Genomic DNA, 63,330 nt, shown 5'->3' on the forward strand with positions numbered 1-63,330 from the left:
AGGAAATGTCCCCTTTGCTGTAAAAAGATCAAACTTGTGGTAAAAAACTATTTCTAGTCGGTCAATGAGTGTGTAGTTCCATCTCCCTTGCAGAGGGAATATTTTAAGGTTCCCCACTCACTCTGGAAACTTGGTATTCCAACATATCACAGGTCTTCAGCCTTCTTCTGCCTCTTCATGGTGGTAAATTGAAATGAACCCTTCTGGATGACACTGCAGGGCTTCGTCTTCAGAGGAACTGTCTTCTTCAGTTTCTGGACTCTCTGATACTCTGTGGTAAGCTCTCTTCTTGCGCTTCAGTTTATTGCACCTGGCAAATAGTTGCCGGGTTTCTTGTTCCATGACCTGCAAAAATTTTTACAGATTCAGGAATGACTTTCATTTCATATATTTCTCTGTATCTGTCTACATGGAACATAACAGCTGTGCAAAGTAAATACTTCCTGCATGCTTAATGATCAACTTCTTACAAGCTGTGTGTAAGGCCTGTAATAAAACAATCTGTTGCCTAACAATTACTTGCACTGCATACTTTGAGTTCTTTCCACCCTTTTGAGAGCCCCTGTGGAATGTCTGTGATTACCAGTGGTTTTTTTTTTCCACTGGTTGGCAGTTGAAGTTTATCAATGTGCCATGCATTTGGAGGAACTGGGGGACATGATAGACAAATGCTACGGGACAAAAGATATAAATACAAAGTAAGTTTAGGAGGGGACAAATGATAACCTAATTACCTCAATCTTTGGATTACCAACCTATTTCTGTTTGAATGGTGATTTGCATGCATTTCTAAAATAAGTACATAGACAGTTAGGGAAATATCACCTGGAGGAGTGAAATTTTAAAACTCAAATTTCTCAAACTTGGATAGAATGAAACTCTAGTGGAAATTTTACTCGGGCTTCCATAGAAAAACCAGAATCTTAATTGGCAAGTCGTTCTGGGGGGTCATGGTCACAAGCATTCCTTGCTTAAACTGTGGAAACTGGGGATGAGAGTGCAACAACTTCTGTTGTCATGTGCTCGCTCTTCGTAAACAACAAATGTACAGATGTTGTGTTTCGTGAAGACAGCGTGCAAAGATTTACAAACGCGCTTGCTGTTTGTGGTGGGTCCACGCTAAATAACTAGAATGCCGAGACGAACACCTCACTTGTTGAAGAAATTAGAATGTTCGTGAACACAACTTCGAAGGTTATGCTAACAACAGCGAATTGGATTAGGATAGTGACAGAAGCAACTTGAGTAGTAAGGTTAAATATCTAAGCTTAGCTTTTCCGTTAAATATCCTGTTTCTGTTATTGGTTTTATTGGGTTCAATACATGTTTAGTATGATTTGGTATTTTGTACATAACCACTATAATTATTATATAAGCGATCATGAATGTTGGTTTGCTCTTCGCATGGAGTTGTAAGTGCTTAATAGAAGTGTATTTTCATACCATGAATGTATGGTGTGAAGTCATCATCGTAGAACAGTTCCATAAACAGCTTTCCCAAGTCTCTTGCATGGCCTTCAAAATTATTTGGATGGATGTAATCAGGGTGATCCTCTTCCACCTGTAGGGCCCTCATCAGTGTCTTGAATCCATAAATGTCACAAGAATGAATATAACCATTTTAAATCATAAAATCTTTTTTTGTATTTCTTGTTGTAACATTTTCATTGCTAAAAAGGGCTTAATACGGAGCGAGGGAGTAAATAGAGGAAATATGGTGAACTCACTCTCCACAGCTCACTGACTCCTTCTGCATCCATGTCCCCAACAGCTTCCTTTACTCTCATGATGTCTACCTTCTCTAGTACAATTTGTAGTTGTTTACCATCCAGTGCTGTCCACTTTCTTTCATATTTCTCTGCCGGCTGATTGAATTCCTCAAAAAATTTGAATTCTACCTTTATTGTAGCCATCTCAGCAGTCAGCACTTCTTCACATTCTTTATTTACAACTGCTTCAATAACCTGAAAAATTAAAAAGAAAAAACATGATGAGAGGAAAATATGCAATTGTGTGTTGGTAATAATTATACTGAGTATGATCCCAAAAACACATGCTTAGCAACTCATTTACCTGATGAAACAGTCATCCCATAATGCGTAGAAACATGTGGAGTGTATCGACAACAACAAACTGAAAAGGTATTTTCAGTGGTGGGGGCTGTTTGCAGCCTTTCCAACCATCGGTAGTGGACTTTTTTGCTAAGCATTCACAATCTGCTACATCTCTCTCAATTGGCCACTCCTCAACTAAAACAAGAAATTGAAAGTGAACTGTTTGTCTAAACTTGCACATTATACTTTAATGTTCTTTTGCCTATTTTGTGGATGGAATGGCACAAACAGTTAACATTAATGCAAGGTGAATGATTGTTGGTGTACAATGATTATTTGTGCTTTGTGAGTGGGTGGGCATATGGGTACATTTAATCAAATATCAATGAGTTTTTCTCATTCCATTCATGAATCTTGGTTTCTTTTGTATGCCACTGCATTTTTTTTTTCAGTTTTTTTGCACTCCACTAATCTTTAATTGTTACAACCAGTAGTAATTGCTTTCAATTGATTAATTTTGTAAGCATACGTACCATCCAGGTCATTAATCTTGTCTTTAGTGCAAAAGCACCATATACAAAAACATTTTGAACAAGCTGCATTCAGCCCATAAACAAGGGCCAACAACTTCCAGTCAGAACAGCAATACCTGTACATGAGGAAAATATATCTATTTTTAGTAGAAGTTTAGTTATTATTACATACTAATGCAAATACTGCAATCTGATTGGCTGAGCTATTGCACATGTATATTTAGCCATTATTTACTGAAGTGAAGGTGAATAATGGTGGTTATTTACCAAAAGGAGGAAATTCATTGTTATGGCATGCACACTCGGCCTCATCAATTACAACAAAAGGGATTGGATTTTGCTAGGAATAGTTGTATAGCTACCCACCATTCAACATCAAAGTGTTCTCCATCAATCTCTAAACCCTCTGATTTTACTGTCTCAATTTCTTTGAACGTCTTGCCTAAAGACTCCTTTAATTCCTCATAGTCCTCTTTCCCTATTCTAATCAGGAAACATTATTTTTAGAATATTATTATTGTTGAATGAAATTGTTTGGAAACAAAAAATGGATTTCATTATGATGATAGTGTTTTACAGAGTAAAATCTCTCTAGAAGTTCAGCAGATCAAGAACCTCCAGCCTGATCTTGTCTTGCTTTAACTTTAACCACAGATTTTTGTCAATCACATTGGTGCTTGCACCCGAATCAATCAACATCGCAACTACAACTCCAACCACATTCACATCTATTTTCTCAGGTGATGTAGCAGAATTCACAGTAAATGCATATTCATCTTCATCTCTCTCACTTCTCACATACCTGACTGACTTCTTTGTTTTCCTTTCTTTTGTCTTCTCTTCCCGCCTAGGTTTGGGAGGTTTGGCTGTTTTCGTTTTACACTGTGGACTAAAATGGTCAGCTCCTCCGCACTTATGGCAAGTTTTTCCTTTCGCGTGACACTCAGGGTCTCTTCCAAAATGTCCTACTTTTCCACATCTGTAACATGCTCACTTGGCAGACTCCTTTTCTTTGTCTTCTTGCTTGTCACGGACGAAATCCACGTCCTTTTTGCCTTCCATATTGTCCAGCTGTGACCGAACTCGCTCGTGATTTGCCGTCGAAAGTAACAACTCTAAGGTTAAGTGCTCACCCTTTTCCAGTAGTTTCTTCCGTAGTTCATGTGATTTACATCGCTGCAAGACTTGATCACGTATCTGGTTATCAGCTTGGTCGCCGTAGTCACAGTCTTTGACCACATGTCTCAATCGTGTAACAAACTGAGCCACGATTTCGTCGTCCTCTTGTTCCATGCTGTGAAACAGGTGATTTTGGTATGTCGAATTTATCTTTGGAATGAAATAATCGTTCAAAGCCTTCACCGCTTTTTCGTAATCTTTCGCCTCACCTGTGTCAGGTAACGTTTCGAAAATTTCCTGAACAGCTTCGCCGGCCGAATGAAGGAGTAAAGCTCTCCTCTGAATTTTATTATCCGCTTTATCCACTTGGATGAGTAAGCCTTTGCTATCGGCATAAACTGAGAAGCTTTTCAACCAACGCTGCCATCGCCTTCCCACGCTTGAAGGTTCACCATGTGGATCGAATGGTTTCACACTCGTTAAATCGTCTAGCTTTATTGACGCCATGTCTGGGCAGCTGCAGCTTCTCTCCTCGTCGCCAGATGTCACGTTCTAAAGTCGATGGAAATGGATATACACGAATCTAATCTAATCATCTGCCATGCTACTTTACTGATTCAATCCTCTCTTACATCACCTTCTTACCTATATCATGTATGGCACACGAAGTGTACCTTGCAAACACTATAGTACCGTTTTCTGAATTTTAATCGTATACTTTGAAATAAAAGCTAGCGCTAAGAGGTCACGACGTTTCGACCTCTCTGAGTTCATTTTCAAGTGAGTGAGTTATCCGAATCACCATAAATATGTTGAAGCAAGTTGAAGACGATAAAATGTGGCGAACGCTAAAATATGTGAAAAAGTGTAAACAATATCTTTTGAGGCCCATTTCCAACCGAGATGCCTTGCGCGCCCGGATCATTTTTCATATATGAAAAATACGCTATTTTCCTCGTAGTTGCCGAATCGCTTTGATATCTTCTTCCATCTTACTAATTAGGGCTTTCAAAGTGCCATCTTGAGTCACGTGCGAACAACAAACTATCGTAGTATCCATATCAGTAAATAGTTTTTAATTCTTACATGTATGACGGCGAAAAACGTCATTTGAAAAGTTGATGCCGCCGAAGAAGCGGAAAAACAACGGGAAAGAAGACTCGGCATCAGCGCCGTCACGATTCGCTTCACTGAAGGATCACTCTTGATATTGTTGTCCGTCTTTCGCGTCGGATTTGTTGCATTATTCCACCGCTTATGTTATAAAACAATTGGTTCATGCTTTATGCTATGCACTATCGAATTATGGAGCACTTCGGAAGCTTGGAGAACACTTCGAGGGATCTGAGTTTTCGGTGTCTGAGTTTTCGTGACACCCAGCGAGCTTGCCATGAATTCTAGTAGTTGCCTCTGACATAAAATAAAACACTCGCGATATGTGAGCATGACTCAGCCACTCCAGCTTTGCATCCCAAGCAATGGGCTGACAAAATAGTCCCATCGTTTTCGGAAATGACCCAAATGTTCACTAAAGGATCATTCATATGCTGTGAATGCCAAACTCGTGCTCTCACGACATACTTGCCGGCGATTACTTTGCCTACAACTGAGGTTACAAATCCCGACACCATTTGATTAAACGCCTCTAGACTCTTGAACGCCTTGAACTGCTTCTTGGTGTAGAAGCTGGTCTCAAGAAAGAGGTAACTCAGCAAGTCCGACGCTTCCACAGGAGGCAAGCATTTTGGACTGAACTTCTCGGCTGGTATGCTTGCTGGGTCAACCCCGATGACCGAGATCTTTTGCAAACATCTTTCCTTCCAACTCTCTAAGCTTTCGGCATACTCAGAGAGCACTGGGATACCTTAAGATGAATGCCAGATACTTCTATCGCTTTTTTCTTTCTGGATATTCATGTAGTTGGCGAAATAATACGGCGATAAGAGAGAGGGCTTCACTATAGAAATCGACTAATTATTCATAAATTTGACACCCGAGGGACACCAACATGGCGGACGCTAACTTCAGCAAAGCTTGTGACGTCACCTGAAACCCAAGAATTAACTTGAGCCTTAGCTATATTAGTAGTCGATTCTTTGAGAAATAAAGCTTTTTGGATTGATTAATAAATTGTGCCAGAAACTTTTTGACAAGCGCTCACAAGTGCACAAATCCATGCCCGGGTGGCCTCGTCTCCATGCACTAGTTTTAGTCTTCACTCGGCCGCCGCCATTATGGCAAAGGTGTATGACGGCGAAAAACGTCATTTGAAAAGTTTATGCCGCCGAAGAAGCGGTCTAGAGGAAGGCCGAGTCTGCCCGGCTCGGCAAAGGTTTTCCGACTTCGAGAGTCTGTGTATGATTTATGGAGGGCAAGGAAAACAACCATGGGTTTCGGTAACACTACAGACAGTGCTTTTGCAGAAATGTTATTGCATTGTTCCTACGATGGAACTAGAGACTCCGGGTAGATTTTTTCGAGGTGAGAATAATTATTTGACTGATTTTTACTCGAGATCCTGAGATATGTATGTAAGCGATCTCATTTGTACAGGTCATTATTCTATAATTGAAATGCGTAAAGTAAATCCGTTTTGGCCAATATTGGTTATTTGCTTATATTTTATTTAGTGTTGAAGCCGAACAATTTCCTTCAACTTCACGTAAGCTTTGTACAAGTTTTATACACAGACTCGATTTATGATTTTTCAGTCGCAAATATTTAGCTGCAAATTTGTTTACTGTGTTCTTCACCAAATCTTTGTTTTTCTTTTTAATACTGTTTGTGGATGACTATTAGAGTTCGCCATTTAACAATAGCGCGATTCCAAGACAAAAACCAACGACTGCAAAGGATCTCGGATGGAAATGGACCTTTAAGAAAAGTACGAAATTTTTTAATTTCGAAGACATGTTTCGATGCTACGAACATCATCGTCAGTTACAGATTTGAAAAACCGTTAGGACTATAGGCGAAAAACAACTAGGCGAAACATGCATAATTAATTATGATTAAGTGACAAAAATTACATATTTGAGTGAGTAACAAAGTGTTGGAAAGGATATAAAGCCTAAAGCGTAAGCGTAATGTTGACGTGATGAACTTGTTGGTTTAAATTAGGCTTTTCCAAGTTTATATGCATAGCCTCCTTAAGTTTAAGTTGAAATTCAGTAGGGGCGAATCACGGATTTCAAAACAATCCGCAGAGCAAGATTGACGACAACTTTCTGAGTTTTGTAAATGATTGAAGATATGCGAGGACTTGTCTGAAGAGAAATGTCCACAATATACAGTGGAAGAGAATAAAAGAATCAAGGAATAAAAGAATAAAATAATCGTAGCACGAATTGTTCTAAACAAATAGTTTGGCGCGAATTGAATCACACTGTTTGTTTAGCGTTGGTTTCAGTTCTTTGATAAAAAATATTTCAAAAACAAGACAGTCAAATTTGTTCTGACACTTCCTTAAGATTCGAAAACTCTACAAATGTAGTACAAAAACAGTTGGCTGACCTCAGTCGGAAGATCAACGTAGATATTAGCCCAGTTTATACAAGTAAAAAGATCAAGAATGAAATTAGGGTCAGGGAAGACAAACCGCCTCTGGTGAGTCAACAATGCGTGGTGTATTCATTTCAGTGTGGCCTGTGCAATGCAGGCTATGCCGGCTACACTTACACTTACAGCAACGAATTGAAGAACACATCAGTGTGGCCTGTGCAATGCAGGCTATGTCGGCTACACGTGTCGACACTTACAGCAACGAATTGAAGAACACAAAGGATCGGCAATCGGACGCTACCTCAGAGAGCAGCACGACATGGAGCCAGAAGACATCACACAGAGTTTTCGAATCTTAAGGAAGTGTCAGAACAAATTTGACTGTCTTGCTTTTGAAATGTTTTTTTTTTATCAAAGAACTGAAATAAACGCTAAACAAACAGTGCGATACAATTCGCGCCAAACTATCTGTTTAGAACAATTCGTGCTACGATTATTTTATTCTTTTATTCCTTGATTCTTTTATTCTCTTCCATTGTATATTAGATACAATGAATATATGAAGTTCATATATCTATCGTGCATTTTACATACCATTGTATATTGTTTACACTTTTTCACATATTTTAGCGTTCGCCACATTTTATCGTCTTCAACTTGCTTCAACATATTTATGCGCTATGCGCACGTATCTTGGAAATGTGGACGTTAAGACACTTATCGATAGTAAAGATTCTTGCAAGGGCAAAGTGGAAATGCTGGAGACCATAGTTAAGACCGGAATGGACATTCTCCTCCCCCTGAAGTCTAAGTCGGTACAAACCAACGAGCCGCCCTGGGTCAATCAACAATTGAAGGGTCTCATTCACAGCCGCCAAAAGGCCCTCGCTCAAGGCGACCAGGAGCAGTACCGCACCCTACGAAACCGCGTTAATCGTGAGAGGAAAGCATGCCGTGCAAAGTTCTATAACTCCAAGGTTGAACATCTGAAGGACTGTAAACCCGCAGTTTGGTGGCGTGAGGTAAAGAAGCTCAGTGGTATGTCAGACGCAGCTTCTAGAGGCGTTAATCCAGCTACCCTCTACCAACATATTGATTGTGGTCAGAGAGGTTCGCCTCCAAGCACGATAGACATTGCTAACACCATCAACCAGGCGTTCTTGGCTCCTATGCGCGTCTTCACCCCCCTTTCACCTAACACCTCAACCAACTCTGACCAGGAGAGTGCTTTCCAGGTATCAGAATTCTCTGTTTTAAAGAAGCTATCCGCCTTAAATCCAACTAAGGCAACCGGCCCGGACGGAATCCCCGGTTGGCTTCTTAAAGAGAATGCAGATTTACTAGCACTACCTGTGACTGATATCCTTAACTGTTCGTTTAAGGAAGCACGGTTGCCTCAGTCTTGGAAGGACGCTAACATCACTCCAGTACCAAAGCAGAATCCAATACACGATGTAAACAAACATCTACGTCCAATATCCCTAACTCCCGTGCTTTCTAAGGTTGCTGAAGATTTCGTCGTGGAGAGTTTCCTCAAGCCTGTTGTGTTGGCGAAAGTGGATGTACGGCAGTTTGGGACTGTGCCAGGTTCCAGTACGACACAAGCACTAATAAGCATGGTCCACTCATGGCTTAGTGCTACGGATGGGAACGGTGCAACTGTCAGAACCATCCTCTTTGACTTCCGCAAGGCGTTTGACCTCATTGACCATCAGATCCTAGTTCAGAAGCTCATTTCATACGATCTTCCAAGCGGAATAATTGACTGGATAGTGGACTTTCTGTCCTGTCGCCGACAGCGTGTTAAACTTAGTCAGGACTGTTACTCGGAGTGGGGGGCCATCCCATCAGGGGTCCCACAGGGCACAAAACTTGGCCCCTGGTTATTTACTATTATGATAAACGACCTCATCATCCCGGGTACAGACATGTGGAAATATGTCGATGACTCCACTATTTCTGAAACAGTCATGAAGTCTGAGGTCAGCAAAGTCCAACAAGCGGTTGACGAACTCGCGACGCAAGCTTCTGCTGACAAGTTCCAATTAAATGAAACCAAGTGCAAGGAACTGCGCATAACATTCAGTCACTCTAGAAAGAACTTTGATCCAATTAAGGTTAATGATCAGGACTTAGAGTGTGTAGAGCAAGCAAAGATCTTAGGTTTGCAGATATCTTGCGATCTCACGTGGAATAATCACGTATCCGAAGTTGTAAAGAAAGTAAACAAGCGCCTGTATTTTTTGCGTCAGCTTAAGCGTGCACAGGTCAAGTCGGAGGAACTTTTGCTCTTCTATTTGACTTGTATTAGGCCTGTCACTGAATATGCATGCCCTGTTTATCATCATAGCCTCCCGCAATACCTTTCAGTAGATCTTGAGAGATGTCAAAGGCGAGCTTTACGTATTATCTATCCAGATTGTTCGTACAATGAGGCGCTTCTTTTGACTGGTCTAGTTCCCTTACACAACCGCCGCGAGTTCTTATGTGATAAGCTTTTTAATTCCATCCTGTCTAATCCCTCGCACAAGCTCTATAGCTTACTACCTCCCAAGAATGAGTGCGAAGTCAATTTAAGGAGTCAGCACTCTTTTACTACACGGCGCCTCCACACCTTTCGTACTCGAAATAGTTTTATCCATCACTATGTCCATAAAGCAATGATGTAATATTGTTTTTCTCTTAATTATATATTTTTGTCTTTTTAATTAGTTCTTCTTAGCCATGTATTTTTTGTAGTATATATTTTATTGTAAATCAAACGTAATTCAGCCTGTGGCTGCAAGGTTTTTGATAATAAACTATCTATCTATCTATCTATCTATGCTGATTTGGAAAACTTACTCACTTGAAATTGACCTCAGAGAGGTCGAAACGTCGTGACTTCTTAGCGCTAGCTTTTATTTCAAAGTCGACTTCTAAGAAACTACTTATTAAGATTTAAACATAAAGCCTCGCAATTTGCTGGTCGTAAATTCCAGTAAACAACAATTTAAGCAGGGATAATCTACCACACGAGTCTTGCAATTGCAAGAGATTTGTATGTCTACGAGCTTTGTTTTTTCGAACAGTTGAAATCATTTCTGAGTGTTGAAATTCCCTAAAAGTATTGTTCAATAGAATGTTTTAATTTTTAAAAACGCATACATTCAGAATTTTTAAAAATTTTAAATTAACCCAAATCTACACAATTTTCTATCGATGAATTCTAGTAAACAACGATTTAAGGTGGCTCGTACCGGTTTTCATCTTTTTGATGGTTTGTAACTTTGAAAGAACACAACAGAAAGACTGACCAAGGCCAGTTGAACGCTTTTACGGGGTTGGATTACATAATCATTGGTTATCCAAAAATAAGTGTCATTTCGTCACTAGCAGTTTCCATGGCAACGCTTTCATAGGCTTATTCAGTCGTATTTTTTAGCTTGTGGCTCAAATAATTCGAAAACTAACCGGGTGACCCCCTGATTTTTTTCAGTGATTGCTTTTGGCACTTGAAAAGGAAAATGCACAAAGATTTTTAAAAAATTCTACGGAGCGGAATTTCAGAAAATCTACAAAAAGGTCAATTTTCACACATCACAAATTTCTCTCCGTAGAATTTTCTAGTTTTTTTTTCTGATCTAGATTCTATAAGATCGACATTTGCTCATGATCTGTTTTAGCTACCGCTGACAATTGCGTGTGCTCGCGCGAGCACCTACGATCTGATGTTTACAGACGTTTACTGCTAAGAGAATCAGTAAACAGCCGTCAAAGACAGCCTCCCGAGCTCATCTTAAAAATCCTACACATGACTTCTGGCTATATCATATTATTTTCCTTCGAGTTTCAAAGTCTTCTTCCACTTTAGGTAGATTAGCCTTCACTTGAGTTCTTCATTTTTCGCCGTCGCAAGATTTCATATCGGTTGAATATTTCTTTGAAATGTGAAGTGAAGCAACCTTTACTTCTCCGAAAATCGTCTTCGTTATCTTAGTTTCTATCTCCTGCATTCACAGTGGCCGCTCAACACATCAAATATAAGCTCTTAGGTAAACTTCTCACAAAAGTAGAAAAAAATTCCACGCGCCGCCATCTTTGTTTTGAATTTTCATCTTTTGATCCCGCACTTCTTTCGCACGTTTCTCTCACGCGCGCCACGCAAGAGTGACCTGTTCCCCACGCGAAGGAAACTGGTACGAGCCATCTTAAGCATGCCCAATCTACTATACGCGGTCTTGAACATGTAAGAAATTCGTTCGTTTTCACTTCTGAGCAGCGAACAATTTGGTCACGAAATATTCCCTGGTCATTTTTGCCATGTTATTTATTCATAGTTTTCGGGTAGAACACGGTTACCTGGTGAAACCCAATACAACTGTAATAAACTTAAATTTTTTCCGCACACAACTTGTGTCTGCACGCTATGTTATAGAAGAATCGCTATAAATGCACTCAAGTAGTTTAAAGAGCACAAGGTGCGCTTGGCTGTGTTTTTAGCAACTCTTGCGCCTTTCTCGGGCTCTCCGAACTTCCCGCGTGCATCCATAACTCGATATCCGCACGCAAAGCATGGAACAATTCTTCATTACTACAACTGCTTAACATACGTCAATTGTTCGCAGAACGGCTTGAAAGTTTTCATTCGAGGTTAAACTAAGAAATGTTTACCTAAAATCGTTTCAAGATTGTCACAAAAACTAAATATATTTCTTAGAATTAACGTCGTTCGTACTCTTAGAACTAAATTTCAAAGTTACAGATCTCTAGAGGAAGATGGACAATGAATATTATTTTTCCTAATAGCCACCTCGAATTAGCATGTTCATAGTTATGAATTAGAGTAATCCCAAAGGGATTGGTTGGTTGCACAAAAGTTATAATAAAGGGGTCCCGTGGATTGATAAAAAGCAAATATAGTCTTCACCGATAAACAGATCATCACTTCGAGACAGGTAATTTTGAGAATACTGTTCGAAAACGACAGTTACCATAGTAGCTATTAGGTATTACGAGAAAAGTTTTGCTTTGATCAAAACCATTGTCAGCCTTTGGACAGCACCTCGCTAAATCATCAACACTATGTAAATTTTTTCATACTTCATCACAAAAAAAAATCCCCTGCGACATTTATGACGTTCATCATAATATGATTAACAATAACTTCATTTCAATCATAATGCAGCACTGAGTATCGAATTTTTCACACAAGCTTGACTTGCAAATAGATAATAGTTTCCCGCCAGACTAGCAACAATTTTAGGCTAAGGGAGCATTTTAAACTTGTTGAAGTAAGCTAGCTCTGTTGTACCTGCCCTCCTGAGATAAAAGAGGGATACGAAGTAGAAAGTAAGTATCTGCACTTTTCCTCGGAAAAAATTTCTTCCATAAATGAAATTTCAGAGAGTTACTCGGGCAAATATCCTAAACTTGTTTTTTTCGTTTTTGTCTCTGTTTGCCGATGTTATTGATTTTCAATTCCCTTCGGCCTTCGTACGTGTATGTTAAAGTGTGCGTCTGAGGATATTGCTGTGCTACTGAAATATTGTCGGAGAAATTGACGTTTGGCCGATAAGCGAAGAATCTTTGTACATCTGTGAACTCCTGAGGACAAAAGTTCATCCTAGGGCGTTATATTCCAATATCTAAGACAGCTAAAAAGGGGTTCATGTGCCTTCCATTAATTTCTACAACCCTACCATACCCTTGTCATCCACAGACCGATCGCTACGCTCCGTCACTTGCGAAGAGTCAAGTTCCTTTTATGGGCATGTCAAGTGTTTGGGTAAAGTATTCCATATTCACGGCCCAATGTGTCTATAAGACACCGTCATGTTCCCTCCAAAGCAATATAGCATCATATACATTTAACTTAGATTTGATTCAAAATTCCTGAAACGATACAGGAAAGGTTTCTGACAATAACTTCGCTCAAACTCAATTTGTTGTTGTGCTATATGAATAACCGAAGGACAAAAAATATACAGTCATATTTATCGGCTCTATCTAGAACTAAAGTAACAATAGGTGATATTCACTATATTGGTACCACATAACGATACACAGCAACACCCTACATACGGTGGATGACGCATTTTTTTTTTTGGGACTCAACTGAGGATTCGATGCCTTTATGAACAATATTCGCACCTTTGCATCCAACATGACACGAACTCGACGTGACACATTAGTACCTTAATTGTTTGTATATATCACACGTCTTAGAATATATATATTTGAGCCATCTTTCGCAATATATCTATTGCAAAGCCACCATAAACATAAGTAAAAAACAGGCAAAACAGAACAAACAAATAAAAAACAGCCGGATATGGTCTCGTCTTTGAAAAGGGAGAGCTCTCTTTGAAATTTCTTTTGTCCTCTTTGAACGGCATAAATTTTAACAGTATAATGATTGAACGGAAACGCTCCACACAGCCTGGGGTATTTTGGTAGAGTTTTGGGTTCAATCTACTTGATCCAATGCTTATCTTGGTCAGTTTGTTTACCGCTTCCCCATTATTACTGAGTTTGCGGTTTACTCATAGTGAGTCACACTCAGGACACTCCGAGGTATCTCGAGGTAACTTTGCAGGTATCTTACAAAATGGGATTTAATCGTACCCACTAAAATAATGCGCACTAAAACTTAAATGTTTTAGTGCGCATTATCCGAGACAAAAGAAAACCACTTAAATAAGGGGACCAACTGTAAAGGGGAATTGGGAAGCCCAGATTTGTAAACAAAGACGAGATCAATTCTAAAAATACAAATACAGATATGCATATTTTGAAAAATTAGATAACACTTAAAAAAGAAAGATGACAAAATCTTACGCTTCAATAAATTCGTGTTTTGAATTTTAGGTAGGTGCACGTCTTTTAATCTCAAGAAGAACTACTTTCTTCAAGTTTGATGTGATTTAATCAATTTAATCAAGTTTCATATTGACAAACAAATCAACGTTTGGTTACGATGAATATAGGAATATGTATGATGCATGACCTTTGCAGTAGATAGCGCTATTTATGCAATAGCGAAAATCAGACCTGAAAAAAAAAAAAGTAGCTGAAAAAAGATTTTTAGATTTTCTGACTTTTTTCAGGTCTGATTTTCGCTATTGCATAAATAGCGCTCTCTACTACGAGGATCGTGCATCATACGCATCTCTAACCGCAGTTCAAAATATATGAACTCCATATATTCATCGTATCTTATTTATCATCACGGGTTTATTACGAATCAACTTAACGGCCTGCTCCCAGTTGGCTTGTTAGCTCAATTGGTAGAGCGCTGCACTAGTATCACAGGTCAGTGGTTCGAATCCCGTATAGGCCTGATTTTTTTCAGGTCTGATTTTCACTATTGCATAAATAGCGCTCTCTACTTCGAGGATCGTGCATCATACGTAAATCAACGTTTCTCAGTGGCTTAATACAGACTTAATACAGTTTCTCCCAGATAAAACTGTGAGTTCCTGTAAATGTGTACTCTGTTTTGCGAATGCCCTCGATCAATTTTTCTGTCAAAAATCTCCAAAAAAGCAAAGGAAAAGAGGAATGTTAGGCGTAGCGTGTCAAGATTGATGTCCGCTTCAAGATGCTATGACTCATTGCATGACTATTTTGCATTCTGTGTTGAGATATTGAAAGGATAGTCAAAAATGCAACTAAACGGTATAATTTCCCAAACATTTATTCACTGTTTCGTATAACTAAAAAGCAAATGATAGTGCAAAATGTCGCAGGGCCTATCCGCATTTAGGTAAGGCTCAGCATTTGAAAATTTCATTCCATTTTGGATATTGAAAAAAAAGGAAGGAATTGAAGGAGAAGAAGAACAATATTTACGGGTCTCACGACGGTTATATTTGAAAGAGGTTTCCTAACTATTTAAGATATGGTTTTAGCCTGGGAAGATGAATTAAGTTGTGTAAATCCGTTAAACCTCCAACGCTGGTTGCGTGGAGGTCGGGATCCGTGATAGCTGCAGCTAGAATTTAGTCCCACAATGCTTTAATCCAAATCGTCGTTAAAAGATCAGTTGTGTAAAGTGGCTCTACTTTATAAGATAAAGTGGTGATACGATATCATTTGCACTGTTTATAAAGAAGCCAGATTACAAGTAACGATAGGAGAAAACGAGATTCATCCTCTCGAAAGATACATAACTTCCTGACACCAGGCTAGTGCAGGTTACATGGGTACCCTTTTACACGTCACTGCGGCGGTGCCTGGGAAACCATCGCCGAAGAAACGAACTTTCATGAACTGCATTACGCGAAATTTGTGGCCACGGAATAAACAATTCTACGTCGTGTAGAAATTAATGTAACTCACTCTAATTCCTCAACGGCGTAAGTGACGAAGGTTGAAATTAAACAACAATCAATTACAAAAATTACACAAAACGCGATCTAAAGATATAGCAAACAACACAACGGAAAGAGGAGTATAAAACACTTATACTGTTACGGCCACAGAAGAGACCAAGATCAAATACTGCAATATCAAATACTGCAATATCAAAAACTGCTAAAGAACCCCTCAAAGAGAGAAAACGAAAGGGAGGAGCGAAATTGGCGCCACTTTACTGAACCGCCGCGCTTAGTGCGAAAAACGAGCAAAAATAGGCATAATATTGCTATCGATATATGTATATCTATCTACTATGCGAGATAGTGATAAAGCGGCATGGAAATGACAAAAACGGCGTTAATCATGAAAAAGTATAGGCATTAAAGGACGCTAGTTACGGAATTCACATCCCAGATCACGAGGCTAAATTGCCAGCATCTTGATTTTGCGAACGATGCTCAGTTAAGCGGGATCTTTATAGAGTTTGCCTGCGTTTGGGTTTGTGACTGTTTTTTCACTTTCTACTCTTACAGGATATGAACAAGAATACATAATGGAATGTAAGTATTTTGTACAAATACAAATTCTTCGCAAATAATGAAAATTATTATTATTCTTTTCAATAGTCCATTTTACAGTTGTGCTTGGTTGCCAAGCCTTTGAATGGGAGTGAGGCTAGAGATGACCTTGTTATGATACAAACCTTGCTGCCTTTCAAATATAAATCACTTTGTTATCATGCTAACTAGATACAGGTCTCTATCACAACAAGGCCATCTTTAGCCTCACTCTGAATCAAAGGCTTGCCAACTAAGTACACAACTGTAAAATGGCCTATTTTGATAGAAATCAGGAAAATAGCCTTTGTTACTGCAGATTGTTTTTCGGAGGAAAATGCTGCGAGCCTCAGATGCTACCCGAAATATAAGCATTCGGATGAAAATTGAAGACTTTAGAGTATCTAACAATCGAACAATTCTTCTCATTTTATTCTTCGTAGTTATCTCCTTACATTTCAGAAAGCTAAAGGGAGTTGTGTACCTCAAAGGTAACAGCCGGTTTCGTTACCTATCGGGTTCCCTACATCACTATTCGCTACCCACAATTTTCCAATTCGCTACTCACTCAATTCGAGTTCAGTTAGCTGAGGTAGTGAACTCGGCCTGTGCGTAGACAACATGTAGCGAACTCGAACTTAGCTAACTCGTCATGTGGCGAGACCTGCGTAAACCACCTTAAAAGTTTATTCAAAATTCATGGCTAATTAGCTACTAGAAACGACGATAGTAACATCAAGAACGTGGTTGATAAGCAACTTACTAAATAAAACACAGAGCTTTCTTACGTTCTAATCATATATTTCAGGGAAAAACCATGGATATGAAATTTACAAGGAAATCAAGGGGGAAAAGGACTTTGAAAGAAAGATGAAGGAGGCAGATACAGTAGGAACACTAAGTTCAAAGCTTTACAAGCAGCGTACTTCTAATAACATGTTAAACATTTCATACATCATGAAAAAAATGTTAATTTTTCAAAATTTTTAAAATTAATTTTATTTTCCTCTGATTGTGCATGTACATACACCAAATGCAAATATGGCGTCCAATTTGAGTTGCTATTGTTCTGGACTGACTAGACCCTCACAGATGTAATAATCCTTTTGTATTTCCACGTGAAGACGAAGCTAGTGTGTGCAGAACAATGGCAATTCAAATTGGACGTCATATTTGCATTCGGTGTATGGTGCGTGCTTCCAAAGCATAGTTGAGTCTTTAGTAACCAGATAGTACTTCCAAAAACGGGGGAAATGATAAAAAGGTGTGTTCATTGCTTCTTTAATTTCTGAATTTCCTTTTTCTCGTGGAAGGAGTGTATTGTACATGATGGCAAAAGTGCAGGTCCAGATAGAAAAGATTTCAATTTCATATAAGTAAAAGAAATCATCCATGAACGAGGTAATTATGATTGAAACTTTTTTTCGTAAAATTTTTTTTTTTTGTATCAGATTCTACCAAAATGTATCTCCGATGGAATTAAACTTGGCATTGAAAAGGAGAAACTCAAATTCGTCTTTGGTGCAATTGCTCTGTTCAGCGGTAGGCGTCCAACGCATCCCATTGGTGTCGCAGCTCTGGGGATTGGGACGGTTGTGTCTGAGCCAAAATTCCCTCCATGTGAGTTCCTTACACCTTGTAAATCTTTTCGCGTCTATCTCCGCCACGCATCTCTGAAAGGTAAAGATGACGCGATGTTAGATTTTCGGGGTGCCTCGATACGATTTGCTGATAGTGACAAAGAAGACAGCCCTTTCGATATTATCATGTCAACTGGGCGGCCTGCCGTCTTATCAAATGTACAGACGATTTATGATGCACTGGAATCCTATCGAAGTGGTAATGTGGAAGAGTTTTATCTGCATAATCCTGTTCGGTAAGTTGCATTCTAGAGAGCGTTGCTGGATACCTTCCCCAAGTATAAATTATGTAGATAATACATCGGAAACAAATAAACAAAAACGTAAGTAACTAAACAAGTACATGCCTAGATAGATACATACAAAATGAAGAAATAGCAATTATATAATGTGCTGAGTTATACAAACATTTTTATTGCTGCTTAGTTAACGATCTTATGGAGGACCGAACATAGATTACGTCATCATATCAAATTAAGGTCCATGTTGCCATGCACTTGTTCAGTACGTAATACATGACAGATGATCTTAAAAAAATTATATAAAAATGGAAAATTAACGAAGTTTTTCCTCCTATCCCCTTCCCCCCCCCCCCCCCCTCCACTTCGAGATTCAATGTTTTGGTCAACACATGTGTGAAAAGCGTTCGACTGCAAAAGGGAGAGTTGGTTTTCGAGCGCTCTGAATGTGGCCGGGCAGCGCTTAGGAAAACAACATCCAACCACCTCAAACAACCGCAAGATTTAAACAAATACTTAGCCATGCAAACCTAACTTTTGATGAGGTGGTCTCGCATGACTGGAAAAAAGAATTCAAATTTGGGATTCCTTGACAAGGGACATTTTTAACTTGCGAAAATTTTCTCAAAGCCTACAGTGCTAACCATTATTTCTTTAGAAATTTATACCATACTTACTGATCCTTTCAATTGTCTTCGTCCTCCCTGGTAAATCTCAGATTTGCCAGCAATATAGACGGTCTGCGCCGTGCACCAAACTCCTATTACGACCAGCGATACTACTCCGAGACGATCTATGGCCTTAAGGCCTTTGACAGCATTGAACGTTACGTTAGATTCCGACTGGTACCAGCTGATGGGTCGGTAGAAACTGGTTTGCTGTCAAAAGATGAGCAAAGAAAGGCCTGGTAAGCCGGTATGATTACTTAAAGACATCTCTGACTTGCTTGTAGCGAACGTACGTCACTGTATGTTCTAATTTTCCCTACCTTATTTCTAAAATAAAGTTTCCGCACCACCTAACATACATCTCCATTTATTACCATTGTGAGGGAACGAGACTCACCCCCCCCCCCCCCCCCACTCTCTCTACAATTAAACAACCAACATGTTATCTTAGTCATATCCATATGTTCATGGACTTAATGAGTACACATTTTTTGACTTTATTTATTCTTTTTCTACATCACAACTACCTTTTGACTTTACATATTAATTATAGAAATATATGAAATGTCTAGATCCTAACTCTAATTAATATTCTTTTTTAGCTTTTAAAATCTACAGTTCTAAGATATTAGCTTGTTCAACACTTATATCACGAGACATGAGCTCGGGAGATTTGGAGACCACTCCCCATCTATTTGACGTCAAATAAATTATCTTATCTTACCTTAACCACGCAAAATCGAGATAATTGTTGGATAATGTTTTTTTCCTTTTTTTTTTCAAGTTCCTTACACTGGTAATGCGAAATAATACCACAAAAACTCAAGTATCACCATAATTTGATGTCTTTAGAATACTTTTATACAAGTTATCAACCAGGATTTTAAAGCCATGTAACCAGTTTAAACAGGTCTTCAGTTTCTTCCTATCCAGCGCAATCAGTTGAGTTAGCCTTCTGTTGAGTGTTCCTGTTGTATTCTTTTAAAGGGAGCACGAAAGACTTCCGACTGAAACTAGGTCAAAGGAATATTTGAAAGAAGAGTTCAAGACGAGAATATCTCGCGAACCAGTCAAGTACAAGCTTCAACTGACTCTTCACGAAGTACGATCAGACGATTCTCCAAGCATCCTTGATATCGGGCGATACTGGGACGAAAATACCCATCCCTGGTTGGACGTAGCTGATGTCACATTAACTACAATCCTATCCCCTCAAGCCAACGAGGCATTAAGATTTAATGTCGGAAACCTACCGAGCTGCATTTACCTTCTACAAGCTCGAGGTACCCAGCACTCTAACTGTATAGCTCATATCCGGAAAGAGGTATACCAAAGGACGCAGACAGTACGATTATGTAGGAAGGCAAACATAAAACCAGACCACGTGGCCACGTACAAGATAAGCGTGGAAACTGGTGAAAGGCTAAGGGCGGGAACTGATGCTAACATTTCGATATCGCTGACAGGTATTTATACCCAAAATATATTCTGACATTCCTTAAGCTAATTCTGTTACGTTCAGAGATCTTTTCAAACGTTTTTCTTCTGTTGTTGCTGGCGCATTTTCATCAGGAACTAGAGGAAAAACTGAAAAGCTTCCTCTGTCCTCTTGGTCCAATGACTTTGAAGCTGGACACAAAGACGAGTACACCTTGCAAGCGATGGATGTTGGAGAGATATTGATGATCCATCTCCACAGTGACAGTGCATATTCGTGGCACAAACATCCGCATTGGTTTGTTAACAAGATCACCGTGACGAGCTCAGAGCTAAAGGAACCATTTGAATTTCCATGTTTTCGCTGGGTGGTTTCCGATATGACTGTTTTTCAAGGAAAAGGTAACTCAATTTTTCAGCTCGAAGTAGAATCCTAGATGAGCTTACCTCCAAATGAAGGCAAATGCATTTCAAGAGTATACTCACCAGGAGAATATAACCGAGAGAACTTATACCCATGACCCATGATAACGTTTTTTAGTCTATTTTAAATTTCGCACCACGCTGAGAAGTTATTCTTAAGTGATAATGCGGTCAACGATCTGATATCATAGGTCACAGCGGTTCCGGCCGTCAAGTTTCTGAATCAGTTTTAACATACGGTAACCTCTTATTCTCTAAAAAAAATTATAAATGTTTGCCTCACCACTCAAATGCTTAGCGTGCCTACATCAAGTTATGGATGCACGCGGGAATAGAGAGCACGAGAGAAGCGTAAGAGTAATTGCATTATTTCTCATTACGTATGTATTTGTACACGTTTTGACACCCTGTTAATTCTTGTCAGCTTGATTATTTCGTCGGCCGTCGTCGATAATATCCTTAGGCATTTTTATTGAGATGGCTATTGAGATAGCTCTGGGTTAGTATCACTTAGTTACCCAATAAACCTTTTTAACGTTTGTACAGCCATCCTTCCTTTCCAAGATCAACCAGAAGTAGTAAAGAACCAACGTATCCTTGAGATAGAGGAACGTAAAGAACAATACCTTTGGGGACGTCTTCCACCTGGTATCAACGATCTGCCAGGTTTTATACATGCTCCTAAACATGGTGATCTCCCAAGAGATGCACAGTTTTCTGACGAGGAATCACGTTCATTTCATCATGGCCGTCTTCGTGGAATAATTAATCTTGGGCTTTCTTATCTGCGCAGTATTTTCGTTAGCTGGGACAGCTTTGAAAACTTTCAGAGAGTCTTCACTGGTTTGACAGGAGATATACCTAAAATTTCTCAAAATGATCTCTGGATGGAAGATAGAATGTTTGGCTATCAATTCCTTAACGGCTGCAATCCATGTGTTATTGAACGATGTGACGAGCTCCCAACCAACTTCCCTGTTTCAGAAGAAATGGTTTCAAAGTTTCTCGACCGAGGAATGACGTTAGTTGATGAAATTAAGGTTAGAAGAACGCAAAGTAAACAAACCAGAATTAAAAGAACAAACAAACAAAACAGCTAACGAACAATCTCACCACAAAGAAAGAAAGTTTCTATTCTGAAATGCATGAGAAATGAGGCCTTAAAAGATTTCCGTCAATCACCATTATAGACAGTGCTGAGTCATCTGCATTTTAATATGAAAGTTTGCATTAATCAGAATTGACCAGTCAGGTTTCTGTATTGGTAAACAAAACCTCCTTGTTGAAAACTTTCCATATAGATCAGAAAACTCTTTAATTTAATCTGTCTTCTAAAGAAGTCCAAACTAGATCAAAATTATCGACTAAAGTTTATTCAAAATATTTTTCCCCTGCCCGTGGTAGACTTGGGCATTTTAATTATCGCCAACTCAGTCTGACAATATGCAATAGCAGATACTAACACCTGTCTCTTTTAATCAGGCAGGACACGTCTACATTGTTGATTACAAGGAACTCAGGGGAATTAAACGCAATGGCGAGGAAAGCAACTCCAAATCTTACTACGCAGCTGAGCCTCTATGTCTCTTTTATGTCAAGAACTCGGGAGACCTGGTGCCTATTGCGATTCAACTTTTTCAAGACCCCAACGAAGACAACCCAATATGGACTCCAGCCGACAAGCACCATGACTGGCTTCTAGCGAAAATGTGGTTCCGAAATGCAGACCATCAAGTACATCAGGTCAGTAGCAGAATGCTTAATCGACTGCAATCTTGGAAATTGAGGTCGGTTAGATTAGTGGTCGCCATCCGATCTTGAAGTTACGCCGTCTAACCAGCACGAAATCCTTTATGAGAATAAAAAAAGAGATTTCTTCCACAAATGCCATCCCATTGAGCAAAGATCCGATGAAATAGGATGTAACGCATCAAATTAAAATAGTCTTGAGTTTGTTCACTGTTTTTCACAGATGGAGACTCATCTAACAAAAACTCATTTGCTGATGGAAGCGTTTGCTGTTGCCTCATGGCGGCAATTGCCGTCTATTCACCCTATCTTTCAGCTTCTCTTTCCTCATCTTCGTTCTGTAATGGCCATCAACACCATTGGAAGAAACGAATTGATTGCAAAAGGAGGAATTGTCGACAAAACTCTGAGTATAGGTGGTGGAGGGCATATTCAGCTACTGGAAAAGACCTACAAGAATTTCAAGTTTGAGATGCTCTCTTTCCCAGACATGTTGGAAAAAAGAGGCGTGGAAGACACTGAAAAGTTGCCTAATTATTTCTACAGGTAAGCTTTAGATATATGTAAACAATACTTATCAGCAATGAATACATTCTGATGTAAATCTTCTTTCACAAACACGCAAGGACAAACGTTTTTGAAGGTTTGTTGAGGCAAAATGTATACATCAGCGAGTCTAAATCAACCTTTTATCTGCGAAAGAGTCGGCAAGTTATTTCTCCATCTCTTAACGTTATCAAATGTACTTATCAGGGATGACGGGCTCCTCATGTGGAAAGCCATTTCGGGTTTCCTACAGGAATTTGTCGCCATCTTCTATCGGTCGGATGAAGATGTTAGCAAGGATAATGAGCTGCAGTCTTGGGTGAAGGATATCCACGATAACGGTTTTCCTGTGAGAGAAGGCGACGTTGACCACGAGTTTCCCAGCAGTTTGCAGACAAGTGATCAACTTGTTCACCTACTGACGTGTATAGTGTTTGGGTGCTCATGTCAACATGCGGCGGTGAACTACGCTCAGATGGAATTTACCGGCTTTGTTCCGAATGTTCCGCCTGTAATGCGTCTTCCACCACCAACGAGAAAGAATGAAGTAACTCTGAAGACCATCATGGATACATTACCCAGCCACTATCAAACTGGTTGGCACGTTGCCACTGTGTACACTCTAACGAGAATGGCTGAAAATGAGGTAGAGACTATGTGTTCTGGTTTGCGAGAAAGGCATGCATGTGTAAAATCAGAACCAGTTAGGAAGAATTTAAGGGTACGAGTCAGTGGGTGAAAATGCAATAATTCTAGTGTATCCTGTTGATGTTGATAATACTAAATGTTAATGGTTACAAAAATAATGATTGCACTTGGGATAACATTACTCGAACTGTGTACTCTAGTACTGTGTACTCCAGTACTGTGAACTCCAGTACTTGAGTGCGTGGGTGTTGTTTGGCTAGATGCACTATTAATATTAGCAATTCTGATTTATTTTACGTGGATCATTTTGTTTTTTCAGCGTTTCATTGGAGACTATTCTCAGAGCTTGTTGATGGGGAAAGAAGTGGAGAGTGCCATTTCTCGTTTCCAGGCTTCCCTTCAGCGGATATCTGATGCAATCAAGGAGCGCAACGCATCTCTTGAGTTTCCCTATCCTTGGCTGCTACCGGAAAAAGTTCCCAACAGCGTTGCCATTTAACTTTTTTTCTGTTTTTATTACTTTTTTTTTCAATTATATTTTCAACCAACAGTATCCAGCAGCTGATTCTCGATACTGAGTTTACTATGTATTCTCGCTTGATTCTCAAACAGTCTGGGGTCGTGTTCTGTTTTTGAAGAACTTGGCGGAACGCAAAGAAAAAGCTGCTTATTTTTTCCCAGGGAGAGAGAGAAGAGGTTTTTGCGGACATTATGCTTATTCTTCTAGTTTTTTTTTTTTTTTTTAACAAATTCTGGGGGTAACATAATATATCAACCATGTTGGTGTCATTTTTCGGCTTAGTTGTCTCTTTCGAGTCCAAACTCGTATTTCACTTGTAGAAATACTTATAGAAACACTTATGGAAACACTTGGACAACCCAGATCGGATAGTTATAAGGGGCCAAAAAAAATGGCACCTACACCCATTAGCAAATAAAATTCAACTATATCATATAGCCAATGCTGGCCAACTAAAAAGAAGGTAACTTTAAGTAAATACACTTAAAGTAAACTTTAAGTGTTCTTAAAGTATGAGGTCGTATCGGGTTAAATTTATCATTCATCTTTCTGAAGCATTTTGTTATTAACACAATTGATCGGTAATCGGACTTGAAGCTGGCATCACTTCACCTGAGCACTGTGCCTAGTCACAAGAATGACAGTTTCATTCCTGCTCAAAGCAAAATAAGCTGTTATTTCAGTCAACTGAAAGCTTACGACTGTGAAATTGTAATTGTTTTGTTTTTACCCAGTTGAAACGTTCATATCAATGCAGACCCTCAGATTGGATGTCTAAGTTTCGACAGGGTTTAAAATCAAGTTATTTCATTCAGCGATACTTAACAATTCTTCACCGAAGTGGAGATGATCATGAATAGGGAGGATGGATATTTACCGAGCTTCTAAGTAGCGAGGTAAATATCGAGAACTTTCATCAACACTAAGGTTTTAAATTACTTTAGTAAATAATACAAAGAAACCAAAAATGGAGTTTCTGTAAATATACCCAAAATTGTCCGAAATTAAACTCTTGACGTGCGATTTTGTCTCTTCGGCTGTTCGGTGGTGTATAGCACGTGCTTATCTCTTTAAAAGTAGCCAATCAGCGATTGCGAAAAGCACTATACATCTGCGAAGTAAAAACTAATTGGAGTTATTGTACAGAGTTATTAAATGAACACACAGCACCTCTTTACATGCTCCTTTTAGCATAAATGATAATTTCCTCTCTAGAGGCCATATATTTTAGTTGCATAGCAGGATACTAAGTGTACATGTGTACATGGTTCTAATTTAAATTTATCATTATTTTCAAGCACGTTTTATCAAGAGGTGGTCTTGAAAAAAGGAAATTTACACTGTCATCTCACTTGTTATTTACGCTGATCTTGTACTTGTCTTACATGTGCCCTCTACGATCAGAATATCAAAACGGCTTCATCTTAACTTGGATAAGGAATATGAAATTTTCAGGGTACTCAATTGCTCTTTGTTTGTTTGTTTGTTTTTTAAAACTGTCACTTACTAATATTTTCTTGAAGCTCGTTGTCACACACCTACGATTCTCAAGTACGATGCGATTCTTACGGTACAACTAAGAAATCCAACGAAATTTAAGCCAAAAATCAAAATTTTCTTTATGCCATAAATTTTCGTCAGCAGCCAGTTAATAAAGAAATTAAGGCTGATAGTTTCGAAAGAAACTGTTTGGGGCTACGTCGGTGGGGGTAACGAAATAATTTGGATATATCAACAAAGTTGAAATGGTAAATTGGCTACCGTAAAAAGAAAAAAGAAATAAATGACAATTTTTGGCCGACTTAACTGTTAAGTAGGTCTGTCGTGCAATGATTTCACTAAATTGTCTTACTTGAACCGTAATGGTGTTTCGGAATAGTGTTTTTTTCTAATGTTTTAATCCTTTTTGCAAAAATTTATTGTTTCGTGCAGAGGCAACAAATTGTTTTTCAACGAAATGAAAGATTTTATAAGCAAGGAAAATTGTCGGAACAGCGGTTGATCAGTCAGTGTTTTTCCACTTTTTTTCTAGCATGGTAGATGCCGTTGATGGCCCTAAACATTAAAATTTTTGTTTTCATTTATATTTGGCCGTAACCAATGATTTTCGAGACTTCTATAACACCAGGTGCTTTTTCATATATCACTTTTTCTCTAGTTATGAAGAGAGGAGAAGATCTGCAAATTCATTCCTAGTGTTCTCAAAGTAAAGTATGAGGTCGTATCGGGTTAAATTTATCATTCATCTTTCTCAACCATTTTGTTATTAATACAATTGATCGGTAATCGGACTTCGTGTCGTGCAATTCAAGAAAAATCGTGTTTTCCAAAAGTGGAAAAATGTTTTGGTAAAAAAGGAAGGAACATCTTTCTCACTTGAATAGGCTACTCTGACACGATTACTGTCAGGGGTTTTTTGTTTTTTGTTTTTTGTTTTTGGTTGTTTTTTTTTGTTGTTGTTTTTATTTCAGTAATAAAAAGGAAAAACATCAGTTGACATTTTCCCTTCAGATCATTTCTTACTTAGTTCCCTTTTCCGCTACCTATTTTAAACCAAGAAGATGCTCGTAAAATGACTGATGACGTACTGTTTTGGCAGCCGCTATAGCTAAGGTCCGCGGAAAAAAAAAACAGAATTCTAATAAAATAGAATAAGCAATTTTCACGCTAAAGTTTTCAAAGCGATTTAATTAATAATTAATCAGTGTTTGGCGGCTTAGTAACTCAAGCAACATTTGTGTATGTCATAATGGGTTAAAAGATGAAAGACAGGTGTCCTAGCACGGAATCAATTAGTTAAATGCCCATTCTTCTTAGCCGTAAACATAAAGATCATTTTTATTCGGTAATGTTTTGTTTTACACTTCATCAGAAGTTGAAGGTAACTAATTTTTTTGCAATTTTTTAAAATTTCTTTTTAACCGGATGTAAGTGTTTTTTCATCCAAATAAATCCTGGAATATTGCAACACTGTATTGCATATGTTCATATTGACCTTGTGGGCAATTAGCTTTTAAAAGGACTAAGCTGTTTAAATGACTCTCGATCAGGCAGTTCATGTTTTGAGTCGGTAGTTTGGAAAAGCCGGAATCCTGAATTCCGCCGGAATATTTGAACGTCTGTTTTTTTAATTCAAAACAACTCCGATGATTTTCCGAAGAGCATCGAGCTCCGAATATACTTCGATGATTAACCGAAAACTATCCGAGGGTCTCCGAAGTTACCCGGAGATCCTCGAGGAACAATCGAACCCACGGCTTCATTTGTTTTTTATCGACTTTCTTATCTCATCTTTTGTTTATTTTTAATTATTACCTTATCTATTTTTTAACGGCTGTGAAACTAAATAATAAACGGCAAATCATTCGTCAAATTATAGGTTAACATGGTCAGCGTCCCTTTAATCGAGATCTCGATTATTCATTAAAAGGGTACAAAGAAAATATAGCAATGCCTAAGTCAGTCTGCCATTTATTCAATTACAATTCCGGGAAAGCGCTGGTTAACGAAAGTTATAAGCTCTTCCGTTAGAGACAGGCCTCCCTCAGTTCTCCTCAACAGACCTTGCAAGTGGCCTGTATGGAACCAGGGACGACGTGTGCACAGACATGCTATGTTAATATGGTAGTACCTTCTTTGTGCTCTGCCTAACTTCTAACATTTTGTGCCATCTAAATACAGATTTGGATACCAGTCCATCTCTAAACGTCTAATGACTGCCATGCTTTCAACAGATTGAGAGTCTTTATGAAAGCTCCCTTCACATCCGTTACATTTTGAGATGTTTCCTTTTAGCTTCATTAAAAAGAAAGGATTAGGAGATTCAGGAATGATGGGTTTCGGCGGCAAAGGAAAACCTTGGGGCACGGATGGTTGGAGTGGCGACAGCCTTTGGCTAAACATAGATGTCGTAAATCATTGTGGTAACGGCCCTTGGTATCCAAAAGGTTGACTTTGGTCAACCCCTCCCATTCCTGTGGCCACCTGAGACACTTCGCTGGTCAGGGGAAACGTCTGGTACTGTGTCTGTAGATCTGTGCTCTGATACAGTAATTGATTGGTTGATAAGTGGGAAGTAGGATCATTTAATGGTGATTGTGTTAGCGGTTGCCGTGACGAGAATGAAGCGTTCCAAGCGCTGCTTGTGTTGGATTGAGCCAGAATTGAGGGAAATGATGTTAAATCAAACGACTGCTGGACAGCTGTTAGCGGAATGGGTACAGTCGCACTTGAAGTCAAAGTTGAAGTCGCACATGTTGTTTCCCTGTCCAGAAACGAGGAGGGCATTGGTAGGACGAAGTCAACATTCTCTCTCGCTTTTCTTTGCCTCTTTGGACCTTGCTTTCGACCAGATGCTCTCGTGTCGATGCTAATAGTCGCTACTGACGTGAGTCCACCCTTGATCTTCTGCCCCTTGTACCACGTGATGAACTTGTCAAGGGCACCTTCTTTTTCCGTAACGGCGACAGAGTGCGAACATATTTGTTTTGGCTCGAAATTTCTGCATGTACAGGTCACTTTAAAGTTTGCGTGCAATTGAACAAAGTGTGGAATGCTCCCTGTTTCAGACATAACGGAGAATGTCCTTATTTTGGAGTCATTCGAGGGTGCTGGGAAGATGGCGTTTGACTGGGATAGTATTCTACCAGCTTTCTTCCAGATCCATTCAGCGATGTGGAGATCTAGACTTCCTGTTATGCAATTATACGGAAGCGATGATTGTAAGGAATTATCGAATTCCGCAGAAGTTTATCAGCATTATAAGAAACTCTTACGAAAGTACCACCTGTAAAGTCATTCATGAAGGCCAGCTGTCGGAGAGCTTCGAAGTTAAAACCGGAGTAAGGCAGGGCTGCCTTCTTTCACCGTTCTTATTCCTCCTGGGAATTGATTGGATAATGAAGTCATCGACAGCGGGCCACAGGAACGGAATACAACGGACGCTCACCCAGCAGCTTGATGACCTGGATTATGCCGACGACATTGCTTTACTATCTCACTCAGGAGCCCAAATGCAGAACAAAACCAGCATTCTGGAAGAAAGGTCAAGAAAAACTGGCCTTGTCATCAACACCGCAAAGACCAAAGTCATGAAGATTAACTCAGGTTCAAGGAGGAAGATCAGAGTGAATGACGCCGATATCAAAGAGGTGGAATCGTTTACATACCTTGAGAGCGTAGTAGACACATGTGGGGGAACTGACGCAGACGTTGCAAACAGGATTAATAAAGCAAGAGGAGCCTTCCACTCCCTTAAGAAGATCTGGAACTCTGGCAGCATATCTACATCAACTAACCTGAAAATATTCAACTCTAATGTAAAAGCTGTGCTTTTATACGGGGCAGAGACGTGGAGGATGACAGTCAAAACGGCAAGAAAGTTACAATCATATGTCAATCCTTGTTTGCGTCGAATCCTGAAGATACATTGGACAGACAAGATCACAAACGAGGAGCTCTGGGAGTGGACAGGTCAAATACCGATGGTCAAGCAAGTGAGGAAGAGAAAATGGATGTGGGTAGGCCACACGCTGAGAAGACCTTGAAACAGCATTACGAGGCAAGCCCTGCGTTGGAATCCACAGGGAAAACGAAAGAAGGGCCGCCTCAAGAATACCTGGAGGAGGGATACGGAAAAAGAGATGAAGGTCCTCGGGAAGAACTGGAAGGAGCTGCAACAGATAGCAGAAAAGAGGCGTCAGTGGCGGCAGTTTGTCGATGGCCCATGCTCCAACCTGGAGCCAGGGGCTTAACTAACTAACTAACTAACTATCGTCAATGGATAGGTCATATATCTTCTGGACGTAATCCTTTCTTTGACGCTCGTTCATAGCCCACTACTCATCCGCAGATAATTGAAATCTTTTAAATTGCTCTCGGAGTTCGTATCTTTCAGAGGCTCCAAATAGGGCTAATATCACCTCTGCCTCTTCGTCGTCCTCAGTCATTTCTTTGACTGCTTTGGCGAATGCTGTTTCACCCATTTCTTTGCCATGTGTTTTATGTCGAAGTCTGGCATTCGTGTTTTCGCTGTCACTTGTATAAAATTTATCGGGCGGAGAACCAAGACCCGCCTTTGTTCGCACGTCTGCAGTCATGCAATTCTTCATTATGGAGGCCCTTTCCATCATCCAGTCGCGGAACTTGGAATTACCGTCTCCCCTGCCTTCCCTTTCCGCCCAAGGCTGTTTCAATGAGAGAAGAATTGCGTCAAATTCATCTTGAGTAGTTGCATCTAGGAGACCCGGTTGGTAGGTTCGTCCTTCTTGCTTCCCAAATACTTCCGACAGGTATTGTCTGAAGTCTGTTACGTGCAACTGGTTTAATTTTGACCTAACGTTACCTTCGAAGTGACGGAAGCAGCGGAGATGTATTGCCTTTGTAAAGCAAGTGGACAGTGCCTCGCTAAGGCTGTACTCGCCATCCGTTCCAAAAGCTACTAGATCTTCCAGTCCCGTTACAATGCTCTTCAATTTGCTAAAGCACTGTAAGTAAGTTTGCTTAAATTTTGTGTGGTGAATGAAAATAGGTCCTATGAAAACAGGACACTTATCAGTCTTTACAGATTTCAAAAGGACGTTTCTATAAGAGGTCGGTGTTACACTAAAATTTCCAAAGTTAAACGTTGGCTCGGCTGACAAATGGCTGAAGTCCAGATCTTGCGTGCAGAATCGCGATAGGTCAGCAAGTTGATTATCAACTGCCAACAAAATGAGGGGCTCCCCAGACAATTCTTGCATTCGCACAGTGTTTCCCTTCTGTGTGAGCGAACCAGTTTAGAGTTGTCATCTCATCCGTTTCTCTAGATCTGCGTTCTGCATAGGACGATTCCACACGCGCCCGTTTCATGTCATATGCCTGAGTCCTTCCGCGGGGTATATCAGCATCTGAACTTGCGGAAAGAGGTCCTCCCAGGTCTCGCCTTGTTTTCGCTACCGCTTCGCTCACGGGGTATCGCGAGAGATTTTCTTTGAGCTTTCGTCGGACAGAAGGTTTTGTTCCGGTAAAAAACCTCTTCTTTTTCGCATTCCCATGAACAGTTGGGGTGAGGTCGTGTTCCATCCCGGTAAACGCGTATTGCAGTAACGCTACATTATTAACGATATCTCAATTAAAATAATTTAGATAGGAAATTGTCTGACGAAAGTCTCCTTGCTTCCTGTATTCTCGCGTGACGTGGTATTAATTTTTTCTTTTGAGGATTAAACGAGAGTTCCCCTTCTTTTTCCACTTACCATCAGAAGGATTAGTGTAGGTATGAGTCACTTGTCCGTTGTTCACGTACCGACCGTTGCCGTCCGCTGGCATATCATCGAGAGGTATAACTCTAGCGTCAATCAAGAAGGCAGCGTTATACTTTACTTTCATTGGTTGACGGGTGCACTTGGCCTCGTCTGGCTGATCTTTAAACAAAATTTCCAAGATTTCTCGAGCTTTAAAGGTCTTTCCATTTCTTGGTTGAATAGAAAAGAGCGGAATTTTTTTTGTTTTCATCGTGAAACGTTGGTGTTGCATCTATTTCTTCTGGTGAACTGTCATCCTCGGAAGTCGAGGAAGCGGACGCATCGCTGCACTGTGACTGCCTCAATTTGGGGATTTGCAATTTCGATGTTACTTCGAGATTCCGCTTAGCGCCTATTCGGGATTTTAAAATTGTTCGGCCACAACCTTCGTATGTAACACCTTTCACCTTTTCTGGAGAGTCACTGATAATTATTGGGTTGTCATTGTCCCCAGGAGAACTGTGTTGTTCTGTGAAATTCTTTTTCGCTTCTGCAGTGATAATAGAGAAATAATTGATTTGTTTATTATCTCTAAGCTAAACTGGGTAGCGAATGGGAGTCAACGGTATGTTTACGTAAATAACGCCCTTGAGGAATATCCGTTTTTTAACCCACAGTTATTCAGTGCCTACCATGTGCAGATACCTTTACACGAACAAAGATATGAGGTTGAGGAATTTCCGCAATCGATTATTTATCTATCTGAGAAATCATACCTGCTGGAGATTTTGTTTTTGTTTTGTCTGCGATAGCGATGGCGGACTGGCTCAGTCACTTTGAGGGAAAAGGGGCTGAAATTGTAACATGAGGTATTGAAAGTGAGTCATATGAAAGTTAAATGGCAAGTCGTAGTATTTCAACGCGTCCGAGACATTGGCCCACGGAAATAAGAGCGTTTCAGGTGAAAAAATAACTGCACGACGCTGACAGAGCTGAATAACGTGCACGCATGCGCTAGATTTAGCCGCGGAAACACGGATTTTGAGTCGTTCGCATGTATGATTTCCTATTCTGTTGCTTCCAGGTGTCTTTTTCCTTGCCGCTTTTCTTTTACAGAACAATCTCCAAAAACTTGGTACACCCCCTGAAAAGTTTCAAAAATTAATTTTCTCCTTAAAATCTCTGGAAATAGGAAAGTGCCTTCGACGAAAACAGAGTTCCTCGGTTTTAAAAGTCAGTCCTTACTATTTTCCGCTAATTTCGCTAAATTTTAGACCTAGGAGCCCGCGTTGTTGAAGGCAACCCGCTGACGTAGCATTTCATTATTCAGCTCTGTCCACGACGCTTACGAAAAGTTATGATAACACCGTGTACGCCACCCGATCACGCTATCGCGTGCTCAAAGTTAATTAACCGCGCGGGTTTTTTGGAGGGGGTGGGGGGGTAAGAAAAAATTTTTAGGCGTTCTCTGCTGCTTGTAGAAGTCCTCACCCTTAACAGATCAGACTTAACCGGAAGAGAATTGCAACCACTCTACTTTTTTTAATGTTGCAGTGTAGATGATTTTTCTACAAATTTCGTAAGGTAAGGCAATAAATTGCCTGGCAAGGAAAGAACATTTTAAACCTCAAAATTGCCTCTCGTAAGGAGATAGTGAATACAGGCTCAGCTCAAGAAACTTTATTTTATCACGAAACCCGCGTGATTCCCTCTCCTACGCTTCAATGCGTTGTTTATTTATTTTGTTTCGGAAACGTATTTCGCTATGCTTTAATGACCTTGTCTCAGATTGGTCAAAAACTGACAGGTAAATTCATGCGTGGAAATAAAGTTAGAGTTGCGAAACGAGATGAAACCGGCGTTGATTGTTTTGTTTTCCTTTTCTATGGGTTCTCTCTCGGGAGTTAAAAAAGGCACTCCCAAAGAAAAATTAGGCAGATCGTCATCGGCTTGTTCGCTTGTTGCCATGTCTAGTTTAACTTTTTTGCGGAAGTTTTTCCCTTTTTTTTGATGAAAAATGCTGAAGTCACTCGTAAAATTCAACAATATGTATGTAGATTCTTCGAAACCACAATTTACCGGTGGGGAAATGCGAGTGCCCATTTTAAGCGGACCGATACTTTACAAAGTAAGTTACACCTCCAGGGCTTTATACGTCTAGTCACCCGCGGGCCTGACAAATCTCTTAATTCTGAGATTTTCTTAAGACACACTGCATAATAACTTATGTTAGAAAGAACCTCGAAACACTCACATTTATGCCTTATTGAATATGGCTGCCCCAGAAATTAAACAAGGGAGAAATTAACTTTTCACACGAACATGTGGATTTCTTTCAGGTACAAATGTTCACTTTCGTTGCGCAATTCACACCAAAAAATTCCAAACGTTTATCCCGTTAATGATAGACTTCTTCCACTAAGATCCACTTTACGGTGTCGTACAAAAGTTTACACACTTTATTTTTCTTTTTCTTACAAAATAATTTAGATTATGTTGACCCGCAGATAGCAAATTTGCCATTCGAGGCGGGTCAATCATCAACAAACATTATTTACAATATATAAAGAAAATTAAAAACTAAATAAGTAGATATTGTTAAATTATAAAAAGAAGCATAGCTGGCAAATACATCAATAGTTGTTCAATAAAGTATAGAAGCAAATACATTAGTACTGAAAGCAATCGGATCAATTTGTTTTAATTATGCAGTCCTTAAGTTTAGAGGAGATCTTTTCAACATCAAGATAAGAATCTTCATTATCTAGTATCTGAAATAAAGACGTTTTAATTTGTTTATTAAAGGAATGTTTTGATAACGTTTTGAATTCTTTCGGTATCTTATTCCAAATTTTGACACCAACACGCGAGAAAGCCTTTTTTTGTAGGTTAAGTCTAGAGTACTTTGTACTAAAGAGCTGCGATTTGGATGATCGAGTATTGTAGGTATGAATATGAGATGTTTTAGTAAATAGTTTCAAAATATTAATGGGAGCCCTCTGGTTGTGCACGTCAAACATAAGTTTACTTACGGCTTCATAATATAGGAACGTAACAGGCAGAATTTTTGCTTTGGCAAATAAAGGGATGGCATGCTCTCTTCGATCGGTGAAATAGATAAAGTCCGAGCAAAATTATGAAAAACATGGCAGAACCTCGGCCACTTGCACAGAGGGGGGGCTTGTAGACTTGTGAAACCCTTCTTATCTTTCTATCTCTATCTGCCTAAAATCTCGCAAAATGCCATCGACATCACGGCACCACGAGTTCTTGAAGCGCGAAAGCTCGTTTTAGGACGACACTTTCAACTATGGGAACGATTCACTTATTCGTATTCCAGCCTACCCAAATATGTATTAATTCGCAGCTGCATTAACGAAAAATGCCGAAAGAAAAATATCATAGGAAAACTCTCTGCACTTTCCCTTTACCAGTACACCTTACCTTGTCTCCAGGTCCGCGTCACTTTCACAGGAAGATGATCTTCCTTGATTAAATTGAAAGGAAATTACAGTAAATCTCCAGAGATCTAGATCGAGGAATGTAAAAACAGCAAACTTCCAATAGAACATATCTGATACAACATCCGCGTACGTTCTTCTCCACTCCATTTTGCAGAACAATTAATCGACTTAGCGCAAATGTTTTACTCTTTCTTGCTCGACCGTGCGTCGCTATTACGACGCAGTAATTGTACATCATGCAGATAGTATGATTATACACGTGGCCATACAGTATTGTGATACCTAACGTGTCGCCCTATTTTTATTCAAAATTTCAGTTATTAATTCAAGTTTTAACTCAAAAAATAATTTCGCGATCACTTTTTAGACAATGGCGTCATTACGCATTTTACTGCATGCCAAGTACTCACAAGGCCTGCGTTTTCGATCGTTCTTTGTTTTTCTGGCGAGGAAAAAGGAGTGGGGTATCGGGGTGGTTAACTGTCCAACCGGAAACAAACTGATTTGAATTTACCCAATATCCATGCACTTATCACTTGGCTAAGACAAAATTCACCATAAAAAATTCCGTGTAACTAACATAAAAATAGATTCTTCAGCGTTTTTTTAATTCCTCATAGGTGTCCGACCATATTCATGGGGGTTCGATTGTTCCTCGGGCCGGATCCTCGAGTAACTTCGGAGTATATGCACAGCTCGTACACCACTCGGAAAATCTTCGGAGTTGTTTTAAATTAAAAACAGGCCTGAAAAAATCAGGGATCTTCGGATTACTTCGAAAACCTTCAGATAATCTTTGGTTAATCTTCGAGTATATTCGGAGCTGGTACGCTCTTCGGAGAGGTAAGCTGGAAATGTTGAGACAATTTAAGTTAGATTGTATGACAAGTTAGTAAGATAAGTGATTGCGTGGTGACAACTTTTCGCTTGTGGTTTCAGTGTCGGTAATGGGATCAATTAACCGGTCCATTTGTTAGCTGATATCGTTATCTAGGTGTTAGGGTGTGCCGCACGTGCTGATAAGATAAAACCTGCCAGGATTTTTTGGTTGCTTTTTTCTATCGAGAAGGATAGAGACGTGATCTGTGAGTATAGTAACTAAGTGAAGAATAAAACTGCGAAGTTTGCGAAGAAAAGCCTGGTGTTTTTTGGCATTTCTACATCTTTGTACCCTTTTAATGAATAATCGAGATCTCAATTAAAGGGACGCTGACCATGTTTACCTATAATTTGACGAATGATTTGCTGTTTATTTAGTTTCACGGCTGTTAAAAAATAGATAAGTTAATAATTAAAAATAAACAAAAGATGAAATAAAAAAGTCGATAAAAAACAAATGAAGCCGGGGGTCCGATTGTTCCTCGAGGATCTCCGGGTAACTTCGGAGACCCTCGGATAGCTTTCGATTAATCCTCGGAGTATATACTCGGAGCTCGTCGACTCTTCGGAAAAATCTTGAAAAAAAAAGAAGAATTGAAAAACAAGCCTTCAAAAATTCAGGGCTCTCTGGGTAACTTCGGAAACCATCGAATAATCTTCGTGTTAATCCTCGGAGTATATTCGGAGCTCGTACACTCTTCGGAAAATCATCGGGGTCGTTTTGAATTAAAAGAAACAGACGTTGAAATATTCCGGATTCCGGCTTTTCCAGACTACCAAACAACGCATCAAGCTTTCTTAAATCAACACTGAGATCAAAAAAAGGTCAGAAACGGCGAGGTTTGACAGGAAATACGAAGCTATTGCAGTTTCAGAGATGAGTTTACCGGTAAACGTATCTACAAGTGAATGCTTCGTAGATAATCCAGTCACAATACTTATTGGGAAATACAAATACGCAATATTGTTGAATGCTATCTTCAATATCGGGCTCATGTTCACTGCATCTTTGGGAAATATTTTGATTGTTCTCAGTTTTGTGCTCGTTTCGTCTCTGCGGACAACTTCGAACTGTGTTCTGTTTGGACTGGCAGTGACTGACCTTGGTGTCGGCCTTATCGTTCATCCTTTGTATCTAATGGTGTTATATCAAGTCTACGAAAATTATATTCCTGATTGTAAAATCATGACTGCCTACAGCGTATCGACAACAGTTTTTGCTGGTGTTTCGCCGTTGTATATCACATTTATTGGTTTGGATCGATTTTTGGCGATTCGACTGCATTTGCCATATCAACAACTCGTCACCGAAAGACGGGTCAATATGATGCAGCTGTCGATTTGGGTGACAAACGCCTTACTTAGCCTTGTTTGGCTTGAAGGGTTCCGACTGTATTCAACTGGATTATTCTACTGGATTGTAGTTTATGTCTGGATTTGTCGGTTAGCGGTTGTAGTATTGTCGTCAGGTACTTGGATAGTTGGTACGTGGGAGAGCCACAGAAAGAAACAATAGGACGCATCGGGAAACCAGGTTTGTGAAGTTTCGGCAAACCGTAGAGTTTCGGTGGCTGTGGTACCGAGCACCTCAGTCGATAGTACCGTTGGGTGTCAAAGGCGTTCGTTTTCTTGAGTGTCAGTAGTTTACTGTTGAGTTTACGTTGAAGTGCAGGAGTTGGGTCACGTTTGAGTTCAAACAGTTACACGGCACTGCCATGGGTCTCCAGTTTCTGTTGTTATAGCAGAAATTGTGATGCAGAACATCGAGGAACGCGCCCTTTCGACTTGCCGACAAACGATACCGCTTTGGTTACGTTACTTTGACGACACCTTCACCGCCGTTCGACACGACGAAATTGACGCATTCCACCGCCACCTTAATGAACAAAACACTGACATACAGTTTACCAGAGAAGTCGAAGGAAATGGCAAACTTCCTTTTGTAGACTGCCTGGTAAGCCACAACGAAAACTCATTGCGGACGACAGTTTACAGGAAACCGACACACACCGACAGATTACTAGACGAGTCATCCTACAACCCTACATCACACAAAGCCACAACTATCAGAACTTTAACACGACGCGCACAACTAGTATGCGACTCGACAGACAGCTTATCCGACGAGAACAAATACCTTCACCGTGTTTTTACGAGGAACAACTACAACAACGACTTCATCCGACGAAACACTCACCGACCCACTACCACTACCGAAACAAACGACACCGCAACCCCTACGACTACAGCAACCATACCGTACATAAAAGGCATGTCTGAAAACATCTCGCGCATCTTACTACCCTTCAATATCCGCGTCGCCCACAAACCCATCACCACACTACATCAGTTACTAACCAACGTTAAAGACAAAGACGAACCGAGGAACAGACAGGGAACGAGTTATAAGATCAATTGTTCCGACTGCCAAGCCTCCTACATCGGTGAGACTAGCAGAAACCTCACAACAAGACTGACTGAACACAGACGGGCGACGAGGAAAGGTGATGTCAGCAATCACATTGCTGAACACCATCGACTTACCAACCACAACATTGACTGGGACTCTCCGCAATGCCTAACCTACAGCACTGACTATTTTCAACGACTGACTCTCGAAAGCTGGTTTACTAACTTAGAACAGACTCCCCTAAACAGATGTCAACAACTACCCGCTCCATACAAACGACTCATTCACGACATAAACATCACAAACGACCGAAAAAGAACGACCTAACTTTACCGACAGATCGAAACAGACCAATCACGACCGACTTACGTCACTTGAGTCTTAGAGCCAATAACATCACGGCAAAACAAACCGATCATTTCACACGAACTGGAATAAGAACATTCTACTGACAACAATCATTCACTTGACTCTGATGATGACTTCCGCACAGGTTGTCGAAACATCAGTCACTACCACCGACAACAGTCCTTCTCAGGACTACACTCACCCGGACGATCAGACTACACCTTCACATTATTATTATTATTATTATTATTAGTATTATTATTATTATTACTATTATTATTATTATATTTTCATAACTCAGTCATTTGAAACTTTTACAGGCACATCTATGTTTACCTGAAGTATGTTCCACTATCTTGCATGTGCATTGTATTAATTTATGCAAATAATCAACTACTCCTCTTCCATTCATTTTTTTTAATATTAGCTTTGCTTTGCTTTACATACACATCACATGCTCTACCACTGTAAGGATAATTATGATGCCTATCAGTAATATTACATCATATCCCTACAGAACATTGTTATGAAACATTCCTATTTGACTTGTAGCCATTTTCTTTCAAGGTGGCAAAATATATGTATATTGCAAAAATTAGTTAAGAGTTTCTTATTGACTACAACTAGCATAGCCATACCAGTGTTCTCCTCCCCAGTAATAAGTTGGGAAAAGGATATTTGTATGGTGCCATCATTGTTTACGTTTGGGAATATCCCATCCCTGATTTTTATTTGACTGGATGGGCATAGCAGTACACAGGCTAATTACAAGCTTTTGGTTACTCCTCATGACTTTGTGTTAACTGGGAACTGACAGCTGACTTAATCTAATCAATTTTCTCCAGAACATTTTCAACAAACAACTTTGACTTCAGAAATACTTCTGATAATTTCCCTCTGACATTTCTAATTTGGAAGATTAATCATCATAATAATTATGTTCTTTCAACCTCCATAAACACCTAACATAAGTTCTTTGTTTATAATTCAGGCAGCTTCTGAATATAAGAAATCAAGTTTAGAAGATAGTTGATTCATTCAAGGCTGTTGCAATATGAGAAAAGACAATACAGTGCTTTATTCACATAAATCGATTAAATTATATTAATAATTATTTTACCTTACAGTACTTTTGTTTTTTAAACATTTGTTTTTTTTTAAATTTGTTTTCTAGTAGTACCAAGATGGTAATGTTACTTTGTGAATCAGGGAGCTATATAAACCAGAAGTATTCCGTTAGCTTACTACATTTTATATTGCAGATGGCAGTAAGTTAGTAAAGAAAGAAAAGAAAAAGCAAAAAGAAAGAAATAAAATAAAATGATTAGTGACGGAAGAGCAGCATTAAAAAAAGACATACTACAAATTATTCATAATTGTGATGTGAAACAAATACTTGTTGGGAAAGTAAATTATTGCTCAGAAAAAATACAGCTTAGAAAAAAAAATACAAACTAAGGTGGAAAGTGAACCTTAATTTATTACCATCACAGTAGACATTTTGTACTTAAACATACCTCGGTTTATTCTTCCTCTAGTTGAGCCAATTTTTGTATTTTTGGGGGCTATGATACACACAATAACGACTGGGGATAGGGTGTCCGTGCTACACGGGCGTGTTTTGTCTTCTCGGCGAATCTGACCGGAATGCCGTTGACATGCCGATTTATACGGTTCAAGCCACTGCTTTACAAACCTGATGGTGCAGCGTCCTCAGCCATTCAAAAACCGTCTCATTTTTAGCCTTAGTGCTTAATATGCTCTTCTATAAACAAAACTTAGTTGCCACGGAGCCGCCAGCGAAAAACAACAATGTCATATCGTGTGCAACCTCAGTTCGGCTTTGGCAAGAACATAATTGAGCTTGAGAACTATCCAAAAGGCGAACGGAGTTTCAAAGCTGAGTTTGCAGTATTCTTTCTAAGTTTTGCCTTTTTACGCTGTCGATTTGACTCACGTAGGAAGACCGAAACAGACTTGTCGCAGGAGCACTGACGCAGAGGTGAAGGCCATCGGAACAAAATGGGCACAGCTGAAGAGGACCGCACAGAACCGAGTGCGTTGGAGGAATGTTGTTACGGCCATATATGTTCCTCAGGGGACCAAAAGGCTTAAGTCAGTAAGTCATACAATTCTTATTTTGTTAGTTTTCAGAATTAAGTATTGGATCAACTAATAATTCGTTAATTGATATTTTCATCTATTCTCATCACTTGTCTGCTTGATATTGTGTTGATATTGTAAGGAGAAATTCTGCCTTGATCACTCATGAGAGTTAAAGGATTAATGGTCTCAATTTACCGAAAGAACTTGGTCCACTGCATTTGTAGACAGAGTTCATTTCAAGAAGATCCGTTCAGATGGGACCAGCTCGCTGGCCAATGTAAATCTGCACAGGATACCAGAAAAAAAAAAGACATGTTATTGAACTTAATTTTTTTCAAAGAAGTACTGACGCTTAAAATCTCAGAAAAATACAAATTCTACCTTACATTTCTTTGGCTTGCACTTTAATTTTGTGAGGTAATCGTAAGTTTTATCATCATCATCATTACTATTGTTATCATCATGGACTCAGAAGATTTTTCTTTGTCCTACACACGAGACAAGACGAAAAACAATGCTTCGCTAGTTCTTTACCGAGCTCAAAATTTACAAAAGCAACGCCTTCAGTTCGAAATTGCTGATCCTAGGAGCATGAAGGACTCGTGTCACATATTGACCTTGTAATGGCTCAGCTCACCTTGGAGTCTGTATCGTAGTGGTAGAGCTATGGAGCGCGGAATCCGCCAAAGGCTGGTCTGAGGTTCGATTCCTTATGAAAACTCCGTATTTTTTCCTTTCTTTCCACGCTCGTGACAAGACGAAAAAATATCTCGCTGTTATCGTCATTATTATCAATATCATAGTTGTTGATGGTGTGATTGATGGCCCTCATATTTAATGAACTTTTTACTTGCCCCGCTCTTCTTGGGCGCGATTGTCGGTTTTCTGTTCTTGCTGAAATATCTGGCCCCATAATGCATCACACTGCCATAGTCATGTGGGGTTAGACTGACCGTGTTGACGAAAGACTTCCGATACTTTCTGAAGTTTCCGGCTCTTCCTATGAAAAAAACTTTTAATTAAAGTAGACGATCACAAAATTATTTTATCAGTGTCCATACTTACCTTGATCTCACTCTTGTTTAATAACACATTTACACGAAACGATGTACTTGACATTACACTCGCCGGATTGAAAACTGCAATCATCGGCTTTAGCCATACACGTTTGTGTCAATTTTGATCATCAAGACTTGTTAGAAATACATTTGGAGCATCTTACAAAACATAATTTGGCCTGTGTTTAAAAACACCGGCCTTTTTCGGATGTGATCGGATCACCGACAGATATGCTTTCACAGGTGAGGATAGACCCTCTGGCTCGCCTGTGTCTCTGAGACAATGATAGGCATATTACGATTGTCGATGCAGAGTCGAAGCACATCCCAAGTTATTTCTTACCCTAGCAGCATCTATATTATTTGTTAAATTAAAAATTTAATTTGTTTTTCCGAAGCAAATAACATTGAGACAAATCGCCCGATGCATAGGAAATAACAATACCTACCATCTTTGATGTTCTCAAAGTGTATAGTCACGTATTCATCTTTGTCAGGGCGGGATTGCTCGTGGAAAAACCTGAGGGCATGTACTGCAAAGAAAACAAAACGAATAGAAAGTACAATTTTACCAATTTAAACCATGGTTGTGGAGCAGGTTTCGATGACAAGATGGAACCATGAGACACAGAAACATCGGAGATCAGCTCCATATAGTTTTGCAATGCTTCACTTTTCTGAATACTTATTGGTCCGTAAAACTCGCGCAAATTTTTAAACAAGTCAGATTTAAAACTAAAACAAATCGCGCCTTAGGTGTCATTGGCATTTTTCCGCTCGTTTGCTTGTTTTACTTTGAATTTCTATTGGCTTCTTGTGATTTTCGGCTTTGTTCTTACTGATTGTGGTTGCTACTTTAGTTTTATTATTACAACCTTCGATCGAAATGCACTTGCATAGTAAAGCAAAACCAATGCAAAATCGATCACTATCGGGATTGATTGACTCAGACTTACCTATTGCGTGTGACATTGTGCCCTTGCCCCTTTGCCCCAACATCCAGCGGCTAGACAGAGCAATTGTTTCTTCCCAATACGTCCCACGTAGGACCAACCACTAAAGAAAGGAAATTTGTACTAAAAGTTTATTCAAAAAAGCTTTTTTATATCTCACATAGTTATAAAATTATACTCTAACATTATCACGGAGATGACCTTCCCTGGCAAGATTTCAGTCATCTAACCTTACGTACATAACATAAACAGAGTCGCTCTGCCAACAACAAGAAGGAAATTATTTCGATTCTTTAATTTGTCATTGTCTCTCAGAGTTCAGAGACCGGCCAGCCGGGCTCGCGTGCATAAAAAACCTACCTTATTTCCCCTTGAGGCACTAGGATATTTTTAGCTCCCCCCCCACCCTCCTCGTGTAAACCATTGGATTCCCAATATTCCATCCACCCCCCTCCCGACGTACACTTCTTATTAATTCACCCCCTCCCTCCCCCTCCGCCCGCGAATAGTAAGGAATGGTCCCCCAAACCTGTTGAATGTTAAACTTCTTCCGGCGTTCTCAAACTCCATACCCACTCCCTTTGAAGAACTCTATTTAACCCTTCTCATCTGTCCTCTGCACAAACTGGATGCAGGTTTGGCTGCTCCAAAGATCCATACCAGCTTGGATTGCTTTCATTGCCTTTAGTTGCGTGGCTGGTATATAAGTCATTAAATAAACGATTAATGGATAAGTTAAAAGAAAAAAAAGAAAACAGGAAAAGACGTAACAAGAACAAAACAAACTGAACAGGAATGAGATTAGTAAAATAGTATTTAGGGTGAATAAACTGAGATCGCGTAAAGTTCAAAGAAGCAACTGTAGGCGCTCGTGATACAAAAAAAATATCCGTTAAAGTGTCACGAAATAATTTTTTTTGCTTTATTTTTTGTTTGCCTTTTTTATATACTATTTTACTAATAAATCGCGATCGTTACCAAGACTGGGATGAATATTGTAAGGAACAATTCCATTTGGCCACTGTCGGTTTTTGACGCTTCCACGGCTAAGCTCATCAAGATCAAGCCCAAACTCAGCTGCCAACCGCTGACCTGGCTCTAGAATCATATCTCCTTCAAACAGGTCCGGATCAAAGGAATCTTCATTCTCTAATGCATTTAGAGCAATGAAGATTTGGTTAATAAATTAACTTAGCAAAATCAGTCAGTCATCTTTATAGAATACAGAATATTAGTTGGGTAGGATAGAAATGTGCGATGGAAGGTGAATTATTAAGGGAGCTAAGGAAAAATTTATTCAAAGATTCGTTACATATAGAAAAAGGGAAAAAAATTTACGCCGTCCGCGTTTTGGACGATACCTCCAATAGATCGAGCAACGGGATGATGATGTAATGGGGGTGTTTCAAACTCTTTTATAATGTTTTTATTTTTTTTAGTCTAAGAAGTGGTTTTACATTGCTCATCCAATAACACCGTTCTGCTGACTGTCCCCACAGTTAAATCATGGAAACATCACATCATGGAAATTCCTTGAGTACTGCGCTGAGTAGTTTTTTCTTCTTTTTTTTTTTTTCAAGAAAAAAAATTAATTAAGACACTTTCAAAAATTGTTGATACGTCCTATTTATCATGAGGGATATCCAAGACTTCTGGAGGACTTCAAGAAGGTGAAAACACGTCTAAAAACAAAAATATCTGTGTCTAGTTTGAATTTACAACTCACCTCGACTGTTGGAATCCAGCAATGGGATGAGTGAAACAGCTTAAGATTAGTTAAATATACTTATTTAGTAGGGTACTGGTGTAAATTCCGCGTGTATTGTGAAATATCTGGTGATTTTGAACTCCACCCGTAATTTCATGAAACTTTTTTAATGTAATACATACCCCCAGGACTCTGAGCATACACAGTAGCCGGGCACAAAGCTAAAACAACCAGAACGTACTTCGTGGTGAGAGCTGGCTCCAAAAAGCACAAAGGTTGTACTTACCAGAGAAAAACAACTGAAGCCTTTAAATAACAAGATTTATTGAGTCACCGAAACTTGTTTAAATAACGGAGGCCATGAATTTCTTTTACCAAACGCAACATGCACAATTAAAAATCGTTCAACAGATTTCAAGGTGAGCTCTTTTGTAAAGGAGAAATCTATAACACCTCAAGGCTGAGGTCCAAACCTGACCAATCATATCGAGATGTGCCTCCTTTGAGTTTTTAAATATACTCAATCTCACGAAAAAAGATATTTACTTCAGTGAAGGGTAGATAATTATTGGGCTTTCTATTTGTTCTTTTAATCTTTAGAAGTGAAATTGCTCAATCTTTTCTAAAGAAGTAAGATTTAAAAAAAATGTTATCTGAAAATTTTTGACGAGAAAAAAAGCAAATGTTGCATGTAGAAAACTAGTCTCTTGAGAAAAAGCCTTATTTTTAAAAAATGCATCTTTGGTTTGATATCTTCCCCTCCTGTAATACTTTTATTTCTAGTGTTGCAGAAAACGGATTCGATCACGTGATCCCTTTAAAAAAAACTAAGTAAAAGAGTGTCTATCTAAAAGACACATCTCACGGCTTTAAATGAGTTTTAGAAGTCTGTTTGTACATCTGTTCCAAATACACAGACATCGTCATTACTTACAAACGACTGTAACTGCCGCTTCAGTTTAAGGATCACACCGCATCGTTTTAAAAAAGGGCAGATGATTACATCCAAACGAACGCAAGATATATGAAAATATACGAGACTACTCCAAGGGTTCGAAACAGCCAGCTTTGAAATCGCATGCTCTGCCTTGCTTTTTGGTTTTTCATTTTGTTTTCGAATAGATCATTATCCTTGCTCCATATTATCGAGCTAGCCTGAATGCATCACATCACAGGACCTTAGCAAGGATTTTCCGTACCCAAGAGAATGGACCTCAAGTGGCGCCCGAGGTGCAAATTTGTAGAGAGCAATGGAGATTAGGGTCAGATTATCTAACCAAATCCCCGCCGAGGATGAGCGCCGATTGGGCTAGGGCAGGCTCAGTGAAATTTCACCATCAATGAAAGTTAGGGGGGGCCTGTTTAAATGTTCCCCTCAATGGAAAGACCCTGCTTTTCTATAATTCATTCCTTTAAAATACACACAAAAACAAAACAAACAAAGCAGAAACAGAAACAATAAAAAAAACACCCTCATAAAAAAAAAAACAAAACAAAAGACGACACATAAACAAAAATAATAATCATAGAAAAAGAACAAACAAAACAGTTTTCGAAGTATGTCAACCTCGACGCAACGACCCTTTGACGTTTTGTTGATTGGGTTTCAAGCGCAACGCAGAAGTTTGTTGGAGAAGTCGTATCCGCAACGACTTAAAAAGCTGAAGAGTCCTAGCCGTGTTCACTGAGATACGGATTAGATGTTCACCGTTTCCATTCATTATTCTGAAATTTTGGAAGATATAGAAAGGATATAATGTGAGGGTTGGACAGTACGTCCAACCCTCACATTATACGTCCAACCCTTGTTGTTAACGATGTATTGATTATTGAAAATGCACATTAAAATGCAAGTATTCGATCTGAGATCAAAACCATGTTTCATCTCAGATCAACACCGTTAACATTTTCATCTGAGCGCTCATTGGGTATCAAGGTCCATGCATGTGACCTAAATATGCCTCATTCATTGGCTGTTGCCCTCATGCATTATTAATGAATTTGAGAAAGTGTATTCCAACCCTGTCAATAATACTATGACCAAATGCCTCTTGGCAACAACCGGCTTTCCGTAATCCTTTATAAGCTAACATTATAACATAACCAAAGTAAAGCGCACGCTCTGATTGGTCAATTTAGCGTCCCCCATTTGCTCATGGGTGTACGTTGCTGACGTGAGCAAATGCAAATACTATTTTTCCGCGCGCGCTTGTTTTTTCTGGTCACGTAAGATTTTTTAAATAAAAGGGAACTCGTTGGCTACAGTGTATCAATGTTACGTTATGAAACAAATGGTTAACACCACAGCGTACACTATTGAGTTATGGATGCACTTGGGAGGTTTGCTAAGCACTCAAGAAGCTAGAGTCGCTCTCGCCTATCGCCTCGCGCGACTCTTACGCTTATTCCGTGCTTAGCAACCTCCCGCGTGCATCCATATTATCAATAGTGTACGTTGTGGTGTTCGCCATTTGTTAATCAGAATGCACATTCTCCAAACTGTTCTCCGCAGATTTCCCACGGTATTAACATGGAAAATTAGTTTAACAATCACGGGCTCTTTTAAGTTAGTGATAATTTCATTTATTATTTTGACCTTAATGTCTGTCTTGTCCTTGTTAAATGTTCCCAAGGAGAAATTGCAAGCCAGTCACTGTGAGGGAAAAGAAGATCTTGACTAAGACTAAAGAGACAACCAGAAAACATGTTCAGTTCGTCCCGCAATGCTCAAACTTTAATATTCTACTGCCGACGGAAAACGAAACTGACAACAACAAAGATACTTGATGTACATACCAGGCCATATAACATAATTATATAACTGTAGCTGTTATTCCCCCTTTCAAACGCATTCACAACCTACAAATTGGCGTACGTAAAGAGTCTTTTTATGCAAACTCAGGAAAAGAAAACAGCATGCTTATAAATTACTGTACTGCTTGGATGTCCATCACTCCTTTATCCCAGTTCTTCTGGAATTCCATATCATTCTGTAGACCTTTTTCCTTTCCGAAGGCAAACCGTTTGGCTCCAGGGGTCGTTGACATGGCTTGCCCCAGCTGGTATGCCTCAATCTTCAGGCCCTCTTCAATAGGAGTTTCAACAGCAGACAGGACGCACCTTTTGCACGCTGTAATGGAACCTGCAGGAAACTTGGCTATACGGTTAGCCAGCTCTTCCACGAATGGCCCAATTTCGTCTGGATCAAGCGCACGGTTGATGCTTCCGTATCGTTCTGCCAAGTCAGCATCAAAGTCATGAGCCCCCAGAATGATCTCCATGGCTCGACCCATACCGACCTGGCGTGGAAGTCGCTGCGTTCCTCCGCCACATGGCACTATGCCCATGCCGACTTCCATCTGTATGAACACTGACTTTCCCTTGGCGGCGAAGCGCATGTCACAAGCCAGCATAAATTCGTGACCACCCCCGAGGCCATTCCTTCTACCTTGGCAATGGTCGGTTGAGGAAGAGCACTGATCCGCTGTTGTTTACGTTTCAGAGCTGACGTATTTTTGATTACCTAATATCATCCGTAAACTATTGCATATTCGCCGCGATCAGGATGTTATCGTTTCAATAGACTTCTTCAATCGTTTCAATAGACTTCTTCAGTCAAGTCAGGCTGACAACAATTTATTCAGAAACCATCAATCATCCAAATAAATTGAGTATTTTTAAGAGTTTTGCCGTATTTTGACAAGCCTGTAGGGCAAGTCAAAATACAAATAACAATTAAAAATACTCTGCAATATTACACATACAAAAATGTCTAATAAGTTAGTTATTATCCAACACACTAAATTGTTATTTCTGCGTGGGTAAATTTCGCAGATATTTATTTATGGGTACTGCGTGACAGAAGTATGCCAAGCAGAATGGAATTGGCATGTTGTCATGTTCCTGTTTCTATTTTCTTCAATAAATGATGATTACACTACTTTTCTTTGTTCAATTATCTAACAAACTTGCAATTGAATCGCAATTTCACTTTGGATAAGTATCGAACTGTTATCGTCTTGATGCAGACTAGAAGTTGCCTGTTGACATTGTCGCTCAAGGGATATTCATCTTCACACTGTTGGAATTCACAGAGAATTATAAATCTTTTCAAACATTAGAGCATAACTGAAAACGCTCACAATGCTTTTAATCAGACATAAATACAAACCTATTAGGTTGCCTCATCAAAACTGTGCGAGTGTGACGGATGACCAAAGCTATTTACAAATTTACACGGCTTTTTTGCTGTATACCTAAAGCCAAGTTCAGGTGTCGTGCTCCTGCCATGTCAACCTTAATTCAGAAATTAAGTTCGAGAAAAGCACGGCGTCTGAATTTAAATTTTTAATTAAGTCCGGCAAGCAATTGAGTTCGGCAAGTCCTGCCGTGCTACACGCCTATGGCGCGCAGCGATTCGGACGTTGTGCCTTCGCTGAGCCAAACAAAATTCATAAATTATGCTGAACAGATGTATTTTAGCGGAATTATTCCCTTAAATATTTATAGCTCATGTACACTTCAAAGGAAATGTTTACCAAGTAGATACCGAGGCTCACACTTTTTTTATAACTCTCGTGTTTCCTCTCGTGTTTCCTCTCGTGTTTCCTCTCGTGTTTCCTCTCGTGTTTCCTCTCTTAATCAACTTGCACAAGGATTGATAAGGAGGATAGATATCATTTATATACATGTGGTTTGCACGTTACGTCATCGCCGCTATGTTGGTGGACGTAAACAATAGATACCTCATTAGCTTCTTTTGTTCGTCCACCAGCACTTGTTATTTTCACCATTGTTACCTGTGTCTCTAGAGATTGGTTACAAACCATCTATTGCGTATTTTTGTCTTCGAACTCAGAATAACGATTAAATTTTGCAACATTTCTTGCTAAAGACGGACCTAATCGCAATTAAGTTAGGCAGGGCAGAAGCATGACGTCTTAACCTGGCCTAACTCTTGGTAAGTTTGCAACGTTTAGTAAAACCATGAATTTTAGGGCTCCAATTCTTCAAATATTTGTAGATTTTGGATTCGAGTTGTTTGCCAGATGCCAAGAGGCATTCATTATTGTTATTGATATCATAGCAAACTCAATGTCCTCCCAAATTGGTGTTTCATGTTCCATTTTTGTAGGCGTAAAATAAAATCCTTCTCGCGAATGTTCGATTGTTACCGATCCATGTGTAGTCATTAAACCAGAGGAGTGAAGTTTTCCGATTTTACATGACATTTATGCATGTGGAATTCCTTCGTCCGGTGGAGAATTTACCTATTGCATGAAAGCTTCGACAAAGTTACAAAATTGATGCTAAGTTTATGTTTCGACAAAAAATAGAACATTAAAAAAGAAAAAGAAAATGTAGAAATCACGCGATCTACAGCCAAAAGGAAACCAAAACGCTTTTAAATCATGAGTTACCTCCTGAAAACTCTTCTTTACAATTGTAATATTCTGGTACTACGCATTAGACTCACCTATCAGACAGGAGATTTCACCACCAGATATTCCAGCCTAAAAATGAATCTTCGAGGCTTGAAAGCAAACTTTTCACACCAATATCATCATTGACATGCAGAGTACACATGTTGGCTTGACTTCGCGAGCGAATATTAGAAAGTTTGTCCACGTTGACATCGGCTGCAGGCACGTTCGTGGCTGAACAGACCGATGCGGGAAAGGCAGATCCACGGGCAGTATCCCCAGAGAAAGGTGGTGTTAGGAGTGAAGGTGGAGGTGGCGCGGGCTTTCCTCCTCTGGCGCTTGTCTTTAAGTACCTCACGTCTATCCTTCTCAAATTGAGCAGTGGCTTGGTTGAATGTGTGGCGCCAGGTACCACGGTCTGTAGCCAGGTCAGACCACTCTTTCTGATCGATATTGCAGGTGCTGAGTGACTTCTTTAGGCTGTCCTTGAACCTCTTCTTTGGAGCCCCTCTCTCACGATGTCCCATGACAAACAAGTTAATTGCATCACCGGCCAACCTTTTCTATTTGGACTCCGCTTGCTGCTCTCAAGGAACTATTCAAAATGATGAGCCTCTATCCGCAGTCAATACGGTGGCTCTCTTTTCTATTCATTGAGGGGCATGTATTCTCACTTACAGAAGTATGCTCAATTTTAGAGATCAAAAAGGCCCAAAATGTTTACGAGGTACATGCACTAACCCGCAAGTTTGCTCTTTAAGATTGTGAGTTTATCACGGATGACAAAATTCATTTGCATATTTACAGGACTATTCAAAAACAAAAGGATCTACACGAATTCAAACAGATGGCTATCTCTGCTCCAGCTTATTAAGCGTGCGACTGCTGGGGATCAGATAAAACAATCAAAAGGTTGATGCAAAAAGAAAAATTGAGCAAGCTTCAAATAGTTCGTAATATTATAAAACAGCCTCCTAATCAACGTGGAATATGAATACCTCGAGCAAAGAAAAACTGTGAAAAAGAGATACGTCTTTTGCTTTAACTTTTCAAGATATGTCATTGCGAACTTTCTATGACTGTTCCTACGAAAATTCCTTAGCAAGATTGAGCGTAATTACTCTCAAGATGCATTCTTCGTGCACCCTTGCATTGCAACGATTCCTACATGCTGAGACAAAAACGACATTTAAGCATGTCATCATTTATTGTCTACTTGAGTCCCCATTTACATCAAAATCAGCCTTCCTCTATTAGAAACATCTTATTAACTTTTTTTAATGTTTTTCTACCGTTTTTAACTTGGCTACTCTCTCATTAGAAACTGAATTCACCAAAAAAAAAAAGCGTTGTACCCAGACTTACAACACTAAGAATAACTTGTTGCAACTCAAAAGTAAGCTTCCAACGATATCAAACTTTACACTCGTTGTAGCAGACAGCCAATCAACATTTCACTTCGATTTTATACCGGCCATCCTTTTGAATTGGAACGAATGTGGGCCTCTATTATGGTAATTTGATAGTGTTAAAAGTTCCCTGTTGAAAACTCGTTTAGCTCGACATCTTGATCCATTTGCGGACAAAAAGGTGTTGTACAAAATTATCCCTTGAGGGTCATTTTTCCAAGCTGCACGAACTTTGGACTACTTTTTCGAACTACTTTCCGGGCAATAATGGTCAAGATGATTAGAAACACCCATTGGATGCAATTCACTTGCTCCATAATCAAGATTGTGCGGATGGGAACATCAGTTTTATATACTGTTTTATTTTAGTGCGTCAGTGCAACTGAAATTGATGCTTATTTATCTCAGTTTATGGCTCATTAAGTACATCACAGCAATATATTATCCAAGAAATCAAATTGCAAAATTACCACATCCTTCAGACCGTACTCGAAATAATTAAATAATTCTGAAGATGCAGTCATTGTCCTCTGTTAAAAATGTTCCTTGCTCACTAATGCTCTTTGTCACAACCTCCTTTGCATCATAGTTAAGATAAAAACTAGGTCAATTAGGGATACGTTGGTAAAAAGCTGTCTATTTTTTTGAGCAAAAATAGCTCAAACTGCGCTGAATGAGTTTGCAGCTCGAGCAGTCGATATGGCGGGCAACCATAAAGTCAAACTCTCAAAGCACACCACCTCTACTTTGGCCTATTGCCTATGCTTATCGCTACTCTTGTCCAGTGGCAATGTTGAGCGAAACCCTGGTCCAAAATCAACTTCTCAAAGTGGAAACTTCAAGTTGAGTACGGTAAAAGGCTTAAGAATTTGTAATTTGAATGTGCGAAGTCTTGTCAACAAGATGGATGAGATCCGAGTTTTTTGTGAGACCCACCTACCGCACGTTCTGTCCCTAAACGAAACTTGGCTAGATTCATCAATCAGCGACAGTGAAATTCAGCTTCCCGGCTACTCACTTGTACGAAGAGATAAAACTCGCCGAAATGGTGGTGTTCTCATTTACATTTCCTCGAACCTCAATTACAAAGTTATTCAAGAATTTGAAAATGATGAACCGGATATTCAATGCCTTTGGATGGAAATAACACCTCCAAAATCTAAAGGTTTTATTTTCTGTTCCTGCTACCGCCCACCGAATGCGGACAACGTTGCAACTTACGTTGAGGGCTTGAGAAATATGTTAACAGTAATGGCTGATCGGGAAAAGGAAATTGTCATTACCGGGGATCTGAATTTCGACCTGAAACAGTCGAATAAACCTGCATCTACAAAGCGCTTTATGAACATGGCGAAAGAGTTTAGTCTGCGGCAGATTATTGACAATTTCACTCGCATAACTGAAAATTCAAAGACCCTGATCGATTTATTTTTTACCAGTCGTCCGGATCTATATGTCTCCGGGGTAATACCAGTTGGCTTTAGTGATCACTCCGCAACATATGCCGTCCGTAAATTACATCGTTTGAAACCGCCTCCCCCGAGGATAATTGATACCCGGAATTTCAAGCGTTTTAATCGTGATGCTTTCATTGAAGATCTAAATAAAGTTCCATGGTCATTGATAAATTCCTTCGCAGATGTTGAGGACGCATGGGACTCATTTAAACACCTTTTTTGTGAAGTAGCCGACACCCATGCCCCAAGAATCCGCGTGCGAGTCAGGGGAAATAAAGTACCATGGCTGACACGTGAGGTAAAACATCTAATAAATGAAAGAGACCGCTTTCATAATCTGGCATTGAGGTCAAACAATGAGCTTCATTGGAGCTCTTACAAGCGCTTACGCAATGTTGTGACTTTGAAGCTCAGAAAAGAGAAAGAAAGATATTACAACGAACTGTTCCAGGAGACAAGAGGAGATTCTCGTGGGACCTGGAAAAACCTAAAACGGCTACTCGGAAATGGCTCAAAGAGTAGCAGCGCTACTGCTCGTACAGCTAATGAAGCAAAAGACAAGTGTAACACCTTCAATAGCTTCTTTGTCTCTTGTGCCGAAGATTTAAGGTCGATCCACCGATCAACTGCGCGATCCTTTTCCAAATGGCTACCGCAAATTGTCCGCCCAGAAAAATTTAATCTACGAAAGATCACCGTGACGGAAGTTAGAAAGGCTCTTAAAGATTTAAAACCGAAGAAAGCTACAGGTGTTGATGGTATTCCATCTCGTCTACTAAAAGACGGATCAGACGCCCTGGCCTATCCACTATCGCTCATTTTTAATTTAACTATCCAACAAAACGTTATCCCTGCAGAATGGAAAAAAGCGAAGGTGACCCCTTTACATAAATCAGGTTCAAAAGATGACCCAAGAAACTACCGCCCCATATCGGTATTACCAGTGGTATCTAAAGTCCTAGAGCGTTTAATCCACAAGCAGCTTGCAAGTTTTTTTGATGATCATAACTTGCTCTGTAAATTACAGTCCGGTTTTAGAAGAATGCACTCAACTGAGACGGCTGTAACTTATTTCGCCGACGAGATTCTCCTGAATATGGATAAGGGCCTTGTTACTGGTTCTGTGTTTATTGACCTGGCAAAGGCTTTCGACACAGTTGACCATGACATTTTGCTCAGAAAATTAGAGTACTATGGTATATGCGAGGAAAGCCTTCTATGGTTTAAGGACTACTTTACGGGAAGAAAGCAGTTCGTGCAAATTGATTCTCATTCATCTGAAGAGCTTGCTATAACTTCTGGAGTGCCACAAGGGTCCATCCTCGGACCCCTGTTATTCATTGTCTACATTAATGATTTACCACGTTGTGTCAAACACTGTTCTGTAAATATGTACGCTGACGACACAGTTTTATATCTTGCTGGCCCAACAGTAGACAATTTAACTTTTTACTTTAATCAAGATCTTCAATGTCTATCTGAATGGCTAGAAGACAACAATCTTGTTCTCAATGTTTCAAAAACTAAGTGTGTACTATTTACATCTCGAAGGCATAAAGAGCGCGATTGTATTTTAAATCTTAATCTTATCGGAAAGCTCATTTCTTGCGAAACTACTTTTAAATACCTAGGCGTGGTGTTCGACAATTTTATGACTTGGAAGGCTCACGCAGACTATATGTGTAAAAAGGTGGTGTCAAGAGTTAGTATTCTGGGCCGCATTAGAAGTTTCGTCACAAAAGAGGCAGCAATACTTGTTCATAATACCTTAATTCTTCCCTTATTTGATTACTGTGACATTGCCTGGAGTAACCTTTTACAACAAGATATAGATCGACTACAGTGCTTACAAAATAGATCTGCACGGATTATTGCACGTTGCTCTCGGTCATCTGAAGCAATAGATCAGCTGCAATGGCCGACTCTTTCCAGTAGACGCTATTACCACAAGGCTAAACTCGTTTTTCTCTGTCTCCACTCGTTAGTTCCTAGTTACTTTTCATCATATTTTACCAGATTTTCGAATATTCACAATTATTCCACGAGGCAAAGTCTGAGGCTATCCCTACCAAAAGTAAAACAGAATTTTGGGAGAAGGACCTTTCTTTTTACTGGCGCAGAAATTTTTAATAAACTTCCTTTAAACATTGTGAAGAGTGAAAACATTCAAACGTTCTGTCGCCGAGCAAAACATTTCCTTTTACCGTAATTTTGAAATTTTGATATTTTATTTACTGTGTTATGTTTTAATTGTGTTTTAGCTTTGTAGTTTTAGGCTGTTAATGTAGTTGTAAAATCTTAGTCATTATATATACATATATATCTATTCTAGAAATTTGATGTAAATTATTTTCAATACAGGGCCCCTATGGATACCAGCCTTAGAGCTGAATGGGCTACCCTGTGTAAATAAAGTTTGCTTACTTACTTACTTCCTTAACTGGGAAACTAAAACAAAATAAATATGCTATTAGCTATCCGTTATTCGTTTTCTACGATCTTCGTAATATGAACTATGGTCTTATATAGTGAAGGGGAATGTAAGCATTGACGTTACCCGGGGGTACTCGATATATTCCTGGGTGGGGAGGTGCGGCGCGGCCCCTCATACCCGGACCCTGTAGAAGACAAATATCGCTGATTTTCCTACCCTGTTTAAGACAGAATTCCGATTTTTCATACCCTGTTTAAGACATTTAATGTGCCTGATATCAATGCCAAAATCAACGGAATTAGAAATTAATTAAAATTAGAGCTTGTAAAAATTTTGCTGTTTATCTTCCAAGAAACGATATTCTGTTTAAGACAAAAATTGATAAATCGATACCCAAATTAAGACAAAAAATACTAAATTCGATACCCTGTTTAAGAGAAAAATCTCGAAAAACATACCCTGCCTGGCCGCACGTCCCCATTAAGCCCTTATAAGGGAGTACCCCCTGGAAGTTACCTATGTCTGGTCAATGATCTCGGTATCAACAAGTAATCTTTATTTTAACTGAACTTAGTTTGGGAAAAAGTTACCAAAGAGCTTCAAATCAATTGCAAGGAGCATTAACTGAATAAGGATAGAGTAATGTCTATAGATGGCTTTTGTAAGAATTAGTGTGTTTTTCTGTATTTCCCTTAAACATTTCTTCCAGGAAGAGAGATAGTCAATCCAGTTTTGCTTGCAAGACCAGCTTCACCGCGGTCTACTTCGCAGGGTTACTCTCTGTTGTGTAAAAGCTAGATATTCTATAGCTAACAAGCTGTAGATGCCTCCGATTTTGTCGATGCTCTATTTCAGATTGATAACATTAAGGAAAACCTTGAACGAGTAAAAAATGTACGAGGGAAATTATTGTTAAGAATGGAAAACCAGAAAGGGATAAGCGGTGGCATTTTCTACTCTTCTCGTTCTGCTCACGGGTTTGCTGACTCTGAGCTGCTCTCCATATGAAATCTTAGCTTGCAAAATGAAAATAAAGATACAGAGCTCCAATGATATTTGACAGGTGTTCTGGACGTGATTGGTTCTCAGCAAATATTCGAGACAAATACAGTCAAATCTGTCATATTTCTTTGCTCGACGACTGAAATATCAGTTTTTTTTACTAACTGAAAGTTCACGACAGTGAAATTGTAACTGTTTGGTTTTTACCTATTTGAAACGTTCCTATCAATGCAGACCCCCAGATTGATTGTCTTAGTTTCGATAGGATTTATCATTGAGATATTTCATCCAGCCATAGTTAACAATTATTCACCGCAGTGGAGATGAACATGAATAGGGAGGATGGATATTTACCGAGCTTCTAAGTAGAGAGGTAAATACCCACAACTTTCACCAACACTAAGGTTTTAAATTACTTTAGTAAATATTACACAGAAACCAAAAGAAGAGGTTTATTTCTGTCAATATACCCAAAATTGTCCGAAATTAAACTCTTGACGTGCGATTTTCTCTTTTCGGCTGCTCGGTGGTGTATAATACTCGCCTATCTCTTTAAAAGTAGCCAATCAGCGATCGCGAAAAGCACTATACATCTGCGAAGTAAAAACTAATCGGGGTTATTGTGCACAGTTTTTAATTGAATACACAGCACCTCTTTGCATGCTCATGTTAGCACAATAATTGATTTTTTCCTCTCTAGTGGCCATATAATTGATTTGCATTGCAGGGTACTAAGTATACATGTGTACATGGTTCTTATTTAAGTTTATGATTCTTTTAAAGCACATTTTATCAAGAGGTGGTCTTGAAAAAAGGAAATTTACCTTGTCATCTCACTTGCTATTTAGGTTGATCTTGTACTTGTCTTATTTGTGCCGTCTACGATTAAAATATCAAAACGGCTCCATCTTAACTTTGATAAGGAATATGAAATTTTCAGGGCACTCAATTGCTCTTTGTTTGTTTCTTTTTTGAAACTGTCATTTCTAGTATTCTCTTGAAGCTTGTTATCATACACCTACGATTCTCAAGTACGATGCGATTCTTACGGTACAACTAAGAAATCGAACGCAGTTTAAGCCAAGAATCAAAATTTTCTTTATGCCACAATTTTTCGTCAGCAGCCAGATTAATAAAGAAATAAATGACAATTTTTGGCCGACTTAACTGTTAAGTAGGTCTGTCGTGCAGTGATTTCAATAAATTGTCTTAACTTGAACCGTAATGGTGTTTCAGAATAATCCTTATATTTTTTAATCTTTTAATCCTTTTTGCAAAAATTTGCTGTTTCGTGGAGAAACAACAAATTATTTTTCAACGAAATGAAAGATTGTATAATTATAAGAAAGGAAATAGTCAGAACAGCGGTTGATCAGTGTTTTTCCACTTTTTTTCTAGCATGATAGATGCCGTTAATAGATCTCAGCATTAACATTTTTGTTTTAACTTATTTTTGGCCGTAACCAATTATTTTCGAGACTTCTATCACAATAGGTGCTTTTCATATATCACTTTTGTCTTTATTTATTACGAGAGGGGAAGATCTGCAAAATTCATTCCTAACTTTTTGGCCTCTAATTTTCCGCCGCTGACGCAAAAAAGAGACCTTTAGCGAGTCAAGTCGAGCAGGTCTGTCCTGTTCCATATAGATTACTAATGAGTCAGTCTTCAAACGAAACTCGACCTCGATGTTTCATTGAGACACCTATTATGATACTTATTGGTGAACAAAATACGCCTTTAGCGTTCAACATTTTGGCAAACATTCTGCTCACGTTCACCGCAGTTTTGGGAAATGCTTCCATTCTTCTCAGCTTCGTCTATTTGCCCTCCTTGCGATCAATCTCAAATCATCTTATTTTTGGTTTGGCCTTGACTGATATTGGAGTAGGATCCATCGTCCATCCACTGTACATATTTGTTTTATTTCCCGTTTACTAGAACAGAGTTCCTCCCTGTTCGGTTTTGGCAGCTTACAGCATAGCGACTTCCTTTCTAAGTGGTATTTCGCTCCTTTATATCACAATCATTGGGCTGGACAGATATTGGGCGATTAAACTGCACCTTCGATATCGACTACTGGTGACGGAAAAAAGAGTTGTTATTATGCAGATGGCTTTGTGGTTAATGAACTTTCTACTTAGCCTTATTTGGCTACAGGGATTTCGTGTTTACTCGACATTTGCAGCAGTTGTTGTATCTGTGTCCCTTCTCGTCACTTTTTTCGTATATCTAAAAGTATATCAAGTTGTTAAAAGGCATAAAGTACAAATTCAAGATCAAATGGAGTCACATGTCGCAGTTTGAAATTTTTCGTTTAAAGCGTTTACGAAGGTCTGCCATGAGCACACTTTATGTTTTCTTCATGTTTTTACTCTGCTATCTTCCATTTTGTGTAATTACCGTCCTCAACAACATCTCAATTTATTCGAGTAAAACTAACATATTAGCCTTCGAGTTTTCTGCAACTCTTATGCTTTCAAATTCATCCATAAACCCCGTAATGTACTGCATGCGTCTTCCAGGATTCAAGACTGCAATTAAGAAAAAGTACCGCGGAATACTTTGCTTAAGAATTTCTTAGGCTTGAGTCGAAGTTCCCTTACTAACTGTCTTAAATACATTTCGTATATTCTCAAAAAAGAAACAACAACTTTGAGTTTAAATTTACAACACATGTTTCGACATTCTCATGTCATCTTCAGTTGCAAATGAGCATTTAACGGTTGTACATTTGAATTTATATTAAGGTACGTTACAAATTACGTGCCAGGGCTTAAGTTACATTTGAATGTTAAAAACGCGAAAAATGTAAATACCGCGCTTGACTAGATCAAAAAAATAGTAATAATAATAGTAATAAAGTAAAAGACCAAGGAAAAACATAATTAAAAGGAAAGAGACAATTCTAGATGCTACAATTGCTGATTAAGAATGGGTTTTCCCCAGTTAATATGCAATGCCTCTTTGATCTTAATTTGGTATTTTGAAGCGGCAGAATATAAGATCGTGAAACATTCAGTATCACAAGAGTCAGGACAGGCCCTTGATGATTGCAGGTGCTTGTAAATATGCGAAGTTTTGTCCGACAAGAGGTGCTCACGAACTCGTGTACAATTGTGGCGAGTGGTCTCACCAATATAACTGACATTACAGCCAGCACACGAAAATTTATAAACGACACGCGCACGTAGACCTAGCGGTACTGAATCTTTCACACTGAACATGTTTCTGAGTTTAAACTTACTGAAGACTAACTTAACATCTAAATCAGCTCTACAATAACGTTTGAGTAGTTGTCTTAACTTAGTCTGAACGATGTTCGAAAACCGACCAAAATAGGGAAGTTTATAATAGTGCGAAGAAGGTTTACCGGAGTTAGAAGAGGCGTTCTGCTCAGTAGAAGAAGGATTATTTTTCCTCGCTAGATACCTGTAAATGATCTTGTCTATGTCCCAAGATGGGAAACAATTTTTCCGTAGCAAGAAAATAAGTTTCTTGACATCCAGATGAAAACCAGCCCAGGAATTATTGATCTCATTTGCTCTGTCAGTCAATGTTCTGACTAAAACTAATTTGTAAATCAAAGGGGCGAAGCTGAAATAATTAGTAAGAAGACCAGTAAACGTCTTCTTGCGATATACACTAGTTACGATGGATGTATGACTGTTGTCTAACAATATGTCTAGAAACGATAATTTCTTATCAATTTCCTTTTCCATTGTAAAAACGAATACTGGGATGCCTGGCGTTGATATAATCAAAGAACACGAGCGCGTCCTCCTCGCTATTGAACAAACAAAAGGTGTCATCAACATAGCGTCTGTACAACAGAACTTCAGAGAATGAATAGTTATCTAGCCAGTTTTTTTCATGATGTCCCATAAAGAGGTTTGCAAGTACTGGAGCAAGTGGGGACCCCATGGCAACCCCATCTATTTTGATCATAAAACACACCCTTAAACAAGAAACCAGTCTCAGCTGTTGCGAAGGTAAAAAGCGTTTTTAGGTCAGCGGCGTTTAGCGTAAGACCAGGGTTACCTTGATAACTGTATCTGATCGTCAGATCAATGCATTCATCAAGAGGTATACGTGTCGTATATAAATTTTCGTGTGCTGGCTGTAATGTCAGTTATATTGGTGAGACCACTCTCCACATTTGTACACGAGTTCGTGAGCGCCTCTTGTCGGACAAAACTTCGCATATTTACAAGCACCTGCAATCATCAAGGGCCTGTCTTGACTCTTGTGATACTGAATGTTTCACGATCTTAGATTCTGCCCCTTCAAAATACCAAATTAAGATCAAAGAGGCATTACATATTAAGGGGGAAAAACCCATTCTTAATTAGCAATTGAAGCATCTAGAATTGTCTCTTTCCTTTTAATTATATTTTTCCTTGGTCTTTTATTTTATTATTATTATGTTTTTTTTTTTTCATCTAGTCAAGCGCGCACTATTTATATTTTTTGCGTTTTTAACATTCAAATGTAACTTAAGCCCTGGCACGTAATTTGTAACGTACCTTAATATAAATTCAAATGGACAACCGTTAAATGCTCATTTGCAACTGAAGATGACATGAGAATGTCGAAACATGTCTTTTAACTGTAAACTCAAAGTTGTTGTTTCTTTTTTGAGAGTTATTGTCACTCTGTTGTCTTTACGTCATGTCGTATATTATAAAAACGCCGAAAAGCATCCTTCGTAGATTACATAGCCTACTTTATTTATATCGAATTACTTATTTTTAGTGTCTTCATTTATACCTTATGTATGTGTTAACGTTCTTACATATTTCGCCATTAAACACGAAGGCGCGCTATAAAAGGGCATTAGCTCCTCCCCCTAATTTTGAATTCACCCAAAAAATAAAGATGGCGGACGATGAGGAGAACCGCAACCAACACTTAGTATTTGTTATACTTGTCAAAAGCGATAAAACATACCCAGAAACGGTCGCAAAATATCAGTAGAGTTATTTTCCTGTGAGTAGTTTAGTTTGGAATACAACATTTCCTCGTTTCGTGTAAAAAACTTGCGTTGTTACAGTCAAATTCAAATCGCCCGCCATGGGTAAATCAGGGAGGGGGGGGATCTGTTAATGATTTAGATTGTGGTAGAAATCGGACGCCGGACTCTTATTCTTCACATAAATAGAACTCTTCAAACAGCAGTCAGCAAGAAGCAGTATAGGGCACTATCTTCGCCTTGCCTTTATCCTCAAATTTTAGTTCGTATAAGCGACGGTGAAAAATTACCATTAAAGACAATAAACGACACACACTTTGGTAATAGGAGGAGATGTAAGTAGGTGTTAGTTACGGAGAACAACTCAATATGCTCAAAATTTTTCAAAATGGTTTTTATTGAGATTACAAAAGCGCTTGAACTACTGAATACAATTTCACTAAAATCCTTCACTCTTATGTCAACTTGGCTGATCTACTGCTTTTAAAGTCGCTTATTCGCATCCCGGCGCTTGAGAGAGCCATGATACACTCGACCACTCAATGCAGAGAGGTGTGATCAGTTATTTCTCGTTTGAACCTGAACGAGACCGGTTTAGTACACAATTACACCAGCTACCAGCTGAAGCTCCGATTGGACAGACACTAAAGGTAATTTAACAGAAATTTGTCAATGATAGACAAACGTAAATAAGTAACAAAAACAACAAAAGATGAATGATAGAATAAATAAGCAAATAATTGAAAATAATAATAATAATAACAATAATAAAAATAAAGAGACAATTAGTTAATCTAAGTAATCCTTTTTCGGGAGAAGGAAAATACCGATTTGCCAACATACATGTTTCACGTCCTATTCATAACTAAATCTGATCGGGAGCAAAAGCGTAAGTACCGCGCGTAAAGGAAAAAGCAAAATTCAAGTATATTTACCATCTTCCACCACAGCAGCTATCACCAGGGCTGCAATAATCGTGCTTGCATCTTTTCTGTATATAGAGAGAGAAAGATAGAAAGAGTGCAATCTTGCAAAATTTTTGGTGAAAATGATTTAAAGTATCCCGCCATTCATTTCCAGTGGCGGATCTAGTGGAGAGGCACGGGGGGCCCGCTTCCCCCCTTGTTTTGGTTTGAAAAAAAATAAACGCAGAGTGGAGAAAAGCCGGCAGTTGCAGACACACAAACCAAAAATTCCCCCCCCCCCCCGCAGGCTCTAGGTCTTATTTCTATCACTGACCAGTAATAAGATAGTTATTTTGTTACCTCATGATTCATAATGTAATCCATGAGTTTGTTTCTGAACTTCTACAGAAAACAATGAAATAAATTTAAAAAGAGATAAAAAATCTGCGAAACGGATCCTCAGTATCAAATACAACCGAGAATGTATTCAACAACGAGAACATGATACTTACCTTGCTAAACTCGTGCAGGGGACGCCGCCCATTATTCCACCCCCAGCCTGAAGAGGATATTGCTGATATAGCTGCTATTGCAACCAAAATAAGAACGGTGATTAAATTAGCCGGCTTCATCTTATCTAAAAGCGAAAGCAGACGCATTGAACACGTTTTTCTCCAGAAAACGGCCAAAAATTCTAAACCCCTGTTAAATAAAAATGATCAATGAAAAATTGAATAAGTCAACGGATAAAAAAAAACCCGTAAAATTCAGTTAGACAGTTTCGGTCCTTCAAGCTCCTCCTCTCGTTTTCGCTGCTCTGCATGCCTTTTTTTTTTTTTTTCTAGCGCCCAAAATCGCCATCTTGGCAAGAATACCTCCTTAACTGCCTAAAATATGGCACCGTTGCGTACCTTTGCCCGATTCCATGCGCAGTGATGTTGCAATAATAGTCAAAATGATCAGAGAGGCGCAATGGATACAATTCACCATGCTCTATAATGAACTTGAAGATTGTGCGGATGCGAACATCGATCAGTGTTACAAACGGTTTCACTTTAACTCTTTACACCCTAACATCTGCATGCATATTCTCCGCACTGTTCTTTTTACATTTCCTTGGGTGCGGACAAGGAGAATTTGTTTAACAATCGAGAGCTTTCTTTAGTTGGTGATTATTTCCTTTACTCTCATGATCTTCATGTGTGATTCATGGGTGATATTGCAAGGAGAAATTAGCTGCTAGTCACTCTTAAGGGTCAAGGATTTAATGCATCAGTGCAACTAGACGTGATGCGGCTTATCTCAGTTTATGGCTCATTAGGTTACCACAGCAACAATATATTATCCGAGCAGACAAATGCAAACAAATTACCCTATCGGGTCAAAACGAGCTTGAAGTCATTTAGTAAATCCGGAGATGGAGTCATTATCTTTTATTGATTGTTTTTCGTGCACACTAATGCTTTCTGCCACAACCTCCTTTGCATTTTAGTTGCGATAAAAACTAGGTCATACGTTGACAAAAAGCTACCTTTCCTTAACTGAGAGCCTAAAACAAAATCAATTCGCTATTAGTCATCCGCTATTCGTTTTCTACGATCTAAC

At 39.2% G+C, this 63,330-nt stretch overlaps 4 protein-coding genes and 2 pseudogenes across 4 annotated transcripts in view; 3 read left to right on the forward strand and 3 right to left on the reverse strand.

Moving 5' to 3' along the window:
- The window catches only part of LOC148723715 (uncharacterized), a 2,111-nt gene extending 161 nt beyond the window's left edge, over nt 1-1,950 (reverse strand). The window contains exons 1-3 of the mRNA XM_088733555.1: nt 1,728-1,950; nt 1,444-1,582; nt 1-671 (exon numbers count right to left, since the gene is read on the reverse strand). The exon at nt 1-671 is cut by the window's left edge and continues 161 nt beyond it. Coding sequence (XP_088589681.1) covers nt 580-671; nt 1,444-1,582; nt 1,728-1,913 — 417 coding nt within the window. The 5' untranslated portion in view covers nt 1,914-1,950 and the 3' untranslated portion in view covers nt 1-579. The remainder of the gene's footprint in view (nt 672-1,443; nt 1,583-1,727) is intronic.
- A 1,314-nt stretch (nt 1,951-3,264) lies between these two features.
- On the reverse strand, nt 3,265-4,401 carry LOC148723716 (uncharacterized). Its single transcript, XM_088734175.1, has one exon. It carries the CDS (start codon nt 4,211-4,213, stop codon nt 3,578-3,580), a length of 636 nt encoding a protein of 211 aa, XP_088590301.1. The 5' UTR covers nt 4,214-4,401; the 3' UTR covers nt 3,265-3,577.
- An 11,592-nt stretch (nt 4,402-15,993) lies between these two features.
- LOC148723717 (allene oxide synthase-lipoxygenase protein-like) lies at nt 15,994-24,012 on the forward strand. Its single transcript, XM_088733680.1, has 11 exons — nt 15,994-16,107; nt 16,913-16,992; nt 17,556-17,980; nt 18,702-18,890; nt 19,639-20,117; nt 20,224-20,490; nt 21,058-21,551; nt 21,994-22,254; nt 22,484-22,806; nt 23,014-23,452; nt 23,774-24,012. Exons 1-11 carry the CDS (start codon nt 16,101-16,103, stop codon nt 23,951-23,953), a joined length of 3,144 nt encoding a protein of 1,047 aa, XP_088589806.1. The 5' UTR covers nt 15,994-16,100; the 3' UTR covers nt 23,954-24,012.
- A 5,799-nt stretch (nt 24,013-29,811) lies between these two features.
- Nucleotides 29,812-31,468, reverse strand: LOC148723718 (uncharacterized; annotated as a pseudogene).
- A 4,949-nt stretch (nt 31,469-36,417) lies between these two features.
- On the forward strand, nt 36,418-43,859 carry LOC148723719 (adenosine receptor A3-like). Its single transcript, XM_088733284.1, has 2 exons — nt 36,418-37,009; nt 43,855-43,859. Exons 1-2 carry the CDS (start codon nt 36,418-36,420, stop codon nt 43,857-43,859), a joined length of 597 nt encoding a protein of 198 aa, XP_088589410.1.
- A 13,645-nt stretch (nt 43,860-57,504) lies between these two features.
- Nucleotides 57,505-58,432, forward strand: LOC148723720 (adenosine receptor A3-like; annotated as a pseudogene).
- The last annotated feature ends 4,898 nt before the right edge of the window (nt 58,433-63,330 follow it).

The sequence above is a fragment of the Stylophora pistillata genome, chromosome 9, assembly GCF_964205215.1.
Source record: "Stylophora pistillata chromosome 9, jaStyPist1.2, whole genome shotgun sequence".
Lineage (NCBI taxonomy): Eukaryota > Metazoa > Cnidaria > Anthozoa > Scleractinia > Pocilloporidae > Stylophora > Stylophora pistillata.

Coding starts and splice junctions, on each gene's coding strand:
- LOC148723717 (XM_088733680.1), top strand. Junction 18,891..19,638: donor GATGAGCAAAGAAAGGCCTG/GTAAGCCGGTAT, acceptor ATTCTTTTAAAG/GGAGCACGAAAGACTTCCGA. Junction 20,118..20,223: donor CATTTCGATATCGCTGACAG/GTATTTATACCC, acceptor CATTTTCATCAG/GAACTAGAGGAAAAACTGAA.
- LOC148723716 (XM_088734175.1), bottom strand. CDS start 4,213: ATGGCGTCAATAAAGCTAGACGATTTAACGAGTGTGAAACCATTCGAT.
- LOC148723719 (XM_088733284.1), top strand. CDS start 36,418: ATGAGTTTACCGGTAAACGTATCTACAAGTGAATGCTTCGTAGATAAT.